This window comes from Micropterus salmoides, unplaced genomic scaffold (assembly GCF_014851395.1).
Source record: "Micropterus salmoides isolate LMB-PRFRI ecotype aquatic unplaced genomic scaffold, ASM1485139v1 Ms_hic_scaffold_4, whole genome shotgun sequence".
NCBI lineage: Eukaryota > Metazoa > Chordata > Actinopteri > Centrarchiformes > Centrarchidae > Micropterus > Micropterus salmoides.
This window is the reverse complement of record NW_024043372.1, coordinates 25,656,047-25,728,135: the sequence shown is the minus strand read 5'-3', so window position 1 is coordinate 25,728,135 and position 72,089 is coordinate 25,656,047. Positions and strand designations below refer to the sequence as shown.

General features: G+C 41.0%; 2 protein-coding genes across 4 annotated transcripts in view; both read right to left on the bottom strand.

Moving 5' to 3' along the window:
- Positions 1–31,460: 31,460 nt before the first annotated feature.
- mdfi (MyoD family inhibitor) lies at positions 31,461–60,115 on the bottom strand. The gene is made up of 5 exons (XM_038696954.1): positions 59,618–60,115; positions 58,039–58,240; positions 45,785–45,922; positions 35,840–36,196; positions 31,461–35,341 (listed from the first exon to the last, which is right to left on the bottom strand). Exons 2-5 carry the CDS (start codon positions 58,193–58,195, stop codon positions 35,088–35,090), a joined length of 906 nt encoding a protein of 301 aa, XP_038552882.1. The 5' UTR covers positions 58,196–58,240; positions 59,618–60,115; the 3' UTR covers positions 31,461–35,087.
- An 8,306-nt stretch (positions 60,116–68,421) lies between these two features.
- foxp4 (forkhead box P4) overlaps positions 68,422–72,089 on the bottom strand; it is a 93,938-nt gene continuing 90,270 nt past the window's right edge. For all 3 annotated transcript variants that reach the window (XM_038695655.1, XM_038695657.1, XM_038695656.1), the window contains one exon: positions 68,422–72,089. This exon is cut by the window's right edge and continues 1,842 nt beyond it. The gene's annotated coding sequence lies outside the window, so the exon portion shown is untranslated.

Here is a 72,089-nt window from a genome sequence, read left to right as displayed (position 1 = left end):
GTGTGTGTGTGCATGTGGAATAATGACTCTGGCTTTCTGCATACTGCAGTGCATCCACCTCTATGCAAAGGTGTTGGTGCAAAGCCATCCCTCCTCAGGACACACACACACACACACACACACACACACACACACACACACACACACTGCACAGTAGGCAACCTGCCCCTACTGCCTGACCCCACTAAACATTCAGGTACAATTAATTATTCCTTCCTGATCTAACGAACGCAGTGCACTGATTGGACACCCTGAGGGTGCAAGGGCACTATTTTAAAAACACTTTCTGGTCATGAATTTTAATCACTTAAAATGTATTGATAAATTATTAATTAAGTGACTTTAAGTGATGCCAGGTGGCCATAATTTCAGGAGTAGTAAAATGCTTTTGGGGGTGAAGTGCTGTGATGTGAAAGCAGTGTGAAGGAGCTTGTTATTTTTCTCTTAAAGCAGCTGTTTTATTTAAAAGAGATTTCTCACAAAGTCTACGGGGCTTATTTGGTCAGGCAGAAAGGATCCGCCATTTTGCAAAAATTAAGGCAATTTTTCATTCTTTGTTTTATTCCAGCTGTAGGGCTCCAGTAGTAGTAGTAGTACTATAGTGTTCCCTGAATCAGATATTTTGGTTAGTGTGGCCTCGATCCTTAAGGGGCCATACAGTACATATTTTTTTGGAACTAAAATACAAACATCAGCATTTTCAGCTCATGGATCTCAAGTTTTGGAAGAACAAATACAGCTTTGGTTTAAAGCCACAAGAGGCACATCCTGGATCCATTCAGCCTGTTTTCTTGTGGGGTGACATCCAGCATAAATTCCTCATAAAACTGCTAATTTTAGGCTAATGTTCAAAAACTGAGACTGAATATGTACATGACTCCAGCTGGCACCCGGCAGGTTCGGAGAAAAATACGATATGTTTAAGTGTGGGTTCCAGTGTGTCTGTTTCGCTGTTCTATAGGTTAACCTGCCGAACAAGACCCGAGCAGGAACAGCGCAAATTACAAATTACCTCCCTTATTAGGCTTGACCCCAAATTTCCTTTCATGAATATTCATTATGGTGGCCGCTTGGCACGCCAAGAAATGAATTTGCCCTCTCCTCGGAGTGGACTGTGAATAAGGAATGATTAATGGAATTCCGCGTGGTATGAATCCATCATTCCTAGGATGGAGGCTGGCCTGGTAATAAGGATCCAATTAGAGCCACAGTGGGTGGGACACAGCAGGAGCCAAGGCAAGACAGACCCCTGTAACACCTACACAGTCTCTCTCAAACACACACATACACACACACACACACTAATACACATCTCTAAAATTCCAAATTTCATTACAAGAAATTGAGTATAAATGTACAAATTTACTTGCAAGCAGCACTAACTTTTCCAGCATCTCCCTTCCTGTGCTCTCCTTTTTTCTCTCTCACCCTGCAGCGACGTTTTGGGTGGCACGGAGCAGCTACCCCTCCACCTCTTTCTCCCAGCACACCTCTCCTCTCAGCAGGGCTGCTTTTGCTCCGCTGGCACCTCAACCTTTCCTGGTTAATTTCATGTTCCGGTGCGTCCTGAGACAGCTCATCCTTCTGCCAAATATTTGTGTTGGGAGACCAGCTAATCTGGAGCTGGGTACCTGCACCTGTCCACATGTGCTCACCTTCTCTCTCTCTCTCACACACACACACACACACACACACACACACAAGCACATGCAGGGTTATCAGTACACGAGTAGGTTTGGGTGTGCTGGTGTGTGTATTTGTGTATGTGAATGATTGTGGAGCTGCTGATACCAGTGTATATCCTCCACCCTCTTGACCGATGTATCGACCATTTGGCCAAGTTACAGAAGATTAACGGCACAGCCGTGTTTACTGCTGGAGTGCAACTGCTGTGTTTGCAGATGAACGCATGAGTGAAGAGATGAAGGAATGAACCTGAACACAGACATTCACTTGCCCTGTCTATCTTTCAAAAAACAGCCCGAGTTAGCTCTCACTTACTTGGGGTTTGTGTAAGAGTACTGTGTGAATGAAATTTATTGTTCTGCTAAGTCCATCTTAATTGAAAATAACCCATGTTTCACCTGTGGCCAATGTAAATTCCTTTTCCTGGAACATCTTTATTGTCCCTTCATCTTTTTTCCTGCGTCCTCTCTCATCTCTCCTGCTTTAATGAAGTGTTCTGTTCTTCTGCCTCATAAACTAAAACCTTTTAGATGAATTACATCTCCTTAAGATTCATCTCCAGCACCGTGGCTCCTTTTCCCCTTTTATGATTGTATTTAATCCACATCACATCTTTATTCAGAACAAATACCCGCGTATGACACCTCGCGGAGCGCAGCCGGGGAAGAGGAATGTTTCGGCGAAGGTAGAGAGACATGGAGATGTGCCAGCACGGCTCAGCCGGCTCTCTGATGATATCCTCGATAAGACTTTTAGCTAATTACTGACTGATGCCTCTGAATGCAGCTTCAGCGAAGAGAAAGGCGATGAACCTGCCTGCTAGCTCAATAGAGAGGCAGCAAGAAAAAAGAAAGGGGACGCGGCTGTTGAAAGAGAGACAGATTAACATTTGTTCTTTTACATGCCTCCCTCTGCCACGCACACAATAACTTTGCTTATACTAATTAACAATTAGCAAAGACTGGTTGGCTAATTGTGTTATTGCTCCTAATCAAGAGGCTAATTACCAGAATGTCAATTTAGATTTAATTACTAAGTGCTTTGTTAATTCCCACTGAGCATAAGTTACCCTTTCTCTCCCTCTTTCTCTCCCCCTCCCCACCTTTCTTTCTCTCCTTTTCCCCTCGTTCCATGTTGAACCTTTGGTGTGTTCTGAGGTTCTGTGTTGGGATTGGGGGGAGTGGGTAAATACAGAGATAAATGAGGCAAGGTGTTTGAGCAGGGGGACCAAGAGGCAGAGGCATTAATGAACAGCTTTTACCGCTGGGCCTCCAATTAGCCAACTCTCCCGCCAACATCACAGAGAGAAGAGAGCCACTAAGATCCACTCAGCAAGCCCCCCCAACTCCCACCTCACATCCCCACCTCCCACCGGCCCATCACAGCTGTCCCTGGCTCTCCACACACATCCACTGCACTGAACCCACAAACAGGTTTAGCAGCTGCACCCAAACAATTCATTTATTAATGTAATTATTTCAGTAAACACGAAACAAGAACAAAAGAAAAGGTTAAAAAGTGACGTTAATAGAAGTGCAAATTATTGATTTTTATTTTATGATTTATTTAGTTACACAATTTTGCCTTATTCCTTCTTTTAATTTATCTCCTTCTCAGTAGATATCTTTACCTTTCATAGGTGTAATAATAAAGATTCAGTTACAATTAAAGTGGTTGTTGTCTTTTAGCTACTTAAATCAGTTTTTAAATAAAAATAATTTTTTCCTCTTTTTAAAATGGGGATAATAATAATAATAATAATAATTCTTGATTTTATTGTAATGTTTGCATTCATACCAATGGCTTTCTTGTCTCTCTTCTGGTCCTCTAACATGGATTTAATGGTCACTGCTTGTCTGTCTGCCTTAGACAAATAGCGCAAACCACAATACATCACACACATTTGCATGCTTAATCACGTTCCCCATGTGTGCCACATTTGTTCTGCAAAAGAAAGCCATCACTGTTTTCTTGGTTTAATGCATTCAGTCCCCTCAGACACACAGTGTTCACTGACTCTGAATGTCACATTGTTTCCTGATACAAAATGTTAAAACACAGAGCACTGATGTTGTGAATGCTGCTTATCTGATGCCTGTCTCTTTATGCAGGCATCTTGTTCAGCCACTGTTTGGTGCTGTTGTCTTTCTATTATTCATCCCCTGGACCACAGCTGAAGATGGTGGTTGAACACATGCATGCGTGTGCGCACACACAAACACACATATGCACATCTCTGTCTCAAAAAGAGCAAGCGCTTTCACTCTTCGCACTAACTGCCTGGCTCCTCATACTCCTGCCAAAATACCATAAGACAGGGTATAATATATATAATTATCCCCACTTACATTAGCCATTATGCCAGTGGAGCATTGCCTGCAGAATGACACACGACCTGTCAAGACTTCATTCACGCCATTAATAAGCGTCATTAGTGTCTGCTTTGAATACCCCTCTTGCACACTGCAGTCATTTCAACATGTCATAGATTTTAATTTGAGGGTAAAAATAGCTGTGAGGATATTATGCACTCTCCCAGCCAGTCTCTGTGGTCTTCTGATGGGGAGGAAGTTCACAGTGTGACCTTGGATTTTCTCTTTATTGGAATTAGAACCATTACTGTTCTTTAGTGCTGTGTGGGCCATACTAGCACCGAGGCTGCTATGCTTAGTGTGCTCCTTCTTTTGTGGTGTCGATCAACAGCATTCAAAATCAAAATTTTAAACCATTAGTTTGTCACAAATGACGTTGAGGCAATGGACCAGCATCTTATGCAGCCTTGTACAAAGTGGGTTAACTGCCCTAAATTATTTCAAAAGCAGAATGCACTTAAGGTACTAATGTAATGGTGGCCTACTGAGAAATGTCAAATGCTTATCAACTGTTCACACCACTATATAATGAGTACCTTATAAAAGAAGTGTGATCTAATAGTCAGTTTCTTCACTGTTAACTACAAACAGGGTAAAAGCAAGCCATTTGTGAAACATAGGCTAACATTAATTATTTGTCCCATGACACTCCCACCTAGATTTGCAAGACATCACTGTCTGTCAGAAATAGAACATGCCATCTTCCAGAAGCACATGCACAAAAACAAGAGAGTTAGTAGTTATATCGTTACATGTTCTTTAGTATGCTTTGAAATAACACGTTAGACAAAAGACAAGATTTTCTTTTTACCTTGATAAAGGGCTCTGACCTCTAGCAGGCCTTCTCCTTGCCAACAGGCTAACATGAACAAATATTTAATCATTTTTGGGAAATATGCTCATTTACTTTATTGCCAAGAGTCAAACAAGAAGATGAACACCACTTTCATGTTTGTATGGCCACCATGCACCAACATGAGACCATACTATGGTGGATAGCCTGCCAGTTCACCACAAAGACTAAAAACAGGGTGGAAACAGCTAGCTCTGCACCTCCAAACCTCACAGTTTAACACAATTATTAAACAACTTGTTTGTTTAATCGAATCCTGAAACGTAAAAATGACACGTTGTCTGGCACACACCCACCTGTGAAACGACAACGCATAGTTTTACATTTAGCTAGCTGTTTTCCCTGTTTCCAGACTTTGTCCAAAACTAAGCTAACAAGCTGCTGACTGTAGCTGACTTCATATTTACTGTACAGACATGAGAGTAGGATCAATCTTTTAATCTAACTTTTGGCAAACGTAAGAGTAATTGTATTTCTAAAAATATCAAACTATTCTTCTAAAGTTTTTGCAAGTTAACCAGTCAACTCAGTCTTTGTGCATCATCCATGTTTAAGAAAATCGTTGTTTTTGTCCTACTAAACTAAAAACGACAACATTTACAAACCACAAAGTTTTAATGTTAGGCTGTGAAATTCATAAGCCCACTAATTCTCCACTCTCAGTTATTTCACTAAAAGTAAAATATTGTAGGTAGCTCAGCAGACCTTAACTGTTAAAAATTATGTAAAATTTGTTTAAAAAAAATTGTGTTGAATAAACTTTTTTCGTCATGTCTCACTTTCACACATGTAGTCTACTCACACCAAGTACAACCTGCCGTGTTGAGGGTCGAGCCTGAATTGATGTAGATGGAGTTCTCTTTTCTCAAATCAAGATCAGATCACGAGTCTGCCTTTTAACCAAATCTGAGTTCAAAATCAATATTCTCCTGAGGAGACACTGTTGGATAACAAATAGGTCTGCCTCCATATTTCTCTTGCCCTCTTGTCAGTGCTGATTAGTGTTTAGAGAAAGTGTGTGTCAGTGACTTGGTGTGTAAGAAAGTGTGTTCTTGTTGAAATGTGTCCCTGTGTGAGTGCATTCGCTTTAACTCTGGAACAAGAGACACAGGGGAATCTCCCTCAGGTGCGATACATGATGAGTGTGTGCGTATCTGTGTGGTGCCTTTGTGTGTGTGCGTGAGACAGAGGGAGAGAGACTGTCCCACAGGTACGACTGTGTGTGTCTCTGTGTGACTGTCCCACAGGTACAGAGAGTGTTTGAGCCTCCTGACAGGCTGTGTCTTTGATCGTTTGGTGAGTCGGTCCTTGTTTGCCTCGCCTGTGTGCAACTGCTGTAGGGGCTAATTAGCCAATGAAAAGACTTAATCACTAGAGCCTGCTGTCAACTGTACACCTTGGCTTGCTTTCAGGAATCTTTAAAAAGGGAGGTTGACGAGGGGGGCAGAGGAGTTAACGGCGCAGGAGGAGGAACGGGGGGTTTGGACAGGAGGGAACTTGAAAGATGTGTTTGTTACATTGTTTTCTGTGTTAAGTCAATGTGTTCAAATGAAATGGTTAAAATGATCAGTTGTGCAATTGACAATTAATTAACACACGGTATCTTTAATATTCTTCCATCGTAAGAATGAGAGGAGACGGAAATGTTATAAAAAGGATGAGAAAAAAAATCAAAAAGACATAGCCATTAATCCTGATCAGTGACCCATCACAGCTCCCTACTGAACAAGAAGGGACAAGGAGAGGAGGGGAGAGGAGAGGAGAGGAGAGGAGAGGAGAGGAGAGGAGAGGAGAGGAGAGGAGAGGATGGGCAAGGACGACTGACACACCATGAACCTCTCCTCCATGTAAAGAGCCAATTAAAGCCAGGAGAAGCCTCTCCTGTTGTCCCAGCCGGCGCCAACATGGTGGCCCCCGCTCCTCTAACCCTCTCCTTCACTCACCTCCCATCAGCAAACTGCCCGTCTGGCCTTTATGATGTCACGGCTGCTTACCTCTGGCCCCCAGTAAACAAGCATTACATAACATACACAAACTGATGTGTGTTTGTGTGTGTGGGAGTGATGATGGTGACCTGCAAGTGGTCACTAAAGTTTACTTTTTAGTCACCAAGAACCTGCAATTAGAGAAACAGCGTCAAGCACAGAGCTGAGTACTTTCACCCTGGATTTAACCATGCTGTTCAGCTCCAAGGGGTGTGTATGTGCGTGCGTGCGTGCATGTGTGTGTGTGTGTGTGTGTGTGTGTGTGTCTTTTAATTGGTTTATGTTGTCAATGAAGCTGCACTGTGATCTTTTCACTGTCTCTTCATGCAGATCTTTCTGCCCTTCGTAGGCCTCACTGACTTATTATACTGAGGGTGTTGATTTCTTCAGGCTGATGTATTTATCTAATTTAAATTGTGTGATTTATGTGTTATGAACTAGTTAGTGATTAAAACTAGCCACTTTATCACTATCTGGTATTCATTTAAAGTGCATTTCCTTTTTTTAATTTAATTAAAAGTGCATTGTCTTAATGTGTTGTTTTTGCCTTCCATGTGTCACGCGCTATTTTAAAATAAATGGGATTTTGAAAGGAATTAATATTGTATTATTTGACAATAATGATTATAAATTCAGATGTATTTTATGGACAAAATGGTTATCTTCCAAAAAAAGTCCCCCAAATTCAGAGAAATATCAAGACATGTGCAAATGTTCTTGAAAATATTCAATTCCGGAGCTCACAGAGAGGTGATCTCCTCTCTCCAGCACTGAATAAGGTGACCAGACTTTTGCCACCAGGCCCCATGTCTTTGGGACGACCTGCCTGAGGAGAGAAGGCTCGCAGAATGAGCCACTTCTTTTAAATCACTTTTTAGAACAAATTTTTAAAATAGACTTGATTTTCTGGGATGATGTCTCTGCTGTGTTTTTTTTCATCTTTTGTCTTCTTGTTTTAACTTTATGTTCAGTTCGTCTTTATTTTGTCTTGCTTTTTATTTGGCCTTGTTGTGTGCTTCTGAGTATGCTGCAATTTGTTTTGTCTGTCAAAGTACTTTGTAAATTCTATGCAACAAAAAAGGATATACCTATTGAACAGAAACTATTCTCTTCTTTTCCACCCACGCTAGCTAGCGGATTGGGCAACAAGGGTTCTCCATCGATCGCGGTCAGCGGCAAGTTCTTCGGCCTCATCCCAGGAGACGTTGAGGGCCTTGAGGTCCGTGGCCAGGTCAGTTGTGGCAGGCCCCTGCCGCGTCGGCCTTCAGGTGGAACCCAGCGAAACTATTGTAATACAAAATAATTTGAATAGTTATTTAGTTAAAAAATGAACCAAAACAGCTCTATTGCCTACAAAAATGCATGCCACAAATGAAGGGAAACATCACTTGTTCCATAAGAGTTTAAAGTTTATTATAGTGTTTGTAAAGTTTATTTAGTGTGAATGTATATTGGGTTATAAGGTGAGTATAATTTAAAATATAATTTTAAAGCTTTTTTGTTATGTAACGATTAGTCAATCAAGAGAAAATTACCAGCTGATAGCTTATCCATGAGTCCTTTTTCAAGCAAAAATGATAAATATTTGCTGGTTCTAGGCCAGCTTCTCAAACATGAGGATATGCTGCTCTCATATGTTTGTGTTTTATGTCTTGTGTTGTAACTTTTGGCTCTTGGGAATTGTGATGTGCTGTATATATGTATTATACTATGCATATTTTTGCATATTCCATTATTTTCTGGCATTTTGTTTTCTGAATTATTAATTGGAGAAAGAAATCACAAGTTAATCATATGTTGCAACCTTAAAATATATTGAATGATTGTGTAGAATCTTGACTGCTTTAGCAATAATGTAACCTCAACATTTATTTATACACATTTGATTTGATATTCTAGAGAGAGACAACTCCATAGAGAACTTTGTGCAAGTAATTCTTATTTTTCCTACAACAGAACATTTCTTTAGGCTTTAAAAATGTCTATCTGGTAAAAGGTATATTGTGGTAGAGCGCTGCTGGTCACTGCTCTGGTAGCACTAGTAGGAGCAAAATTACAACCTCCTCTCCCCAACTTACTACTCTATTGATTTTTGAATACCAAACCTCTCACTTCCAACTTCCCGGTGCCAACAGAAGTGCATCTATTAGTGAACTTTGGAAGTTAAGAAAAGAGGGAATGGGATGATTGGATTTGAGAAGGGAAGTAGGGAACCCATTTAGGAAGGCAGACAGATAAGAACAGATGGTATAGAAGAGGGGACTAAGTGGAGAACTAATAGACGGTGTGGGAAAGTGATGAGAAATGAGTTGCAGGCTAAATACACCCCCTCGCCCCATTTCCCCTCTCTCGTTCTCTCCTTCAGCTCTCCTCTGAATACGTGTGACTGACAGGGATGTTAAGTGCCGTTTGACACCAAAGACGGAGGTGACTATGTGAAGGTAGCTATCTGACTGAGAGGTTTTTCACTGCCTGTGTGTGTGTATGTGTGTGTGTGTGTGTGTGTGCATGCGCGCGTGTGTCAGGATGGGGTTGTGTAATGAATTAGAGACGTGGGTCCGATTAAAATGACTGGTAATTTCTCTGGGGAGATGAGAGCCTGGAGCAGCATGAATCAAACGACTGCCAGGGCCCAGGATGACTCACCAAACACCATCTCCTGTACCCTCAGACAGAGAAGGGCTGGAGAAGAGAGTGGACAGTGGGCTGAAAGGAGAGACGGGTGAGGGTGCGGGGGAGGGGAGGGGGGACTCAGGAAGGAGAGCATGACAACCGAGGGACGAGAGGGATGCAGGATATGTGCTGTCCAAAGAAGAAAGGGAGATTGAAAGAGTGCTATTAGCGCTTATGAAGAAATATAGAGAGATAGAGGTGACAATATGACGGGGAGGTAGGGGGGTGGGTGGGATGGGCAAGGAAAGTGAAAGGAAAGGTCTCAAGCATCACTACTTTCAATCTGTTCTCGCCGTTCCCACCCCTATCTCTGGCCTCGTTGCAGGTGACAGCAGCATGGCTAAATTACCTCCCGCTGGCACTCAAATTAAACAGGGCATACAGTGAGAGAGAGAGAGAGAGACAGTGAGAAAGAAAGGGACAGAAAGAGAGACAGCGTGTGTGTGTGCAGAGGGGGTGCTTATGAAAAGAGTGTCCGTGGTCACATTAATGCAATTTCTCTCTCGATCCCTTCCGTTCCCTCAGCCCAGCCCTGGATAATGAGCAAGCGAACTACCCCCCAACCCCACCCCCCACTGGGCCTACCTGCTATGCACAAAAGGCTCTGAACGCTATTTTTGGAGCCCCTCTTCTCATTTATTTCCTTGAATTGGTGATGATAATGATCATCGTGGCTTGAGGTGCCATATTCAAATTAACTGCCATTCCTCCAGTGCTATCGGCCCAGCATCACCCTGCCTGCAAAAGTGTCCCTGCAACCTCCTCCGTCTGCTCCCTCCGTTTCCTCCCCTCCCTCACCTCTCCTGGAAGCAATACAAAGACTATTGAAGCAGCGCCGCCTGATATGTTTCCTTGTTGAGCTTATTCAAATCAGGTGTTTGAAAACTAACCTTGTTTGCATTGTAATGTTGCGTGGCAGAGCATCTACAATTGACAATTTACTGATACAGGCCTGTAAGAGGGCTGGGTGCGGCATTGCTGTGAATATGAAATGAATTAGATTCCCGCCTGTAGTTATTCAGATCAGAGTGTAACATGATAGCTTACATGAGTGGGTTTGAATGGAGGTCTAACTAAATAAATTTGATTTGGAAAGGGTGTGTTTGGCAGATTGTGCCACTCACCAGGTGCTGCCGCGGATAAAGCAAGCAGTTTATTGTACATAATAGGATGCAAGAATCTTTACATATACATGAATTCTATTAGGCATCGCTGGCACCGGAGGGAGGTACAAAAGGCAGCTGTGCTCACTGAGAGGAGGTGAGGGAGCTGCTCACATCCATCAGTCTGATAAAGAGATTTGTTATGTGTGTGTGTGTGTGAGTGTGTGTTCTGAAAAAAAAGGCCATTGTGCTGTCACTCTCACTTTACACTTTTTTTAGGAACAAAGAAAATAAAGTGTTTCTGTGAAACAAAACACCTGGGGGATACCTGTCACTGCAGAGATTCTTCTCAGTACAAAAACAGATGTGTGTATGTGTGTGTGTGCGTGTGTGTACATGCATGCTGTCAAGTGTGTGTGAGGTTTAATCTAGGGCTGGCTGAAACCTGGGCTGATATGAAAACTTTTTTTGTCAAAATATTTGTGCAGGCTGCTACAGTACCAGTGGAGTCTTACAACAGTTGAAGTTTTCAGTTGAAGTAGAACAGGAGTGATTTCTCGTATCTGTGACACTGGCATATGTGGGCATCTGCGTGTTATATCTACTTCAATTTAGCAGCTGCTGTGGGTATAATCTGGGCTGGCCGGGGCTAATGGCTGACTTGTTTTCTGGTCCAGCTGAGCTCTTAATTACATGATTGAGCTTGTTATGGCCTAATTAAAATGGTAAAACACAGGGCAGGGAGAGGGAAGGAGTGAAAGAGCAGAGAGAGGGAGAGAGAGTTAGACTCTCAGCACTCAATCCCTGTCTCTCCCTCCCCCTCTATTAAACTGTTAACCCACAAGGCCCCTATCTCTCCCTCTCTCTGCCCCCGGCTATTTGGAATGGGCCACGAACTACAGCCATAATCAGCAGGCCTACATTTCAATAACACATTTTATCATTTAACCTCGAGTTATACACATCAAGGTGGCAGAGCATGTTCCATTTGGGGAATTGAAGGGGGGACTTTGTCGATAAGAAAGTTAAACACAAAAACAAAATTACCAGCGAGTTATTGCAAGAGCCCCAGGACTGGGGGTGGGGGGGGGGGGGGGTGACTAAGTTTGTATCAGAATCTGAGACACAAGAGGGAGGGGAGGAGGGGACAGCGGGAGAATAAGGCGATGAACAATGTTTTTGTTGTTCCGTTTTTAAGAGTATACTTTTGGGTCAATTAACAATAAAGATCAATTGATATCTCCTTATCCTTTCTTCTGTGATTTTTCGCCCGAGGTAATGAGATAAATATTTATGAAGGCTGAAAGTCCCCTGCCTCTCCTCCTTGTGTCAAATGCTCAGCGTGATCAAAGGCTCAGCCCAAAAACACACGACACACTAAAAGCATCAAGGCTTTGTTGGCATTGTTTTTCTACTGTCCCACAGCTCAAACACTGAAAACTGAACATCAACACCCCCCACCAACCCCTCCCCATCTCCCCTCCCTATACTCTCCATAAGGGAGAAAAAAAATCACAGATAGGTTTGGGACCAGTGCACTGTTGCTTTAAGATAAAATATTCTATCTTCTACATCATAATTATCTCCTTAAGGTAGAAATATTAGCATATCCACCAATCTTATTATCTGAGAAATTGGCTCATTAAGTTGGCTGGCTCCCCTTGCGCCCACCTTGTTCTCCATTGTCCATACTTCATCAGAGAGGGAGGCAGCTGAGGGGCATTCTGACTGACAGGAGGCACACAGCACTCAGAGCAGGCCTCTGTGGGGACCGGCCAGCATGCTGACGGGACAGCACTCTAATGTTCTGCGAGGGGAGAAGAAGAAGAAGAAGAAGAAGAAGAAGAAGAAGAAGAAGAAGAAGAAGAAGAAGGCATCCTCACCGCCACTGAAGTCAGATCTCAGAACACGCTCTCCCTTGAGATCAGGGGAGACTGAGATGTGCTGTGACCTAGTACTGCTTCAATAATGCTTTGGGATTGCAGAATTTCTGAGCATTCAGTTGGTAATTTAGAGAAAAATTATCAACACTGCTTGCAGCAAGATAAAAGTTGCTGCTCATAGTTTGACCTTCCTGAGTTGGGCTTCATGTGGCTGGCTGTGAGGGAGACTGTATGAGGGAGACTGTATGCGTGTGTGACCCTGCCTGGGGATGAGGGCTAAACCCCGGACAGAGACAGTGTTCAAAGCCCAATTTATGGTCTTAAAGAGCAAAGCATACGTATGCTTAGTAATCAGAAAGACAAGCTTTCTAAATTACATTTCCCGTGCTATTAGATATTAATGAGATGCTGGAGAATAGCCCTGGCCTCTAATCTGCAGGATTTAATCCTTAGATTGAAACCTGACACCCGTGGAGGCTAATGAAATCATCCTTTTAATCCAGGGAAATGTCCCTCATAAGCCCACAGCTTTAGAGAACCGCGGGATGCACGGCTCTGTGCGGCGGACAACACATTACAGGTTCAGGCACAGGCATAGGAGTGAAGGGAGAGACACTGTAAAAGTAGAAGATGTTTGCTTATTAAAAAAAACAAAAAAACATCTGACACAAACGAGATTCACAAAAGACAGAAAAGAATGGTGTATCGGAAAAAGGCTGGAGGTTGCAAAATTATACTGTAGCTATGGTGTGTGATTAAAGATGAACCAATCTTTTTGACATTTCTCCAGAACAGATAGATGCTTCCACACAATATAGGAGCTCCCTCTTCTCCCTCCCTCTCTCTTCTTTCTGTCTGTCTGCCCCCCCCAACTGTGTTGGATTGAGTTGTTAATTAGAATCGTGGCCAGGCCAAATGAATTCAGACCTTCTTCCTTCTGTAATGGTGCTGCAGACCCCAAGCTGTGGGCTTTAATTCTCCTCTCATCAGTCTGATGGAAAAATCACCTCACTGCCATTCAGCTCTGCCACTCATTAACCAAGCCAAGAAAAGGTGATCGGCACAATGGACAATTTTATTATGGGTTTTTTAATTCTAGTCTTTTTTTTCGTTTGATGGCATGCATATGCATATTAATCATTCTGTAACCAAAATGTGTGCATACAGTCTGTGTGACAAGAAAAATATCACATATGTGCAAAATCATATGACATTTTTCTTCCCTTTTTTCACACCAAGAGAACAAATGGCCGGAATTAGCTCAGCCATGTGACTTGAAGTAATGAAAAAAATGGGATCCATAGGCTATCTAAAGTGTCTAAGTGCCTAAATAGTTATGAGGGTGCGGCTGCTCGGCTTTTGTGTATTGACAGGCCATGTGTGAGGCACGAGGGTCGAGCTGCGATATGCTTAACAGCCAATTTACAAAGGTCAGGTGAGCGGAATCAAACGGGTGGGGAGATCACACCTCACACTCCTAAATGAGAAACAATCATCCCTCCAAAGGTCACCCAGACACAACCAAGGATTAGAATAATAGAGCAGGCCTTCTGCTCCTCCTTTGGCTCGCCATTCTTCTCCTCTCCATAGGGGGCACGGAGGAAACGGAACAAGACACCTCTCTTCATTTATTAAAGTTTCCATATCCTCATTTTGCCATATAGCCTTAGTGACCATCTGTGTGTCTGTTTGTATAATCTCAATCTTAATTTTCAATTGTCTTTTTTATTTTTTCAAAATGTGATTTTCAAAAGGTGAATTTCAATCAATTTTTATTATAGTCCATTACACCACAAGAGGTGAATAAAAATGTTGAAAAAGGTTTTTTTTTTTAAATAAATGAGTTCGTGCTTGTGTGTTTTCTAATAAAAATTCAAAATGAAAGGTAAAATGTGTTTTGTTTTGTTGTAATCCTTGCAACAAAATATGTCTTTCTGTGTGACTGAAGTTCTGATAAAAAAGGCTGACATTTCAGACAAACTGTAGGTGTTCTTGGTAGATGAAGAGGAGGAGCAGCAGCAGCATCGTCCTGGCTGCAAGGATATGCGAAGACATTGTGAAGCAACAACAGGGGGCAGTGTTGGGTCATACTAAACACCCAGCTCTCTGTCCACCCCTCTCTCTCTCCTCTCTCTGGCCGGAGTCCAGTCTAACCACCTCTCAGGATTAATTACACTTTTTCAATTAATGTTCTAATGAGAGCTGCTGGTGCAGAAGTCTGATAAGGCAGTTAGGGAGTGAACGAGAGAAACACACACACACACACACACACACACACACACACACACACACACACGTGGTAGAGACAGGCAGAGAGATGTATTATAACTACAATGATTGATGGGACAGAGCAGAAGCTGATGGAGTTGATACAGTGCAGATAGTGGCAGGGATCAGGTTGTCCAAAACTGGACTGAGATGGACAAACACACACACACACACACACACCAAACATACAAGTGGGATAACTTACAAATGGAATTAAAAACAGAAGGAGTAGTTTGCGATGAGGATACCCGCTTTGGTGACAAAACCCACACATCTGCAAACTGGGTTTCCATGGTAATAAGCTCAACTGGTGCAGAAGGGGACCTCACACACACACACACACACACACACACACACACACACACAAACTTTGCCGGCATGCACCAGGGGACCTGTCAAGTATAAATTAGCGCCGTTGATGTGTCACAAGATGCCCCTGAAGGTCATTAATTGGTCAGTGATTGGAGGATGGCATGTCATTTATATGAAGATAATTTGCATAAGGCAGCAGAGTACTTTCCCCTCAAAAGCATTTTAAAGATTCTATATGTTGAAGCCCACACTTACTAGTTCTTCTTCTTCTTCTTCTTCTTCTTCTTCTTCGAGTGAGCGCTTCTGCGTCTGAGTTGCTGCAGCTTTACATATCAGAACGTGATTTCCTTTTTTAACTGCAGTGGAAAATTCAGTCATTTTATCTGAATGTAATGGTTTAAGGCCTTATATCCAGCAGCAATCCAACATAATTAGTTATTGTTAAAAATACTTGTATCCAAATGGAAGCATCTGCAATTTTAGGAGGTCAATTTCATAAATTGTGATATGGACAAAATTACTTTGAATATGCATGGCTATCCTTTCAAATACAATACATTCTTATTATCATTTTAAAATAAGTCGCAGACAGAATAAGTACATTGTGAATGGACGGAAATAAAAATCAATGGAGATCTGATGAATTTTAAAGGGGGCCCATTGTGTAAGAACCAGAACCAGATTGAAGGTCAAGGGGAGAAAAGAAAAAAAACCCCGGAAAATCCCAGACTTTTTCGATGACATCCTTTTGAAAGTGTGGAGGCTGACTGTTCTTAGGACAAAGGAGAAGATAGTGTGCGGTTTGTGTGTGTGCGTGTGTGAAAAAGAGAGAGAGAAGAGAGAAAAAAGAGTGTAGAAATACAGTTTTTAATTTAAAAAAATGCTGAATGTGATTCTTACTCTCACTAATCAGAGCAAACCATTACATTACATTTTACACTTTTAAAGATAATAAGTATTAATAGTATCTTGTCTGTATATGCATTAGTCCATCTATGCATTAGTTAGGAGTTTGTTAAATTAGAATACCATTTTCTCTCATGTACTTACATAGTCTCCACCAAAGGAGTGTATGAAAGTAAGACTGTGAGAGATTGCTTTTCTCTGCACTACTGCTGCTCTCTTTCCCTCCCAACACACACACACACACACACACACACACACACACACACACACACTCATTCATATACTTTCTTTCTCCCTCTGTTTCTGTCTCTTTCTCTCTTTTACTCCCTCTCTCTCTCTCTCCGTCTCATTGCCCCATAACCACAGAGAGATGAGTTCAAGCCACCATTAAAGCGTTAAAAATTTAAATATTAAAAAAAAAACTCTTAACGCTCTTTTTAATTAAAAAGGATCCTAATAATCCACATCATATTATACGTCGCAGATTCATCGGTCAATTTAATAACAGTGAGGCTTTTGGATCTTAATATCTCTGCTACCAGGTTTCCTTCATAACTGAGAGCCCGTGTTAATTACAGCAGAGCCTAATGGTGGGGAATATTCAGGGCCTCTCCATGTTTTGATAAATGGCTTTCCACTAAGATTTATTCCTAATTATCTCATTTGTCTTTCTCCATTACTTTTTATAGCTTAAATTTATGAAGTCATTAAGACGTTAGTGGGCCTGATAATGATTAGGAGAAGGAATTGTATGAAAGTGAATTATATGAAAATGATTATGGCTAAAGGAGTGTTTAAAATGAGGGCTGCGGAAGCCTGGATGTGTATGCGTGTGTGTGTGTGTATGTGTGTATGTATGAGGTACATGGCTTTGTTTGAAGGTGGTGCATGCAACCCCCTCCACCGCCACCACCAACCCCCCTGTCCTGCCCAGCTGATGCTACCACCTTACACCAGTGGAAATAAGCATGATGAAACATCTTTGTCACTCTCCCCATCCTTCTGTGTCTCTCCTCCCTGCTGGCCCCCATCAGCTCATATCTCTACTCCATCTGTCTGTCTGGTCTGACTCTGTTAACGCGGGGCAATGTTCTCTCCGAGTAATGAGAGATGATCTTTCTCTGTCCCTAACACACTCCCACATGTACACACACGCACACACACAACACACACGCAAAGTGTGAAGAAGTTTTTCTTCCACTGCATTTGGCTTTTGTTTAATATCATTTGCCTTGGAAGATAATGAAACATATAAATACAGAAGCCCACGTGTGCGTTTAGGGTTTTGGAGTTATGACCATTTTATAGTACGAGAGCTCCCTGGCACCGTCACTGCAGTCTAATCTGTTTGATGAAGGCTTTTAGCTCTCACACTTTGGGAAATAGCAGTCCTTCCCTCCGCCACCAGACAAACTGATTGGTCTAAACTGGATAAATGCATGTATATCTATGACGCATGCCATTCTGAGTTTAAAATGCACCTTTTTGGCAGACATGTTTCCCTCTCGTCTTTCTGGCCATTGTCTCTCAGCAGTCTGCTTTCCTCCCTCCTGCACCTCTTCACCCCTCTTCCTCCCACCCTGGCAGGCTGTGTGCCAGAGATCATAAGAGGCAGTGCAAGCCCTTGCTTAATGAATTAATTATTTGATTATTTAATCACCCAGACGAAGAGCTTCTTTAACAGTGGTGTTAATTAGCCAACATCTGGGCCAGTCAGCGGGCCAGCCACACAGAAACACAAGGAAGAATAGCAACACACACACGCTCTCTTGCTGCTCTCGTACGTGTCACATTCTGCATCTTTTTTATCGGCTACTCCTCTGTCAGCAGTATATTCACTGAAAAAAGTATGAAAGATGACCTGTTGTCTGTGATTTTAAAATAAATTACCACCTATGAAAATAACACAAACCCCCAAAATTCATGTTGCGTGTTTCCCTTTGATTCCACTCTGTTTGCCTACACGATTGTGTGCCAAAATAAAAAGCCTAAGTTTGTTAACCTTCGACCAAAACCAAGAGACAGATTAATTTTCCTCTCTCCTTTACTCACCTCCCCGTTATGCAATGCTGCCTATTACCATTGGGAGGAGCAATGTCTTTTCCCTCGACCTCGTAAGACATACTCCTTGGTTTCACTCCTTAACAGAGTCGCCACACAGCTGTCCACAATATGATTACTGGCAACGCATGCAAGTGGTGTGTGCTGTTGCTCTTTGAGATAACAACAGCAATGGCTCAATGGCGGGGCACACAAACCGCAAACACAGGCACGTCTCATCACCTATTGTGAATTGGCAGCAATGAAAGACTTGTCTATAGAGATGATGATAAGTCTCATATGGTATTCTATATGGGAATTCACATGCAAAGCAAACCTGAAGGTCATGCATGTGTTCCTGTCTTGCTCTTTCTTCTTTTCAATCTTCTGTGTGTTTAGGATGAGGGAGACAGAGGGACGATCCAGTGAAACACAGTGATGGAGGGATGGAGGAGGAGAAAGATATTTGTCACTCTCTAGTCTGATTAAGACCACTCCAGCCTGGGTGGTGCTACTTCACACCAGCAGCAGTAGCCTTCAGTGGAAGAGGGAGGACTGGAGGTGTGTGTGTGTGTGTGTGTGTGGAGAGAGAGATGGAGGAGGGTGAAAGGAGGGATTCCCTTTAATTGCAATCATTCTGCCAGCACTGCAGGGATCTACATGCCATGCATACAATTAGAGAGGAAAGGAGAGGAGAGGAGAGGAGAGGAGAGGAGAGGAGAGGAGAGGAGAGGAGAGGAGAGGAGACAAACACACACCCTGAGTTGAAGATGTACTTTGAAACAACGTTTGTAACTGTTTCTTAATGCATAGTGTTGCGTTGTTCAAACTCTTTGTCTGCAAGGATTAAGTTCTGGCTAGATCCCATCTGTGTACGTATGTTGTGTATCAGTGCTATCAGTTGGCTGTGTAGCATCTTGATTTGTGTGTGTATGTGTTTGTATATATGCTTTCTGTGTGCTGCTGAGGTTAATTGAGACACACAGCCCATCTCTGCCCTGATGAGGGTCAGAGCACAGAGGCAGATCTGCATCGCATTAATCTAACCCCAATTTATGCTGCCACACACTGTCAGTCGCACCCCTGCCCCCCCCAATCACAGACACACACACACACACACACACACACACACACGCACGCACACACACACACACTCACCCGTATATGCACTCACACATACCCATTAATTTAGCCCCAATTTGTGCTGTCTTCTGCTGCTGTGATGCATGGCACACACTCTTGGATTTATAATCACAAATGAATGGAGCAACAACTCACACGCCAAACACTTGTGCACTTTCTCACACACTCTCACAAAGGCAACAGCAGATCATGCAGAGTTGATGCCATTTGCTTTTGATTTCACTGTGTGATCTCCTAGGCAAAATCAAATCAACTACTATAGAAAGCAAACATCCACCTTTCCTAACAACACATACTCTCACACACACACACACACACACACACACACACACACACACACACACACACACACACACACCACAATATCTCACATCCATGTGGCCTCTATTATTCCTGCATAAGTTCTTTGCAGAACACTGGCCTGACAGAAGCTAAACCCTACAGCACCCAGAGAAGGAAAGGCAAATTAACCAGTTTCACTCTAACACTGAGGGACCATTAAAGCCGAAACGCCTGATCTCCCTGGCCGTTTTTTCCTCTCCATCCTTTCCCTCGTTTCTCTCTCGTTTCCTCACTCTCTAGCCGGAAAGGTTAACCGTGAGAGGCTCTCAGAGACACTCCAGCAGACACACAAGTGATCTTTCCTTTAATTGGCTTTTCCGCTCCCCTTCTCCTCCTCTCTTTTCCCTAGCAGGTCAGCACCGTCCACTGAAAGGCCCGACAGAGGAAACACACACACACACCCACACACACACACACACACACACACACACACACACACACACACACACACACACACACACACACACACACACAAAATGACACAGAAGTAGTCAGGCTGAACTGAGGACTTGATGCGCTCGGCAAGATATGTGTGTGTGTGTCTGTACACCTTTAAAGATCTCCATCCAACCACTCAGTCTGTCGTTAGTAGTACAGGAGTAGCACAGTGCTGTGTAATTGAGCTATCTAGCTCTCGGGCCTCCATGATGTCCTCATCCATGAAGCAGCTGACACCGCAGCTCTGTACTTCACTGTCACACAGACAGGGTACACAGGAAAGTCATAAGGAGAACACTGACAATTAACAATTTTTGGTATTGGAGTTGGAAATCAAGGTATACGATTTTGAAAAGCTACTTTCATATGGACATTAGGCTCTGTCAGAATGATAAAAGAGATGCATGTAATCTGGCGCCAGGAATGCTATTCTTTCAGATCTGGATTTGAGGCCAAGCTGAGCTTCTGCCATTGAAAACAGAGTGGAAAAAAGTTATCCAATCCTGTAACTTCTCATCACATCTGGAAAAAATACTTAATTGTGTTCCTCTAAACTCAATCTGGCAGCTAGCAGATCTAGATAGGAGAAAGAGAATCACAGTGTGAAATGAGCTACACGCTACGCTGACTTACCCATGGTAGCCTAGAATCAGAGCACAATGACTAGAAAAGGCAGATCAGACAATTGCACCCTCGGACGGTGACTATTCTGCTCCATCTCGCTCTATGCGCCCGGCATCGCCACATTATCCACAGGGTGCAATGTGTGAGAGGACATCATTACCAGCTGTCTGCAGAGCTGCCTCCTGCCCCTATCTCTGCTGACACCATCCTATCTAACGGCCTGGTCTGAGCAGAACCAGAGCAAGGCCGGCGACTGAGAACAGCCTCATTCCCACCTGCCACAAAAACCGATAGGACACTGAGATAGCTGCAGCCTGCTGGTGGCTTTCTAGCCTCTGTTAAGCTGATAATGGAGTGAGGCTCATGACTCATGAAGTCAGAAGTTCAGATGTTCAGTCCCCATCTCAGTCGCAAGACTTACTGAAATACATTAAATCACAGCAGGTTTGAAACAGCACCACTGTGGTATATGTCGGGCAGATCAGACCAGTCTGAGGTCATTGAATGTTAAAGTGCATTTATGAAGAGCGATTTCACCCAAACTGCACCCCCTTATTTCCTAAAAAACATACTGTCATGCAGATGCTTTCGACTTTATTTGCCCAGACTCTGAGATCTCCATCTCTGAGATTTCTCCTGACCTTAGGAGGATTACCAAATGCAATGGTGATAGATATAATTTTGTTTGTGATTATCACAGCATTAAAAGAATAGCACTGCTAGCGTCTATGTGAACAGGGGTGCTTCAAGCTCAGTGTTAATGTCAGCACACTAACATGCTCACAATGATAAGAGTAATATGCTGATAATAAGCAGGTAATGTGTACAATGTTTACCACAATAGTCACGTGTGAGCATGCTAACATTTAATTAGCACTGAAAGTCAGTAGTTTTGCAGATATGTGGTCATAAACGACACACTTAAATTCTGACCTGGTAACGGTGCTAAAAAAATACAATTCATCCTGAGGGGACCATGAATGTCTGCAACAAATTTCATGGACATTTTGAGACATTTTACTCAAAACCACAAATATGAACCTCATTGTGGCGCTAGAGGATCAAGTCAGTGGATCACCAAAATAATTGGGACAGATTGTTTGGGTACCATTGCTGTTTATACAAAACATGTGTATATATTGTAGAACCTCAGAAACTTTGACCTGCTGATGTGCTAAAGGAAAAGTCAGGCTATCAACAAAGTAATCAGGATTCATCCTTGGGGTACCAACAATATCTGCACCAAATTTTATGTCAATTCATTAAATAGCTGTTGGGATATTTCAGTTTGGATCAAAGTGGTGGACCTATGAGCGACTATTCTCAAAGTCATAACTAGCTAGCTAGCTAAGTGAGAAGATACATTTTTGTGTGATCTGGGTGAACTGACCCTTTAAGGGCAGTGAACTATAAGTTATAGAGACCATTATATAAACTAAAGTTAGGAAACTGCAGCAGTACAATACAGTAAGGTTTGATTTCAAGTTTCTTTTTCACATATCAGTGAAAATGCATACGAGAGGTTCGTGATCTTGCCTTGGAAAACAGTGATTGCGATTGTGGTGTTTTGGATGGAGAGCTGTGATGTCGTGCAGTTTGACTGTGTTTGAAAGACGTCTTTTCTCCGAGGTGGACATGTGACAGCAGGTGGGCAACTACACAAGAGCAACAGGCGCTAAAAGGAAATGGGCTTTGAGGTTGTCATGGTAATGGGAGCGTTATGACCCAAACAGTCTCTGGGCTATTACCCCAACCCACGCTGCGGCCCGTCTCCTGAACCCCCCCCCTGCCTCCCTTCACACTCGCTGAGGTGTGGGTCTTGCATTGAGGTCAACTGGACCAGATCGTTTTTGAATTTCTGCCATCACACCCACCCACCACGCTGTTACTGTCTTTTTTTCTTTTAGTCACACACACAGACAATGGTCCAAGCTCTGTCTGACACAGGACAGGAAGTAAGTGTTTATGTGGACGAAGGCGCCCCTTCCTGCGCGTTCCCGGAGGGCCACCACCTCCCTAATCCAGGCTCTGTATGATGTTTCTGGATTTCACCTTCCCTCAAAAACAGTAACTCTGGATATAATTATTTCTGAAAGCTCTCTTTCTCCTCACTTCATGCTTTCTCACCATTCTCTCCCTCTCTCTCTCTCTCTCTCTCTCTCTCTCTCTCTCTCTCTCTCTCTTTTTAATCCTCGCTGTGTCAGTCCCTACCTCCTTCTCTGGTTGTGGAAAACAATGGGCTTTTGTTAGTGGATTTTACCTTTATGGGCACTTTCACGTTCATTTTTTCTCTCCAGATGACCCAATAAATGTGTTCACATTGAGTTTTTCAGCTGGCAACACAGAGCTGCAGTTCTGCAGTAGGTCATTGGTGAAGCAGACAGAACTGTGTGTATCAAAGCCAAGCAGAGTCGTAGCAGAAACCGGAGAGGCTGTATAGACCTGTGAGATGCTGACTTGTTACTGTTACATTCTGTGTGTGTGTTTGTTGTGTGTGTGTGTGTGTGTGAAAGAGAGCGCGTGTAAGGACAAGGCTCTGGTCTGTGCTCCCTGTTTGCTTAAGGTGGCATGAGTCAGCTTGACTCAAAAACAGGAGCCTGTGTTTGTGTGGCCTGCCAACTGCCTGTCTGACATTTAGCTTGCTTTCTCTCTCACATATCCACACACACAAACACACACTCAGAGTCTAAAACACACACACACACGCACACACACGCACACACTTACACACTTAGCCGCACGCAAGTCAACATCTGCAAATTGCCCCTTGGCTCTCCATCGTTGTTCATTTTTCAGCTCTGTCATTTTCTGAGCTCATGTTTCCACCAAAACTAATAACAAGTAAACATATTTTGTTTAGATTCACGTTGGATGGTGAAACTTGTTTGATTGGTTAAGGCACATTTGGTGGCTCAGGCAGGATGGGAGAGAGCTGAGAGTTTGGGCTGATGTGGGGGTCTGGGATCAGGGATGGATGGATGGGATGAGGATGTGTTACAGGGTGAGTCTCCCTCTCTCCTCCTCCCCCTGTGCCTCTCGAGGCCACGTTGCTGCGGTTATGAGGAGCCAGAGGGGTTTGGCGGAGGCCCAGAAGTTGCATAATCATGACCTTAACCTAGTGGGGTGCCATGCCTCTCCTCCTCTCTTGGTCTCTCTCTTCTCTTTAGTTTTCATCACCTCAGCTTTTAATCTCTTCCTGTTTGTACTTTTCTACCAACCATTCATTTTTATTTTCTCACTTTATCCTTGATAATCATACATACCCTATTCATCCATCTTGTCAGGTGTGGCATCCATGTGCATATTTAAATATAAATTTATCTCATGATGATTCATGTCTTTAACAACAAAAATAGAACATGACAGTTAGAGGACAATGAATCATAAATTTTAGAGTTCAGAGTTTAGAGTTCTCTTGAAGTTCACACTATCCTGCACAAAAGTTGCACAAAACAAAAATGTTGCCATAAGGCTTTTCTCTATTTTTCTCATGTCAACAAATCTCATCAATAGACCAAAACCAACTATTAACTGATCATACTAACAAGTGTTATTATTAAAAACACATCATTCAGCCACATTGTTACACTGGGTGACATGTTCTTTCATTACAAACAACATGGGCACTGTAGTTTTTTATTTTTTATTTGTCAATTCAACAAATGACCTACATAATCCTGTTTGGGCAACATTTGCTGAAAACTACAGTGCCCAGCTATGTCAGGCAATTACTGAGACTTTTCAAAAATGAAATATTTTTCACAACTGCATAAAGGAATGGGCCTGGGGCAGTTATTATAAGTCAGAGTATTGACAGACAGGCTAACATTGTGGTGTTGGTCTCTTTGTGGGATTTGTCCACAATAAGAAAAATATGGCATGACAGCAACCTTAAGCCCTGGACATACTTGCTTTTAACTACGCGTTCGTACGTATCCTGCTTTCCTTTGGAGCTTAGGTTGTGCACATCTCCAGAAATTAAAGCTATGTGTCTGCGATATGCACGTGGGGACAGTATGTCTACTGTTCCACACACCAGCCCAGGTGGTGGCGGTATGCAGTTGGTTTGCCAATCGCCATTAAATGCAAAAGAATAAAACTCCTGGAGCTAGTCCGCAATTAAAGAGATCGTTATGAGGTCTCATTAAAATCAGAACCTCCTCAAGTGTCGCTATGTTTGTGTTGTTTACGATGTGCAAATTCAGAGGTTGTCAAGAAGATAATCCGGTGTTGGCGAGGGATGATCCAGCCCTGATCTGCCCACTAGTGGATTCACGTTTAATCCTCCAGGTGCACGCAAAGTACGCAGGCAAGTACGTGAACAATGCCGTTTGCGTCGCCAACGCCTGTCTACGCCTAAGCATTGTTAAAAAGCAAGTACGTCAGGGGCTTAAGACTTGAAGTTTAATTAAGTACTGGTATTTTGTATTACAAATAAACAAATAGCACAAAATGATTTGACTCATTTGAAGAAGGACCATAAGACAGATTTTCACTTTCAAATCACAAGTTTTGCCCCATGTATCTCGAACGTGGCTGACATTGTACCAAAAAGGAGCTGTCGGACATTAAAACTCAAACAAACACAAACACAAACACTGCCCCTGCTGACCCGGCTCAGAGTAATGAGTTGGATGTTCATGATCACAACATGTTCATAAACACTCCCTGGTGGACGAGCATATTCACTGTTGTAAAATAAGCGACACCCCAGTTTGTTTTTTACTTTGAACCAGTTTTCTACGTTTTTTTCTCAGGTTTGAATAGCATCAGCTTCACCACATTTTACCCCCTACAGGACAGTATGCTTATTATAATCCTCAAATGACTTCCTCTTGCTGTAGTATGCCAGTTTGCCATTTGGCTGTGGGCTATCACCAATCTACTTGGTTGAATGTGAAAACAAGCTGAGCAAATTAGCACTGATTAATGATCCATTATTAAAATAAATTATAACATCAGTTGCATGGGTTTTACTGTTTTTACAAGGCCTTGGGTGAGTCATCAGGCCAAAAATACAAGACTAAAAGCAGCAGCCAAACAGGAAGAATACTCTGAGCTAACAGGGAGCCAGCATTTAGGCAGTGCTTTATTGTCGCGGTGCCAGCAATGGGTATCTGGCATGTCCCACCCACACAGATGAAAGCCAACTCTTAAGTGGCAGTGTCTGCTCTGTATGCACCTCCCCTGTCTGACACAAGAGCTCTGCTCTAAGAGAGAGAGAGGGGGCTGATGTGTGTGTGTGTGTGTGTGTGTGTGCTAACATGGCATTCATTATGTATTCAGTTATGAGTTATATCTCCCCATTTTTCAATTTCTCCATTTTTATTGTTTGCCTTTCTCTCCCTTTATGCAGAATTCACAAGCAGCTGGGATGGATAAAGCATTTTAATGATCCCTAACTGATTTCTGCATTTGCTTTAAACTCGCCTTCAAGTTGAGGCATGGCTAAAGTGTGGTTGAAATTTGTACGAGTGGTTGTGGCCGTTTTGAGTGGGAATGGGTTATAACCCCATTCAGTTATGTACATTGTCCCTGCCCTGCACTCTGGGGTCTCTTTCATTCAATATGTCATGTCCTGGTTTTCCAAAACTCGGCAGTGATAATATTTGTAAAACCAATGGACAAAGAAAATTGTTACTCGCCACGGTCAACTATCTCTTCATTGTTGGATTTTCAAATTGTTTGAAAAGCTGATACAGACGCAGATCAACCTCAGGTAGTCTTAGCCTCAACTTCTGCAGGGAAATGGCCAAACTGACCCCAGATGAGCACCTCAGATTGAACAGATAACGCCTGCTGCACTAAAGGTATGCATATCCATTAAACCAAATGACTTTATTCTGTCTGAGATCTTTCACGTGATTCATCAGTGATTCATTATCTAAGGGATGCTCTCACAGCATAGGGATCAAGCTCAGTAGATTAATCTATCTGTCATCATTGTATAGGAAGATATATGGTCATTGTTGAAGAGAGCAGGGAAGAAGTAAGGTAGTGAGTTTGTATCAGCACTGGACATATTAATGTAATGAGAACATCACTCCAAGATCATATTGGGAGCCAGGGGCTTTTGTGTTTCTGTCCTACAAGGAGACATTTAACAGAAATCCTCGCTTTTTAAAGCAGTTCTGCTAAAGCAAAGCTGTAGAAAGCTTTTCCTTGTCTCGTCTCGCTCACACTAACTGACGTCAAAATACATATCAGATGGTCGGAGATACTTTTTAAGGCTCAACACGTGCAAGTGGTCATCTAGCCCAGACTTTGTTCCACCCAGTCTCACTGCTCTGCTGCTTCCGTGAGACCGAAGCAGAAACAAATGTCTCAATCCTGCCAACTCTGTGTGTATGTGTTTGTAAGAGCACGCATGTGTGTGAGTGTGTATTCCATGGAAGCCCACTGGGCTGTGGCTCCCTCAGTAGTCCTGCAGCGGCAGTAACTCGATACAGTACACACACATTTTTGTTGCTGATCCAAGCTTGTCTGCGTGCCCAGATTTTGGTTCAGTTCAACTTGTTGTAAAACACTGCTGTGCACTGTTAAAGAGGAGAGCATGTAATCAGCATCTAATGAACACAGTGTGCTGTGTTATGAAGGATGGTTATATGCACTTTAATGAAGTTGATTTGTTGCTGTGGGCTTTGATTTTGTATTTTAATGGCTCTAAATCGGGTTTTAATGCAGTGCTTTTTCTCTGTATCTGCTGCTGTATCTGCACACCAGCTTATCTCTACAACTCCATTCCAAAACTTATAGTATGTAGTAATACAGTGATGCAAAGTAACTCTTGTAATAACGCATTTCTCTTTAATACTCTTTATTTCGGTGTCTCTGTCCCCTCAACCCTCTTTATCACCTTTGACTCTCACGTAGGAAGAAAAGATGTTTCTTTGTAAGGGCTCACTGGCACTACTTCCACTGTCTCACACAATAGAGCGCTTCTCTATTTACAGCCAGTAGTGGTATTAGATTTCTAGTTTTTTTTTTCCAGAGTTATTTACTGGCACTTTCCGTCCATCTGTCTGTGTTTCTGCAATTTGCGCAGAGACGTTTGCACCGTATTAATTCTGACATTCAGAGAAACATGGTTGACAGGACGTGATAAGATGTGATTTATGCAATTACTAAGTGATAACCTTGTTCAACAAATAGTGCTTAGAAAAAAGAATAGCATCAGAACCCTATCCCTAAAGAGTTAAGTTGATTTTACGCAATGTGAATTGAAGTGAAAAAAAATCTTCTCTTAGAGTGGACATTCAATACCTAGTAGGAGTTCTAGACCGCAGCTATGACTAGTTTTGTATTTTTTAATGGCCATTCAAGTTAAAGTTAAAGCCCAATTTCTAACCAAAGTTTTATTAAAATAACTGTGGTAAAGTCTCTGCACATACGCATGTGAGCCTAAATGTTGCGGGTGCTGAGGTAAGAGCTGGGACGTGTTGTGTCTCTATATGTGAATCCTGTGTAAGTGACTCTTTATGTGAATCCAGGTTGAGTTCGGTGCTTCAGTCTTCAGTGTATTAAGATGATCTGTTGGTGTATGGTGCAAACCTAAACTGCATAAATACTGTCCCAAAAAACTTTAATGTTGAACTTTAAATTTTAATCAAAAAGTAACGAACTTATAGTGTATGTGCAGGCACATGAGCCACAGAAACAGGTAGAGGTCTTCCTGAGAGAAAAGATTTTGCTCTGTCATTTAAATGAGATTGAGAACAAAGTCCATTTTATGCTTCATTGCTCCTTATAAAGATTTAAGAACTGTACACTTCAGAAAAATGTCCGCCCTCTCTGCAGATTTCTTCTGGTTGGATGATTACAAAAGACTTCAACGGTATTTTAGAAAGAGAACTTCCTTTGTGACAGAACGCATTTGTAGATTTTGAAGTAACAATGAGTGTTGCGTACGAATGAATCCAAAGTGTTGCTTAATCGTCACAGTTTGGTGTGTTATGAACCACTGGGCGCTTTTATGTGCATGCCATATAAAACATGAAATAAAATAATCAATCAATTAATCAATGTGTGGTCTGATGTATGATGATGTAGCATGAGTGAGAGCTAGTGACTGAACACATGAATACATGAATGAAGGTGTTTTTTTTCACGTGTATTTGAGCACAAATGAGTTTATCTGAAGGCTATTGTATAGTAGAGTCAGTTTGTAATAGAATGCAGTGTTCTTATCTCTGCATCTGGCAATGTCAAACTCTCACGCACCATCAACTACTGTGCATTTGTACCCCAATTGTCATGCAGAATCATCACAAAATATATTGAGAAAGCGCTGATGAAAGGCACAGATTTGAATGGCTTACAAAGGATGCAAAATAGTTGACATTGTAATAGAGGGCCCTCAAGAACGCTTTAACAATAACCCGCATAAATGTAGACACATATGAAGGTTACACCGTTGTCGTCTCACACAATAGTCACATCAGAAAAGTATCAGGCATATTGTATGAGTTTTGTGTCTGCTGTCGCATTCCTTTGACCCAAAATTAATAATAAATCGAGCATTTCCTTCTCTAGGTGTCTTTCTGACTTCAGTGGAGGAGGGGAGAGCTGTGTTTGGTGGGAGCCAAGGGCGAGTGGCTTGTCATGTCAGGGGTATTAATTTATGATTTCCATCCCAGCTTCTGACCTCATCACCTCCATTAGAATGCACCCTTTGTAATTTCATGGTTAATATTCAATAGCCACTTGTCCCCTGCGCCTGCTTTGTGCATGTGAAATTTCTGGAGGGGGTGTGTATGATTTTTTGATTTGTTGAGTTTGTGTATGTGTGTTTATGCATGTGTGTGTACACAGAAAAGGAAATAAGGGAGGACCACAGCATGGCTTCCTGCTAAACAGTTGCAGATGTTCAGAGATGTCCTTTTGTCTCTACTCCCACAGAGGAGCTTGAATCGCCTCTCTGTCTGACCTGAGTCATTTGAATCAATGCCTTCACACTTTTCTCTCTCTCTCACGCACACACACACACACTGCACAAATGCAGGCACACACACACACACACACACACACACACACACTAACATTCAGTAGCTGGCCTGACCCTTTGACAGGCACCCTCCTATCAGTGAACTCTACACACAGTCTACAAGAAACAGAGGTTGGCCGATATAAATGCAGGCGCACACACACACACACACACACACACACACACACACACACACAATCATAAGCACATGTACAAATACTGAAGACAGAAATTGTGTTCATGACACATAACTGCTAGCCACTTTCAAAATGAAAAGGGAGGAAAGATTTAGGCAGAATAGAAAATCTCAAACAGCGAAAGTCCCCTACATTTCTCCACACATTGATGTATTGGCCTGAACACACATTCCTACTGAACGACTTTGGCAAGCCTTTAAAAAAACACATTAAAGGGCTCTGTTCTGCATGAGCCCAGTTGTTGCTCTGTTTTCTCCCTTTCCCCCCCTGTTTTCCCCTGCTCCTCTCAGCTTGGAGACAACTAATCTGATGGGGTTATGGGAAAATCTGCAGATGCTAACAGATGACAATTTATTAATGGGGAAATAATCAAACACAGCAGGGGAAAAATCAGCAACACCACAGTGTTGCAAATGGGAGAAAATTACCACATGGTCACTTTATTAGACACATCAGATGTTGGACTTACACACTGATGGATGTTTCTGCAAAATTTCATCCTATTTCAATGGTTGAATTCTTGTTGTTTAGTTTAGCTAACTGGTACTTTTAGCTAACTGTTTAAACTATTATGAATTACTTTTAGCTACCATTTCAATATCCATTGGCCTACATATAACTAAATAATCAACTGTTTATCCATTACTTTTAACTCTATTTAAACTCCACTGCTTGCTTACATACTTATTCATTTAGCTGACGCTTTTATCCAAAGCGAATTACAATTGCTATTTATTAGAGGTTGCATGCCTCTGGAGCAACTAGACATTAAGTGTCTTGCTCAGGGACACATTGGTGGATGGGTCACAGTGGGGAATTGAAGCCAGGTCTCTCACACCAAAGGCATGCATATTATCCATTGCCCCATCACCACCCCACTTGCAGTTATCAGCACCCTAAATCGCAACATGTAGTGTAAATTGTGTTATAACTAATTCTGTGGAGGTATGCACTGTGCAGTAAGCCCATCACACATGGTACATGTTTAAACTACAGATCAGCATCACACTAATTTGTAATTCATTTGACAGACTGTTAGACCATGTTGCTGAAATTTCAAGAAAGACTAGTGCTGGACAGTTTTCTAGAATTAATATCTGTAGGCATCAGAGACGAGTGAGACGCTTCTGTAGTTAAATTTTTTTTATCCAAACTTAAATCAACTGCAAAGCAGCTGTCATGTAAGGGGGTAAAGGAAGGACAAGTAAGAGCAGCCATGAAAACTGATCTGTCCAGCTCACCACTGGTAAGTACTTTTAAATATGTACACAGAAAACATAGAATGTAGATTGATTTGAGAAGAAAGCGATGCTGAGTGGTGATTATTTTCAGATGCAGTGCATTCCTTCATTGTTTGTAGTGCATACATTTAGCCTTACAGAATGTCTTAATAGTTTTATAAGTGTGCGAAGCAGCATAGATTGGAAGGTCAAAGGTTTGAATATAGTTTGTTAGTCAGCATTTTGAATTTTGTTAACTGTCCAGGTATGAAGAGGCAAATCTTTGTTATTAGATTCATTTCATAGCATTGCCACATAGACATTTTTTTTTTAAATTGGCTAGACTACAGTTCAACAGGAATATTTCTGTAACTATAATGTAATAAGGCTATAATGTAATAAGCCTATGAAGAAAATGAAGAAAGGATGAGCTTGGAGTTCACATTGTTTATTCAGTATTAAAAAAGGACATTTTAATGTGACTTCCAGGACAGCAATTCAAATTGACTTTACATGGGGGTAGTGTAAACAAAATGACATTATAGTGGGCTACAGTCTAGTAACAATTCAGCTGGGCTAGGATAACTGTCGGAGTACTAGCCAAAGATGGCCAGCCATTTAAATTCATGTTCAAATTACATCTTATAATAACATAATAAATCCATGATAGTCAATGATTAGAAATTTCTGTGGTCACGGTATTTCTACCAAAAATACTGTTACATGAAAAACATTAAAAGCAACATTTGTGTTTTCTTACACTGTAACTGTTATAGGATGAGTCAAACAGGGGAAATATTTGGAAATGAGATGATGAGCTGTCTGGTGCAGACACAACATCAAATCATCTCTTATATACAGAAAATTGTCTAAAAGACCCATGTTCATCTGGGGACTTTCTATGTCCAGACAGGGTTCTCCATCTCCAGACCAACCAACCAATTAGTGTTTTCTGTCCCTTCGGACTACCTCCTTTCTCCACAAATTGTGAAGCGCTTCTCAGTACAGACATAAAGTTACATTTAATGACTAAGTTCTAAAAAATTATTCCAACATCATCAAATTAAACTTAAACGATGTGTTCACTGTTTTCTAGCTCTTATTAAAATGTTGTTCACATGATTTATGTTGCTTAGCAAACCCCAGCTGTAGTATTGACAGACTTACCACTCAGCTGCACCTTTTCACTGCACTATACAGACCAACAGGAGAAATTTTTACCTCTTCAAAAACCCAGGTGAGGCTACTTTTGGAAACCAGGAACTTCACATGAGGGTCAGACCTGTTTATATGATCTACGGCTAAAAGGAGAGCTGCAAAGCCATGCTGTCCGTCACCAGGTAGGTTTTTGTTTATTTTATTTCTCCAGTTACATCTGTGCTGGAAACAGGAATTTGAGCAAACTTGACTCAATTCAACATAACAGAAAGCAAGGTTTGAGACCACATACAAGCCTGTCTCTGACCTTCCCATTTTTGAAAACTGGATTTGTCCTGGTCAAAGACTGCCCCTTTGGACTGCGTTTGAGCCCAGTGAGAAGCTGCAGCAGAATGGTAAGAATCTTGAAATTTGAGCTGGAGTGAGTGAGGTTGTGGTTATGCACAGTCATAAATAATAGGAAACAACATGTCATTTGGGTTGGGTTAAAAAACAGGGAACCTATTGTTTTAGCAGTAAAATTGGCCAGTAGGAAACATAGCTATGATTATATGTATTCATATTCCTACTTGTCTTAACAAAGCAGTTTACATAAAATCAAGGTGAACTGTTTATTTTAACACCTCCAGGTTAAGGCAGAGGAGTCATGCCATTATCAACAGTGGAGATCAGTTATGCTAAAATTAACTTGTTGATTCTGAAGCTAGTTAACATTATAGGCTCAATGTGTACACTTTGTATTCCAGTTTTTATTATTTATAATGATTGACCTCCTGTTATTCAGGAGGGAATTTTTATTTTGGTTTCATATGGGTTAGCCTGGCCCATGCACAAACACTGGATATTTTCCACAAAGCACTCCTGTTCTTTTTTATGACAAGGTTTGTCTGGTGACAGAGAACATGTCCCTAGATGAAGCCCCATTGTAAGAATCTGCACTACTTGGAATTTCTTGTAAAACAAATGACATTGTTGTCACTTTCACATAACCTTACATAATCCAGTTCTCCATTCATACATCTCTCTGTACTATAAAGAATTGCATTGTTTTCCAGGGCTCTCCAGGATTTTGTCTCAGTTGAGTTTGTGCGTGTCCCAAAATTTGCAACATGTCCAATCTGATATAATATCTTCTCAAGTTGCATTAGTTGATTTCCAAAGAACTTGCATTTTCTGCTTTGATGTTATCAGGTACAGCCTTAGTGTATATTCTTAATCAACAGTGTTATATATTTCAGCCCTTAAAATAGGGTTTAATCAACCACAGCCACATCAGCATAGCAAAAACCCTTCAATGTACAAGTAATTATAGGTCTAGAAACTAAGGTCCAGTAAGAGGAAAACTCTTTGGTATTTCCAAGAAAAAAAGGATTGCACAAACAGTATTTGATCAGAGAGAGGAGCGATTTGTATCAAGTCATTTTAAAATGCACAACAGATCTAAGTGACATCTCAAGAGGTAATGGGTTGGAGAAGGTATGAATCTGAGCATACCAGCATGTGGGCCTGTTATCAAAAGCATACCATTCATCCTACGAGCATATGGATCAAACTTAGCATAATGTTGTGAGATTTTCACTCAAGGAATTCAATTAGATGTTGAGCAATGTCTGCTTTACAGAGCGCCCGGCAAAACCTGATAACAGAAATGTGATTTTCACATTAGAGGAGAAATGCAAATATCTTAACTAAAATCTACAAAACAAGGATTAATAGAGATTTGGTAAAGGCGAGGAATCTACTTGAAAATTCAGGCCGTAAGCTAAGCCAAGGCCATTTGTTCACATAGCAAGAATGACAAAGAAAAATTAAATGTATTCTAAAAGAGATGATGCCTTCCAATCCTCTACCAGTCTTTTACCAGTTCTGACCATTCAGACGAGGAAGAATTCACTGAACACAGCCGAAGCACCTCAAAATAAAAAAAGTAAACAGGATGTGAAACATTAAACGAGGAGAGACTTTTGATTAACAACTCTCTCCCTTCACATGTTAGAATAGAGAATGTGTCCATGACAGATGCTATCAACCATTTGCTCTCTGATGTCCATCTCTTACAGTACTCTTTTAATGGGACCCATCTTCAGGCTAATTTATGACGCTCTCATGGTTCTTCTCTGAATAAGTCCGTTAAAGTGAGATGCATATTAACAAAAGAAATTTGTCTGTATTATTGCCACAAGCCACCATTAATTTTTTCTCTATTTTGTACATTGCAACAAGACAGCGGCGGATTCATCATCCTCGCAGTGTCGCAAAGGCCACTGCACGCAATCAAAGTGGGCGACTTTAACATTGCCAAGGACAGGAGGACAGACCACATTTCTACTAAGATCTGAGTCTCCATTTTCCCATTATGCTGCTGCTCTTATCTACAGAAGCACTAAAATCCGGTTAAATGGAGCCATTTTCTCATTTGCCTTTGGAGGTCGTTTTTCATGCTTGGAGAACTCCAGTCATTCAGATGGCACAAGGGGCTCCGTTGTAATAATAGCTTGCTCTATGAGGGTTCAGAGGCCTAGTCTGCATTGCCTGACAGACACTCGTGGACTGCAGCTGGAACCCACTCTGCACCGTACACGCAGCTGTGAAGAAATGGACCAACAGCAAAGACAAGCGAGGAGAGGCTACTGTCCTACCACTGGATCAGTGAAGGACGAAAGAATTCACCAGTGACTGTTCTCAGCATTAGGTCAAATCTTTTTCTTGGCAAACCCTGTATGAAACATTGGACATATTGTGAAGCCAAATAGGCCAGCCAATATAGTGTAAACCACAGAGCTCAGGCAACAAAGGCTGGATGTAGCACTTCTCAGCTCTGATAAGACACTGGTCAAAGTTTCCTAGTGGGAGTGTGTAGCAGATATCTAATTCCCCCCTCCCCGGTGGTAGCTAGGGGTCTCAGGAGGAGAAGCAAAGGCTGCAGCACTCCATGCAGATCTCCAGGCAGTCTGCAGACTCACAGCAGGCATCGATGATGCCACAGTCCATGTCACAGGGCAGGTCACAGTCGCCACACTCCTCCGACGCACAGCAGCAGCAGAAACACGAGTCGTCCCCTGCACAGGAGCCGCAGGTGGCGCAGTCCAGCATGATGTTACACAGAGTTAGGAACTCACAAAAGAGGCAGGCCAGAATACAGTGAACACAGCAGTCTGGAGAGGAAGAGAGACAGTGAGTTTACTTAACATTCACCATTCATAATTATTTTCTTTTTGCACCAGTTTGTATTCTAATGGCCTTTGCTTCTCTATCCAATATTTTCTTTCCCTATATGCTTTAGCAACATAAATATTTTACATGTCATGTCAATAAAACAAACTGAAATATAAAACACCATAAGAAAAAGTTTCTCCTTTGGTTTTTGATTAACCCATTTGCAGTTGGTAAATATTTATCAGTGCAATATATATTACAAATTTTGAGTGGGTACAAATTACACTCTTAACTGAAGTCAGGGACTTTATAAAATGTATTTTTCTTCCTTAAAAACTTAAATTACTGTTTTTTGGGTTAAAGAAAATGCACCACAATTAAGAAGAATTCTGATCCTCTACTCTGACCAGACATGGAAAAAACAGTGATGTTGACCTTAGCTAGCTATCGCTCCCTTTCCTGCAGCCCAAGCCCCTCCGTCAGTTTCTGTATCTCACCGTCCTGCGCCTCTGTGGGAATCTGGGAACTGTTGCTTTTGGAGCTGCTCTTGCTCCTCTTGCTGCTCTGGGAGGTGATGGAAGGGTTGGACTGCAATTTCTTGGTGTGTTTGGGACCTGCTGAAGAGGACGAGGAGGTGGATGAGCCACCTCTTGGGAGGGAGCCAAGCTTAGGATGCCCCCCATTACGGACCCCGTTGGATTGGAGGGCATGTGTGTGAGGCGTGTGATGCGGACAGTGCGTGTGAGGGGAGTGTGTGTGTGTGTGGTGCTTGGCTCCGTTGCGCATTTGGCTGCTGGGCTGTGTCCGACACAGCTGGGTATGGTGGATGGGCGTGGATCTGGCTGCTGGCTGAGCTGAGGAGGGACAAAATAACACTGATTTACAATGGGTTGCACACAATAAGAATTTTACTTTTTTAAATTAATACAATTCAGTTTAGATCAGTGGTGTAAGTGTTATTGTGTTCACATAATATAAATAACACGAAATAACCTCCACCATTAATGGAGTATTTATTGTGTTGAATTGTACTAGTAGGAAATGTCTGACATTTTTTAATGATGAATTATCTAAATGTTTAATCATTAATAAAAATTGTTGATGATGAATTGAGTAACCAAATTCAGTACTGGTTGTTTTATACCATACTGCTCCGCTGAACACTGTTCCTGTTGTGTTTCTCGTAAAGATGGATCACATGTATAAGATGAGTCACTTGTTGTTATTATTATTATTATGATATGATTCAAGCTCACATTTTTTTCAAGTCTTGAAACAATACTCACATATGTTCATTGAAAGCACTGTTGGTTGCTTTTAATGACCCTCCTGTCCACACTGGCCACACAGAGATCCATTTCAGTTGAAGCTAAAAATTACGCTTCGGCAGTCTGACTCAGTCAAATCAAAATGGGTATCTTCCAATATTTTCTTATTACCAAACTCCCTCTGGTTTACGCACTGCTGCACTGCAATGTGAGGGCAGTAACAAAAAGTGTGATGTTTTTTAGCTAAAAAGACATTGGAAGATATCTAACTGATTTGTCAGACGCAGATGGCTGAAGTCTCATCATTAGCTTTGGCTTTAAGAAGACATCTCTTTGCAGCCAGTATGGACAGGTGGAACAATTAGAGTGACCAACAGTGCTTGTACATAGGGTCATGTGAGTACTGCTGTACGGCAGACTTATATATAAACCTTTATTTAAATAGGAAATGTCCCATTGAGACACAGTCTCTTTCACAAGGTAATCCTGTATAGCACAAATAAAACACAATTTTTCAACCATAAGTTGAAAAACAATACATTACATAAATTAAAATACAATACAGATTTACACAAAGTTTACAAAATATTCACATAGAAAAAATACAATGAGTTTAAAATATATAAACAAACAAAATAAGGACTAGATGTAGAGATCTACCTACCGTTAATTAAAAACAAGTACATACTGTACATCCGTCAGAATGTCAGATATTCTTGAAAAATGTATTTATAGTATTTATATAAAAGTATATATATAGTAAGTATTTATATAAAATATATTAATGGGACTGAAATATGTGTATAGTGTGTGAGCAGGCTTGCCAACATGTGTGGACAATGTAGCCGATCGCTGTACGGCTCTGATGTAGAGCCAAGAGCCCCTCTCAGTGTGTTCGCAGACTTGTGCTGATGCAGCGTCATGGAGAGGGAGGTTCTGGGAAACTGAGTCCAATTACAAAGCCCACCCCAAAGACTCAGAAGAGCTATGTATTCACTGAACTGACCCCTGATCCTACGTGTCTAGACTCTTACACAACTATAAAGAGACTGCAGGAAGAAAAAAACAGACAGGATAAGTGAAAACATTGTGAGAGAGGGGTCTTTGCCTCTGGAAAAACCCATCCTTTCAGTACCAGTGTTCTTAGATGAATGCAGTTTTGAAACATTATATAGAGTATCTACAAACACAAACACTTGATCGCAGGCACATTTGTTAATCTTGGCTCAGCATACCACTTGGTATATTTTACCTCCAAGTGCTACTGAATACTAACTACTCAGCTAGAGAAAGGCAGGCAGAAAAGCACGACCTCGTCGCCAAACCAAACACACACCCTGAAAAGAAGAATAAAATGGAAGGGTGGTTTTTATATATTATGGTAGTATTTAATACCATCCTATCAGAGGCCCTAAATATTTTCTTGACCTGAAAGCATATGGTGTCGAAAGGTGCAGTGAGACAGGGCAGGGTAGAGTACAACAGACTCAGAGAAAATCAAAGCAGAAACTCTGTACCTCCGGGACACACACACACACACACACACACACGCACACACACACACACACACACAGACAGTTGCACTGAGGGGCAAACAGAGTGTGGTCCTGAGCTCTAACTATGAAACACGGCCAGCAATAAAAGCGTCCGTTCGATAACCGCCTTGAGACAGATAACCCATCCAGGTCTGTTTTGATTGGCTGATGGCCATGGTCACACAACCAATCCAGTGTTATTAAAGATTCTTTCATTCAGCATTTTCTAACTTTGCTCCAGATGTTTGGCAGGCTGCAGGGCCAGTGTGTGTGCATGAGTGTGTAGGCGTGCATGCATGTGCAGGGCTGGTGAGAAAGAGCCATACTTTCTCGTCTAAAGTATGTCAAAAGTCAATACCTGCTGCGCTCCTGTGTTATGTCTCTCTCTCTTTCTCTTTTCCTCACTTCATCTTCTCCCTTTCTGTGTTCTCCCTTTTAGCCTTTTGCACAATACTGTATTTTAACACTCTGAGCTGGCCAGGATATAGGTCGGTAAGAGAAGAAGGGGATTAGTGAGAGGGGAGGGAAGCTGCGCACAATTTTTTAGGAATTTTTCTAGGTCTGTTTTGCCCAGGGGATTGTGAGTTGTTGAGAAATTCATACTTCTTGTGAGTTTGTGGTGTGTGTGTGTGTGTGTGTGCGTGTGTGCACAGTCTATAGGTGGATCTGGCAGACAGACAGACAGACAGACAGACAGACAGACAGACAGAGAGAGACGGGGAGTCAAGACCGTCTCCAAACAGAGCTTGAGGTTGGGCCTACTCACGCACACACCAATATATGCATGCAAGAACACGTGCAGACACACATACTCACACACACACACACACACACACATACACACGCACACAAAAACACAAGGTCCCTTTGTCTGAAATCAAGAAAGTACGGGGAGGAAGATGGAGTGAGAAAGAAAGAGAACACAGTGAAGAAATGGGTTGCTGCTTGTGCATATTTGGACCAGGAGGATGTATGGGTGTGACTCATAAAGCACAATGATTCAGCAGTGGGAGCTAGTTAAAAATAACAGCAAATAAAGAGCCAAATGACATGATGAGACTAGGAAACCGCAGAGCGCACATGTGCTGCCTAACACACGCTAACAGTGTTGGCCACCGGGGGGGTCCCATGACCTCTGGTATTATGTGTGTTTGTACATGTATGTCTGTGCAACTGTGCTGGGCCCACTGAGCGAGCATGAGTGAGTCATCATCAGTTGAATGCAGCAGCACCCATTCACACACCCTCCACCTCTTCCCCCCTCTCCTGGCGTCTCTCAGCTACCCTGTACTTACACACCTCCCTCTCAGCCCAGAAAACTGCTGTTCATCTCTCTCTTTCTACTTATCCTCTGCTGGAATGAGTCACCAGAACGACGGTGAAATCTGTCTGTCTCCTTTCCAGCTGCTTTATCCTGCTGTCTCTTCTGGTGCTGTTTGTCTGTCTATAAAACATCTATTCACCCCTGTCACCCAGAAACATATTACCCACTGACTCCCTTCAGGGTTTTTGTTGCATATTTACGTTGTTTTTAACTGTGGGCCAAAGCTTAAGTGTCAACTACTAAAACTGTGAGAATGGGAAAATGATACGATGCTGCGGTATAATGTTATTTAAAACTGTTTTCAGTGAGATTTCCCCACATTTGTGGCTGCTAACACTACAGCGTTAATGAGGCCTATTTAGCTGCACCCAAACTAAAATGAAAAAGTCACGTGAAAGCAGAGTTCAGTTAGATGCGCATAACTGCTGCTTCAAAATTAGGTGTGAGCAAGTAAAATTTTGACTCAGCTTTGGCTAAAATTAAAGATTAATTTTTGTTACTTTTTAATAAAAAAAACAAACAATATTTGTTCAGAGAACTTAGCACACACAAAAAGTGAAAAGTACATTATCCCGTCATTCAAATGAAGGCTAGAGTTTAACAGAGTGCCTTTGTTAAAATTCTTGCAACAGTTAACAAATTGATTAAGGTCAATTTTTTAACTGTTGCAAACAAATTGACCTTAATATTAGACCTTTATATAGCAAATAGACCTTTATAACCTTCAGTTATAAAGGTCTATTTGATCTGTTTTTTAACTGTAGCACTGCTCATGCACTTATGTATTTGTCTGTCAGTTTCTTCATGGCATAATTAAAAAGCGAAGAAGAGACTTCCGTTGCCTAAGCTCAGATATGTTAATCACTAGTTTTTCCGACAGTCTTAAGATATTTGCACCCACAGATATTTGTATAGTGTATCTGTGTATTTAAAATTAGCAATAATGACACAATCACACAGGTACTTATTTTTATTTTCGATATGATTGTATTAGTTTTTTGTTTGTTTTTTTGGATTACGAACATCAGTGGTGCTGCTACGTTTACTGTGTGTGTTTCTGTTATTTGTGATGCCAGGTTAAAGATACCACGGCCTGCAAAAAATCCCACACCGTATCGGTAAGGGTAATGTGAAAAGATTTTTCCAGTGGGCAGTTCCTCCTAACAGAACTTATGTGCGTACCGTCCCAATAACCAACCTTTACACACAGCACATTTAAGACAGAGGCACAATAGGCAGGTCTGATTTAATTGTGTGTGTTATTGTGTTAAAAGGACATCTTTAAAACACTTTTTAGGTTAAATAGTTGGTGGGTATGGGTGTACTAGACAACTGCACTTCTAGCCTTCTTTTTAACCCATTCAATCCTCATGATTGCAAACTGTCACCCGAAACTGAAAATAAGCTGAGTTAACCTTTGCATAGCAGGCGTTGTAAATCAAATTTACATTAAATTTTAGTTTGTTCTTACTCTTAAAAGAAATAGTTGTAAGTACTGGTGGCCAGACCTGTTTGTTGTAGACACTGGTGGAAAGTTTTCATTTGTAGTTTACTTGGTAGGCCCCGCTCTGAATTACAGAATTACTCTGTAATTTGTATGCAGTGCTTAACATTAAAAAGTGAACAGTTAAATATATATCCAAAGATAGACAGACCTGTCAGGGTGGGTTTGATGTGGGCAATGGGGATTGGGCCCAAATGCAGACCAAACAGCCAGACTGGTATAGTTTAATACTTTGTTTGACCAAAATGAGCTTACAGAAAGGTGTTTCAGGCAAGTATACGTAGGCACACAGACAGACAGGCAAACAAGTAATAGGCAGGCAGTCTGATACAGGTCCAGGTAATGGAAATGCAAAACCCAGCAAGCAACTAGGACTATGGCAAACAGGATGAATGATAATAAACAAAGGAAGTGAACTGGTATATGTGGTGAATGGCTGATGACTGGAGTCAGAGCAGGTGTGACAGTCAGGTTATAGGGAAATGAGGGAAAGTCCAGGTTCATCTGCTGGAGAGCAAGAGGATGGCAGGTCTGGTGAGTGAAACATTGTGGTTGAAGAGAGGAACTGAGGAGCAAACTGTGACACCCACCACACATTGACAGTCTACTTACTTAAAATGACAAAACTCATAATTTATTTTACAATTATGTTGTGCTTCGTTTGTTTTTGCCTCACTCTCAAAGTTTCAAATACATTCAGAATACAGAAATGTGCGATAAACCAGAAATGAACTTGCTAACATAAATGTACTTCTAATCAACAAATCAAATAAATATATTATATGCAAATTATAGAGATATTCTCACTCACCTGTGAAGCATTCACATACAATAGCCTAAATATGATCAAACAATCTCAGCACTGAAAATTTGTTTGCCTGCCTGATTGCAAGTTTGCTGACAGAAAAGGACAGAAAAAAAAACAGCTGTGCATGACCATTAGTCTTTTGTTTTGTTTATTTTGTTTTGTACTTTGCTTTTGTGTTCTCATGAAAACATGAAATATTTCAACAACAATAACAACTTGCCCAGTACCCAAAAGTTCTGGAAAAACCCTTCCACTTTTCTTGTGGTCTTTTGACATTCAATAACTATTTATTCCCTTTGACCCAGCTGTTGGAAAAAACCCTAAATTAATTTTTTTTTGTTGCAACTTCTGACTCATTTGTGTGAATTTCACCTGACAAATTAAAGAAAACAGCGTGCCAATATTTCAAGAGGATGGCAGGGCCCATATTTTGAAGAAAAGAGGAAAAGACAGTGGACTTGCCAGGACAACATGACTCAGAGAAACACTAATCCCTGACCTGAGACATCAACCAACCACCTCAATCAATCACGCATAACCCCTGATGTGACATCACTACCCACACAGCTGGACTTTCCAACACAACAAGTGTGTATGTGTTTAAATGTGACCAACAAAGCAATTGTAAATTCAAAGAAACAAGAAAGTTTATTAATGCAGAGGAACAGAGGAGGAAAACAGCTCCAGCACAGTGACCGGTCTCTTATTAAAGGCACTGTCACAGTCCTGTCAGATTTCCAACCAACAACACACTGCGCTCTCCCTTTGGTGACATGGTAATAACAAACAGCTCCACTCAGCATTTCCCTTACACACACTTACATGCCCTCATTCACACATGCATAAAAAGTCTTCTGTCTCATTTATGTTCATCTCTTTTAGAGAAAATATTTAAAACTGAATAAACAAAGTGGACGCATCATAAATGCTGCTGTGATGCTGTCAGTGATTAATTACATGTGCCATTGTTTCCTCGTGAGTCAAAAAGAGTGCAAGAAGTTAAACATCTGTGAACATGTGTATCCTGCTGTGGCGGTGACGTCAAAGACAGCAGTGTGTTCATGACATCACTGACAGAGTGTGTGTCTGTGTGTGTGTGTGTGTGTGTGTGTGTGTGTGTGTGCGGCTCAGGTCCTAACACACACTCACATATGTTAACAGCTCTCTGCATATTGTTCTCAGACAGCTTGTGACAGGCCCTGAGCCAGACGCATACTGCGGCTCTGATGTCATCACTGCGACAGAAGAACTGTCTGTATTTGCTTGTGCTTCCTCACCGTCTCACTCACACACACACACACACACACACACACACACACACATCCACAGATGTCACACAGCCATGATCTTACCCCAGGCCTGCGACGCGGCTATTTTGTAATGTCTTCGCATTCCAGTTATGAAGCCAGAGAAACATTTGATGATGGATTGATTGCAGATGACACACACCATTTAAACTGCATTCAGGCTGATAGAGGCTTATAGGACTCGCAGAAGATACACAAACTACCTCAAAACGCAGAGACAAACATATCATTATGCAGACAAGCGGGCATGAGCTGTCTGTGTTCACCTGAGAAAGGGATAAAGTTCTGTAAAGTGCTGTTTAGTTTGTGGTTTAAGTCCCGTGAACACGTGTGGTTGTGTAAGTTGTGGAGGGAGGCACTTCAAGGCAAATGGAAAGCCAGTGAGGACTAGTGTGCATGGCGGCACATTTTGTCCAAGCGTACTGTAGTTGCATAACCCTCCCTGCACAGCATATGGAGCTGGTGGGTTTCATAGGATTTATTGGGATGTAAAATAAAGCAGTGTGAGAGTGGCACAAAGAAATTCAAACCCAAATCTCTCACGTCTTCCAGCCTGGGCCTGAAATAGACACAGGCGGGACAGATAGAGGCCCAAACTCAAAACTCAAAAGACATTGCATTCACCTACTACCTCCATTTCCTGACTGAACCGCTAGTTATTCAGCTATTACGTCGGGACAGGTTTGTGTGTTTGTGCGTGTCACCAATGTCTGGCCCTGGATTCCAGGAAAAATGCTCATAGCGTTCTAACACATGCTCGGATGTCAGCTTACTCAACCGTCTTGTGACTCCTCGGTCGGTTCCTCCTTTCATCCATCCCTCATTCACTTACATCATCCCCCCTTTTCTTTGAATGACAGGAAGGACAGATTTAGACCACTCAATCATTTCAGTCATTTTCAGTCATTTAAAAGTTTTACAATGCTTTTAGGTTAGTGGCCGAGCATCAAGACAGCTTAGCAAGTGTTTTGTGGGTGCTGCTATTGTGAAGCTCGGCCTTGTAAATGAATAAATGAGAATAGAATAGAATAGTATGAGAATTAGGTTGAGATGCTACTTATTTCAAACTGGAGTGAAAGCAAGAGAAATATACGTGGTTGGGTAATGACATAGCATACTTGCATAACCTTTGGCTTTTATCCAGAGGGTTAGAGCGACTGCACATCAAGGAGAATGAAAGAGAGTCTCTCTCTGGCTGACACATAACCGTTGGACGTGTAATATGAGGGAGGGAAATGGGTGGTGGCGGTTGGTGATATGACTCTGGAACGAGATCTTCCAGGTGTTGTGACACTCCTCACCAGCAAATTGAGGTGGGAAGGTGCTGATACAGCCGGTGGGGAGTGTAATAATCGGACTGCTGGAGATTTTGGGAAGTTGTTTAGACTTGGAGAGCAGAGTGTAAATAAAGCACACACATTCATCTCTCCTCCGGCAATTTTCTTACTCCAGTAACTGCTAACTACAGTAGCTATTTTATGCGCTGAGAAATGTTACTGGGGAGGAATGGTCGCAAGAATCGAGAGCCTGAGCACAAAGGGAACTTCTGGGTTCTGAAAATCACATTGACATTTGTAGTAACACAAATTACTAAAAGTTCCAGCTCAACTGTGTGCTGTGTGGTTTAGTCTATATGTCTACACACACGGATGGCTGTTTTTATTAAAATTATATAATTTTGTTTATTTAATATTTCTGTTTTACGCAACCTTTAACAGACACCATTTCCCACACGCCTAAGACTATTAAGGGTTACATGACAAGCTTGACAGACTGAAGCCATGGGTGAGCTACGCGGATAGATGTTGTAATAACTTTGTCGCCATCTGAAACCCCCAGGCCAACAGGACGCCAGCATGGACATTTTTTAAACAGCATGAGATTGCAGCTAAAATGTTGGAAAGATGAAATTGGTGACAGGTATGTGGGTCGATATCATGGATAAAGAAGGGCTGTGCTGAAAAAAAATGATGGGCTGTTGTCTGTTATGAAAGCTAACAAATTAATTTTGTTAAAAACACAAAGGAAGGGAATTCTAATAGTAAGTGCTTTAGTAGTGTATTGATCTACTGTCTCTTAGAATATAGACATAGACAATATAAACACATTTGACTTTTCAGCAAGACAGATATACTCAATGAAAGAGTGCATTGAGTTTTAGAAGGTAGTGGAATCAGCTCTCCTGGATCTGCCAGGACTTCGTCTCTCTTTTGATCAAATCTGAGACTTTCTGTGGGTATTTATTTTGATTAGACCGATACTGAGATGTCCAGTGAACCCTAAATAATTAAAGGAGACTGAGAAATGGAAGTTCCACAGTCACCTAGCATTGTTATGGCGATTCCCCAACAATTCCAGCCTCAACAACAGACACAGAATAAAATGCTGAGAAGCAGAAGAAAGAAGAAAAGAGGAGGAAAGGTGTTTCATTTCAAGTGTGACGATTTGGGTGCACACTCGCTTGTCTTCAGAAATCAGAAACGTAACCTACTTAGCTGACAATGTAGGTGTTTCTGTCTGTCTGAATGATTACATGACCTATTTCTTCAGGGTGTGCAAATGTATTGGTTAAAGGTCAGGACAATGTGACTCATCCAACCAGTGATCAGTAATGGAAATAAAACTCTTAACCAATCTCTCTGAGTGTGTGGGTCTATGTGTAAATTTGTGTGACTGTGAGGGTGCTGTTTACTCACATGTAATACTCTTGCTGGGTGTTGTGAGCTCCGTGTGTGAAAGGCTGCTGATCCACTTGTCTCCATCATCGCCTGGCAAACTTTCTGGGGTGCCATTTGACCTCAGTATTAGGGGCTCAGTATAGATGTGGGCCACATCTAGAAGATAACACACAAATACTAACACAATTAAAAAACGTTTTCTGGGTGACCACAAAGCTTTATGTTTACGTGAAGTTTATTTTGAAGCTTCAGAGGTTCAGGTCCCCAGCTTTCTTTCCTGAATGAGCAGCTGCTATCCAAGTGGATATTATAAGCTATCAGCAACAAGCTGTTTTCCCACTTGCAGTAAACTTTTCTACTCCCATGTCATTTCCCATCCACTAGCACTTAATTAATTTAAACTGAGTAGTTGTGCTGACTTCAACAAAGCAGAAGATTTTGTCTGTATGTGTTAGTGTGTGCTCTGTCCTGAACTTGCATCTGGAAGCAGTTAAATCCAACCCCTTAGGACTGTTTAGGGGTCTATGTGCATGCTTGTGAAACCTGAAATCCGTGTGGGTCTATGTGTGTGCTGGGATGGCTGTTTGTGTTTGTTTAAAATGAACACATAAGAGGACGCACACGTAATATACATACAGTAAATACATGTCTGGGTGTTTTATATGTTCACTGGTGCCATGCAGTGCTCTAATGAAGCAGTTATTATGCACACACACTCATACATACATACATACACACTACACAGAGGCCTTCAAAGCAGGGCAGGCCTGGGCCTCTGAGAGGTGCAGACTCATTCCTGGGCAAATGGGAGCCAGCTGGGTTTGATAAACACACACGCGCGCACACAAACCAAACCACGTCCTGTGCGTGGACTCAACACTTCCCGGCTATGTTTATTTACTCTATCCACTCTAGCTCACTCCTCTATCTGTCCTCTCTTTCCTGTCCTCTGCCTCTCATACGCTTCGTCTCCAGTTCACATTCACATCCACATACTTTATTTAAATACATTTATTTAAATAAATTTAAATTATATAACGTCAATGCAAAAGTATCTCAGCAGTAGAGAGTTGAATGAAAAGGTAAGAGGAGTGCTTTGAGCGAAGTGAAATAGAAGACGGAACATAATAAAGGCAGTTTAATTAAAAATTAATTAGTTTAATTTTCTTGGGATAGTTTGAATAGTTGGTGGAATCCAGTTATCTGGTTCTGATATTGTGTTTGTCTAAATACGACTACAGTATTAACGCTTTTGATTGTCATCTTAGTAGTTGGAGAAACGCTTTTTTCATTAAAGCATGCGGATAAGAAATCATAGTACTTGAATAAAAATACATACAGCTCATATGACAGAGCTGTCTTTTTTATACTTTATTATAAAGCTGACATGTGCTTCCTCCCACCGTCCAAAAACATGCAGTTGCAGAATCAACCCTAAATTAGGTGCGAATGTGAGCGTGAGTGGTTGTTCCTCTATGTGTGGCCCTGCGATGTACCCCGCCTTGCGCCCGATGTCAGCTGGGATTGGCTCCAGCCCCCCTGTACGCAGTATAAAGCTGACATGCCATTATATGCATTTTACTTACTACTACACTTTAAAGTGAACTTAGTTTAACTACTGAAGAGAGGACCAGTTTAGTTTCCATTTACTAAGATTATTGGTATACTTTAAAGGCTGCGCTGAATTTCAATATTATTAGTTATTGTCTCGTCAAAATGACAAGATTCTCATCCTGAGATATCATGAATCTGTGAAACCATTTTTTTCTTAATTATTCTAGAGCTGCAGATATTTGTCAGTTAGTCAAGTGATTGATTGATAGAATAATGCAACTACTTTCATAGTCAATTAATTGTTTAAGTATTTTAAGAAAGAAACACCCAAAATTCTCTGATTTCTTTGTCAGGATATGTACTTAATCAAGGAAATAATCAGCAAATTAATCAGTAGAATAATATTTAATATTATAATTTGACTCCATGAGATGAGCACGAGTTTTACTTGACATAGTAACAGATGAAATTATGTGCTAATCGTTGCACGTGAAAAATCATAATGTTAAATATATATGTGAATATGTTTGTGAGTGTTTTTACTAATGTTTGTAATGTTATATTGTTGGAACAGTGAACCCAGAACCATTATTTTGTGAAGCTCAGACAGGAACACAACCTGCAACCTGTAGAGTTCCTGTCTGAAGGAACACTATCTTTATTTTCTTAGAAAACAACTGGTCTGAATCGCTTGGCTATGTAAGGTGGTTGAACCTTGATGAATTTGTGTGATTTGTATTTTTTTGTGTAGTGGGATTTCTGTGTATGTGTGAAGTTGGAGGAGACGTAAACAGGACCTGAAAGGATGGGAAGTGCTTCTTGCTCTTCCGTTGTATTAGACAGCGGTACACACACACACACACACACACACACACACACACAGACACACACACACACAGACACACGTGTTTGTCTCCTGCATGTGGAAGCCATTTTTAAGGTCCATGTTGCATCCATTAGTCTCAATCAGCCGGCTTCAGATATGAAAGTCACTAGTGAGAACTGTTGCCCTCGACACTGCCAAATGTCTAGTTAAGAGATATGTGTGTATATCTCATGTATATTATGGACTACGTATGTCACTGGCAAGCAAGCAGCATATATGTATATTAGTGCTGGGCAACGATTAAAATTTTTAATCGCGATTAATCTCATAGTTATGCGCAACATTGAATAATGAATCATAAAGTAGTGTATTGTGCACTTTTAATTTAAATGTATTGCTATATACACAAAAGTGCAATAATGTGGTTTTCCAACGAAGGTTAAAGTCAAGGCAACTGGACTTGGTTGAAGATACTGGAAGACGTTTCATCCCTCATCCAAAGGACTTCTTCAGTTCTGATGAGGGACGAAACGTCTTCCAGTATCTTCAACCAAGTCCAGTTGCCCTTGACTTTAACCTTCGTTGGATAACTATGACCTGGATGACTGAGAATCTTCATAGACAACATGTGGTTTGCAAACACTTTAAACAAATAAGGTGCTTTTTACCTGCAGTATTCCCTTTACACAGTAGCGATAAAATATTTCTTGTAAATCTCAACTTGTACATTAATGTAATCAAATCAAATATTAAACCAAAGCTATTTGCCACTGCCAGGGCATTACCTTTTATCTAGCTTTTTAAAACAAGTTAGAGTCCAGAGCTACGATCATAACATCATAACAAGCAACAGGTTAACACATATGAATCTGTTGTCTTGTTTTTTTCTGAACAGGTATCAGCAGAAACATTTTCTTTTATCAGGGAGCAGCATAAACAGTCTATGTTCAGTAGCAAGTGTCCGTGATGGTGAGGTGATTGACTCATGCACACGCCCACCCACCGCCAAAATTGAATTGTCTTTAACGTTTTGTACGCGACGCGGAGCACAATTCATTGGAAGAGAGACTGATCCTCGCTGTTTCTGAGTTTCCAGAACCTATTACTGTTTACTAAATAGTTATCAGGACATCAACAGGAGGGAATTCGCATGGCAGAGCATCCCTGCAAAACTAGATGAAGGCCTATTACATAAAGTTATGTAGCCTATAATTTTAACTGAAGTTAAATAGGCTGCAGCTGTGTTGCGCACAGAAGCCGTTGCCATGGTTACTCCCCATAGAGCGTCTGCCGTTTACTCGCAGAGCACTGTCTGTTCACCAGAGCAAAGAGCAACCCTGCAGGGCCAAACGACTATGTTGTGATTTTAAGAACGTTCCTAAGACCAACATCTTCCCCAATACTAATCAGCATGCAGTGTGTAGCTATCCACTTTGCTATGGCATTTGATCGCTTGTCTTGCTTTTGTTTGTCTATTTCTCCCACACACTGCATCCAGCCTGACGAAGCCTCCCGCTGCTTGTTTGGGTGGCTGATTTGCAGTTTGATCAACATCCCAACCCCCTTTGACTCATGGTTTGACTCTACGTGTATCCAGAGCCAGTGAGCAACGGACTTTCAAAATAATAACAATAATAAAACTGCGTTAACGTGCTATAAAATAATTGTTGGCATTACTTAATGAATGCGTTGCGTGCGACGCTAACGTGCCCATCCCTAATGAATATAAATCATTACATCCATTCACTCATCCCTTTGCATTTTGCTTGTATTGTAATGACTTTGGATAGCACTCAAACTAAAAAGGTTTCAAAGAAGAAAACATATGTAACTCCATTCATGCATCTGTCCATAGGCCCAACCTGCCAGCCAGCCATGTAGTCATGTATTTTTAATTATCTGAATAAACATAATGTTTAATATTCGTGTAATTAGGTAATCCGTTATCAATTGGTCCATCAAAATCTATCAGTTAACTATAATGTTCCATTGTTCTATTACAGCTGGGATCCATTTATCAAAATATTGAGGATGGATCATAAAAACTTAATATTTCACCATGTGCTGGCGGGCAACAGTTGATTTTAATGACTGTAGACAGTTGGCAGGTTTTTGAAAATATTGAGATCAGTAATATAATTCAAACAAAAATCGTTTTAAGTGGCATTTATCGGTTATACTCATCCTCTCTCTCATGTTGTTTTGTCCTCATTCTCTGGAAGCTGCTTTGGGGGGCCATTATGTCATTATCAAAGCCACACGAAAGCCCAGCATAAGCAAACTTCGGGAAAGAATAAAAAACAGTCTTCTTCAGCGGAATCCATTTTACTACATCTGAGAAATAAGGATTTTGCTAAACTAGCAAGACATGAGTTGTGAAAACTCCTTGGAAGTGTGACAAAAATAAATAATAGGAGTTGTAAGGACACGAGAGTATCGCTGCCCTTGTTGGAAAAATTAATGTTAAAGATATGAATAAATCCATACACCAAGTATCTGATTATGGATATAACACCTGCTCCTTCCTGCTAAGTACGCGTTCAATCACCTGGTCAGCCGAACCCCTCCAAAAGTCAGTACAGTAGTCTGTTGTCTTCTCATTTAGAAATCTGCTACCCAGAGTACTATGGGTTAAAAGTGTGTACGCCTTGTGACTCTTTCCCTCTGTAAACGTTCAAAACCACTATTGTTGGAGCTAAACACATCCCCACCAAACCCCTAGTACCATCCAAGCAGGCCTTCAACCAATTGTGTGTTGGCATTAGCATCAAACCACCAAACCGCGCGACCTCAGAGCCATTTCTGAGATCTGAGAAAGATGAGCCTCTAATTCAAATCAGACCAGAGCAATCAAGAGCCGCTGAGGAGATCTGGCTGCGTGTTTACACATGTGGGAGAGTATGAGTGTTTGTTTGCACACGCTTGACTTTGTATGTGTGCGGGTGTTCATGTATGTGCGTGTTTATCATGTGTGTTTGTAATTTGGTGTATGTACACGTGTCAGTGGGCCTAAAGGGGCGATCCAGAGGAATTTCAGTTTTCTAGTAAACAAACAGTTAACCAGTAAAACAAAAACATATGGATGGCATAGGGGAAGCATAAACACAACACATGCGCGCGCACACACACACACACACACACACACACACACACACACACACACACAAATCCAGGTTATGTGAGCTGGCAAATGATGTGACATATCCTGGATCACCTGAAGGGGAGCACAACTTGCTCCTCCTCTGGGTATTATCTCTGAGTGTTGGTTCACAGATTGAGCAGAGTGCTGAGCTGAGTTTACCTCAACCCTGTTTCCACAGCTTCACTGATACTTCTTCAGAGGCACAGACTTCTAATGTGTATGCGAAAGGAGGTCTCTTAGGTGTGTACATCCCTTTGGCAAAGACATACATATCCCACACAGACAGGAGCAAACAGGCATCCTAAATGCACCAGATGAGTCAATAAAGTGAAACTTTTATCACACTTCAGACTTATTCATACCCAAGGAAAAATTTACATGTTTTTTTGAAAGCAGCACAGAGACAGGTGGAGGTAAGAAAAAGATAAAGAACTATTTCAATGAAATAAAATTAAAAAAAGTGTGTGTGTGTGTGTGTTTGTGTTTGTGTGTGTGTGAGTGTGAGAAGTGTGCAAATTTTTGTCTATTTAATATAGTGTAACTCTGGCAGTCGTGATGTCTAAACCATTTATATAGTATGTAATAAGTACAATTTACAGAATAATCAAGTATATGATGTATTAATATAAGTGCAGTATGTATAATATAGAGACACTATACCATAATAATAATAAACCTAACCTAATAAACACACCTTCACAACCTGCTGACTCATCTCTAAAAACATAAAGATAGAGATGAGAGTTGAGAGAATAGGAAAGAAGACACAATGAGATGATGTGAAGAGCATCCGAGCAGAATAATGTTCAGCAGAGCGGAGTTAGAGGAGACGACGCAGTAGCAGCTCTCTGGCCAGCAGTAATGACTGGAACTGATTGAAACCACACACAGCCGCTGGGGTTCTGACCAGGATGAGGGATAATACAAAGAAGAGTGCACATAACTACAGCCAATGTGTGGTTTTTATCTGTGTCCCAACAAATATACACACCCATATATGCACACACACAAAGAAAAGGAAAGAAGGGGCAATTGTTAGGCAGCAATCCAGCCAAAAGTTGAAACACACACACACACACACACACACACACACACACACACTCATTGTACAGAGGGGCTGTGAGAGTGCAGCACTGGAATATGTCCAAAATCAGAGATTATAGCTGCTGAGAGAATGAAGCAGTGTAAGCTCATTAAAGACAAAAACTGTCTGCTGTTGAACAGGCTTAAGGGGAATTTAATTGTGTTACTTTGTCTCTGAGATTCTTCTGGTTCCTGGGAAAATACAGCTTTGCTAACTGAATACTATACTGCTGCTTTTAACCTGAAATGGAGACAACCCCACCTGACACACATACACATACTGTACAACATATGGAAACTAAGGTCTAACCGTCAAACGGTCGTAGAGGATAAATATTAATATAAATATTTTACTGGCATAAAATTATTTAAATGTAAATTACATTTACAATGAAAATGTACTGTTTGTTCCACTGTAAAATATCTTCACTCAGACATTTCTCTGTCACAAATTTGTTATCTTAATGTTATGTAAAACATGAATATTAATATATTGTGGTCTGATTTGTGTAATTCTAAAGCATCAGTAGCCACCTTAAAAAAAAACAATGGTGAGGCTCGACATAGGACTACATAGCACCTCTGCCACGACTGTAGACTTGAAACTGGAACAAACAACAACCAAACACCTGAATGGGTAATCATCAAATCTGGCCCTGCTGCAGTAACTGTACAAAAACAGGCTCCGGCTCAAGTATCTCAATAAGACAGTTTGCTCGTTAGTTTGTACTATCACATCATGCTGACACTTTCTATCAACAGTATATGTCATGGGTAAGGAGGATTAAGAGACTCTACTCAATTCAGGAGTTTGTGAGAAAGAGAGAGAGAGAGAGAGAGTGCCAACATAGCAGCAGCGCAGCAACAGTTTCTCAAATGTTTGCGAGGTGGTGAAGGGAAGAAAAACTTTGCTCATTTTCGTAGTTCAAATATGCTGTAAAAATGCCTCAAATTGCTCCTAGTTTATTTCAGTCTCTGTGAGAAACCAAATTAGACACAAGCCTCAACAAACCTCAGGGACTAAAAAGGGACAAGTAGGCAAATAGCAGCATCTACACACTGGAGAGAGAGAGAGAGAGAGAGAGAGAGAGAGAGAGAGAGAGAGAGAGAGAGAGAGAGGAGGATGTAGTTTAGACCGTGATAGACAGAGGAATAATTCAACGGTGGCAAAAATATATGGACATTAGTCAGACAGATTTGTAAATGTCAAATAGCATTTTTGTGGTCCACATTTTATTCAACACAATAAACTTATACCAAACATTATCACAAGCTTATGATCTTGTTTTCACATTAAAGGAATGAAAAGATAATGCTTGCTGTTGAGGTAAATAAATATAACGCAGATAAAAACTAATGTCAAATAATGACCAACTTCATGTATGTCATATCTGACAAGGTAGTTAATTGATATCTGACTGACAGGACAAGGTGATTCACAGCCCCAAATCCTCAAAGTCCCGACTCAGAGCTCTTTAGATGAAAAGTTTAAAACAATAAGATGTGCTTAGAAGTTGAACTGAGAGAATTTAACAACTTTCTGCCAGCTGTTGGTCAATAATACTTGATTACTAACGAGCACTCTGTTTTTGATCAGCAAAAGGACACATCACATAATACACAGAGGTATATTTTTGAGTAAACCATCTGTAGGTGAGTGTAAAAAGTGCAGACCAATTTTCCAGAGATCATAGCGGCCAAACAACAGCTAAAAAAGATGCATTTTGTTTGGGCAGCTTATGAAATTACTATATATCGCTGTTGACAACAATGAGCTCCAGTGAAAACCTCCTCCAGCTTGTTAAGACACGGATAATAATGCAAATCATGGTTAGAATCATAGGGGTGATTTAAAAATTGCTGTATTTAAAAATTGTTATTTCAATATAGAAACGTCAATTCAGAAACAAAAGCAGAGGGATGGGCAAGGAAAGAGAAAAAAAGAGAGTGAGAGAGACGCCACTGGTGAAAGAGAATGAGGGAATCTGGCATGTGGTGTTAAGAGGCTCCTGTCTAAACAGACGGCCTCATTGCATCTTCGTGCCTGAGTGACAGCAAGACTCACAACAGCAAGAGGCACACATCTGTCAGCACACACACCACTGTTCAATGGCCTTGTAGCGACTGAGCAAAGCTTTACTCCCTTACAGCTGAAAAGACTGCAATCCAAGTATGGGGTGCCAAGAAGGCTAAAACTCTCACCGAACTCTTCTAGTGCATTGTGATAAGCTGGCTCCCATGCTGATGCTACCAAGTCATTGTCATAATTAAACTATGGCCTCAAAAACAAACCAGAGAAATGAATTATTGTGTCACAGTCTAAGATGCAAAGAACATTGTCGTCTATTGTAAACTCTGCGACCAGCGAAAAGCTTTCAACCACGAACATTTCTACATCTGATTTATTGAAGCATCTGCTGAAGCAGCACAGCGACGTGAAACTTGTAGAAAGAAACTCTGGCAGCTGCTGTCACTGATGCTTGGACTAGTCGGGAGAGAGTGGCTTTAACGTAACGTTTTGTAACTATTGAATCCTGCTCTTATAAACAGGCTACATGTGCAGAAAAACAGCTGTTTAAAAATCGGGATTTACTTGCTTTATTTTTTTATTTCAGCTGCTGGCGTTACGTTAGGCCTATATGCTTTTTTAACAACCACACTCCTTGCTGCTGTTATGGATATGATGTTTGTTAAAAAGTCGGGAGAGACTGCTTTGTTTGTAGGTGAAAGGGGGTGGTAGTGAAAGCAATGTTTCCCATAATTAGCCTATAAATTGGATAATTATCAACGCAGCCGCCACATATTGATTTTCCCAATTTTTAGATTTGGAAAGGTTAAGGAGCTGTACTGAGGAGCATATATTCGTGCAGCACCTCCTGGCTCGCTCCCTCTCTCTCTCCCTCTCTCTCGTGAACATCGCTAAACAACATGTCCAATGTCAGAATAGTAAAGTAATAATATTACTTTTTTAAGGAGTAATAAGTAACTAGTAATATATTACAATTTCTGAGTAACTTGCCCAACACTGGTGACAAGACATCCGCCTGCTGCCTCTCCTCTCCCATCTTAACACTAGCTACCCTCCAGGCAGTCAACGGACATAAAGATGTTACTGTGATGTAGAGACAGAGCTCAGTTAAAACTTTATGGATGAAAGATACTTTTGTTACAGATTAATAACTCACCACTCTGAAACTCTTGCAGCTGAACAGAAGCCGTGTTTACCGGCTTCTCACGACCCGCCTTTCTCGGCTTCTGATCGGCTAGTAGTCCTTAACTAGGAACTGCGCATGTGCAACTGCCAACAAAGATCTTGTAGAGGTGGAATGCAACACTCCATAGCTAAACAAAGCGTTCAACACACGGGGTGAAAAGAGCAGCTGCAGCAATGTGCAGTATGACAAAAAATATGGTATTTTTTGAAAATGAAACCATGTAAACCTGTTCTGGTACAACCCCTAAATAAGATTTTGAACCTGAAAATGAGCACAATATGACCACATTAAATCTTACAGGTTTTGTATCTGTAAAACCTTCTCAACGCCAAGAATAGCCACTTTTTGAGCATTGCGTTGTTTCATCGTCGTCTTTCGACCAATCAGAAGTTAGTAGGCGGGATTAAGAATGAGTATGCCATTTTTCTATACAGTTAGCTAGCTCCCTGACTACATTCATGAAAAAAAGCAACTGAAAAATGGTGACATGTGTGGATGACATTTACACATAAGTAGACTTACATAAATAACAACTCTTGACTCTTAAATCAGTGTTCTGCTCCTAGCAGCTGCTACAACAGCTTCAATGTCAGTGGCATACTGATTGCTAAGGGCAAAACAAAACACCCAACAAGAAACTGACTAAATTAATGTCAATTTGAATTAATTAAATGAAAGGAAAAGGCAATTCAGTCTGATTATCAGGCTAGCCAGGAACAGGAAAAGAGACATTACAGAGATAGTACATGGGGGTAAGAAACTTATTGGTAGCCGTTCAGTGCAAAAGTTTGATTGAAGTCTCAGTTGGATCTATATATGTGCCTGTTGTGATATCCCAAAACCCTGCACTGCTCAGGCAGAGGGATGGGTGGGGGGTGAAGCAGAGAGCTGAAAGCAGGGCCTTGTTGCCCTCAGTGGTAGCCTGACCAATCTTATCCTCCCCATTCTGGGTCACCTACCTACCCTCAGCCTACACACACACACACACACACACACACACACACACAAACATGCTAGACTAGTCAGCCAGACAAGCAGTCTAACTTTAGTGGGAGAAGCCACAGTTATACTTTGTGTTGGCTTCCTGGGCAGCATGTACAGGTAAAGTCAGCACAGCCACAAGAACATGTTCAGGCACAACCCTAATGTTTAATACCTCTAAAACATTTCTCAGAGGTACCATCATTAAATCTGATGCTGTACTTACACTCCTCATGGTAAACCGCAATGTAGAAGAGAACAGAGATGTGCGTGTGTATATTCAGTATTTTTGAACATTCAATACAGTAATCATAATAGATTGGGTTGAGACTTGCCTTTAAAAAACAAAACAAAAAATATAAAAAGAATTCCATCAACTATTGAAAATGTTTGCGGCAGCTGCCCATGGCAACAAGCCACTTAAACCTCTGCACACTTCCCTAAATGTTTACCACACCTACCCCAATTACCCCATAGGGCCTGCACTCTGAGCTGCAGTCAGTGAAGCTTGAGGGAACTTGAATCATTTCGGCTAATCCTGGATGAGTCATTCAGGCACAATATTTCCCTGAGCTGGTCCATGTTCCCTTGTTCCCACCCCAGCGTCAGTCAACCCTTACCATGACCAATCACACAAAGGGGAAAGGTCATAGGTTAATTCCCAAAACCCCAGGAGTCCCATTGCAGCCTTTAAGCGTTCCACAGCCCTGAATTGGTCGTGACCCCTTAAATGATCCAAGGCGGCACGTCCCCCACATGGACCGGTCTCCGATCACACAACTGTTTTGTCTGTCGGTGGGAAGGCCTCTGACCTAATGTCTCAGTATGGCATCCGTCATAAACACCACAGTAATTTGGGGGGGGGGATTTAGTGGGAGTTACTAGAACACAGCTTCATTAGTGGTGACTAATAAGCATTCTTAAAGTTTTAAACACAGCAGTCACTCAAAAATACGTACTTTTACGAAGTTGAATAAATGGGTCTATTCTTGTGTTTGGATAACAAGATCTCCTATAGCTTGCAAAGACAGGATGCTGTGTTGCTATGTATTCACACACATAGGAGCATGAAAGAGCATGGAGAGGTCTTCTCTCTCCGCACTAATCCACTAGCGCTTCTTTTCCACAATAAATGTCTTAATCTCTTAATAACTATTTATTACACTTATTTGACGAGCCACAGCTGTCTATAAGCACATGCACACACAACAACAACACACACACCAAAAAGTAACAAAGGAGGTTTAATAGAACTTATTGATAGTAGTTGTAAACGTTAGCCTAATACAGGCACGTTCAGTACCACATAAGTGTTTGTCGAGTTTCTTGTTCTTCCTCCAGCACATACACACACACACACACACACACACACACACACACACACACACACACACAGAAACAGCTACATGCCAACGTTAGGAAAGCTGTTTGTTTAGGTTTGCGTGTTTTTCCACTGCAATCTCATCCTTACCTGCACTAGGACAGGGTTTTGGGTTTGGGCAGCTGTTCGCTCTCTCTGCGGTCGAGGTTGTGTGTGAACTGGTTTGTGGAGCTGTTAGATTTGGGTCCCCATCATCAGGTGTCTCTGGGGAGATGGCAGGGGCACTCTTCTCCTCATCCATGGACATAGGCCTGGCTCTTATGGGAGGAGGTGGAGGGGCCAAGGAGTGAGCCTGAAGCAGAGAGAGGAAATATTATACACATCTACATGTGTTAGATATATTATTACAGAGATGATTGCATGGGTCACATGCGAGATTTCTCGATGGCCTTTTAAACTGAGCAACAGGCCGACAGGCTGTGTTTTATAGAGAGAGATGTCGTCAGGCACAACTTGAACCAGCATGAATCCCTTTCAGCTATTCTGAAATCACTACAGGAAGGGCAGACTGCTTTCATGAAACAGTGGTAACACAACGGATGTGCCTAATCATAGCCTACATTTAATTAATAGATTGTAAACTCTTTAAAGAAACGTTGTGCAACTAATAAAAAGGGCTTTTCTTTCTTTCTTTATTTACAGTATTTCAGGTGCTTTATTGGAGAAAATCAAGATCAGTAATTTCGGCACTAAAGCATGAGATAAAAAGACACATTAACAAGAGAAGCATGGAGAAAAAAAGTCGAGCCAAGAGTAATTCATCATCAGAAAAAGCATCCCAAGGATATGTCATGCTTAGTCACAAGAAAATGTGCATGAGGTGCATAAAAACTGTCATTGCTCTATATCACTCAGTTTAAGAGCGACTTATCTCTGCCTCAAGCTGATGTGAGGTGAGCGTTCTGGCGCTAAATGGCTTATTTCAATGATAAAGCGCTATATAAATGTAATGCATTATTATTATTATTATTATCAAAACTCCTGCAACAAGCACAAAGAAAACATCCATAGCCTATGATGTGATATGTGTGTATAAATCATGTAGCCTATAAATATTAAACGGGACAAGTTCGGTGCATGTGTCACGTGCCAACGTGTGTTTGACGCGCGCATACCCTGCCAGAGCAGCTCAGCTGGACAGCTGTTTGCGCGCTCCCGTGATTTTGCTCCGCACTCGCTGCCCCCCCAAAAGATTTGACAACCTATAGCCAACTTTTTGTGAAAGCCTTGATGAAGCGACGTTTATCGAGTTCGTATTGTGTTAATGCAATTACCTTCAATGCTAAATAACCACAAGGGCTTAGTTTTGTACTTCTGAAACAGTTAAAGGGTTTAAAAAGTTTCGGTGGAAAGAGAAAACGACATCTCACATTTAAAAACAGTGCACGTCTAGCTTATGTGTGACCGTTCACCCATGTTTTAAAAATGTTAAAGTCTACCTTTTAAAATAAAATCTAAGCTGAACTTTAGTATAATAACACTAAATGTTAATAACAGGCGTACTCTGTATACCTTTACTGCTTGCGCCCTGCTTCCCCGAAACGAGTCCCTGCATGCTCAGACCGAGCTCAGCTCCAATGAGGGGATCCTTTTCACAGTCTGCCTTTATATCTGCAGCACAACAACTCGCTTTGAACCACAACAACAGCACGGGGAAACAGCCTCTTACCTTCTCTCTGGATGGGGGCGCGCTGCAGCCAAACCTTTGACTAATTCATTCTCTGACCGCTCCAGGTGGACTTCTCGCCCTCCGAGACCTTTCCCGTCCTCTTTCCCTCCACTCTTGTCAATTTACACGACCACCGAATCTCCTTTCGACTCATGCAGGTGGCCCCAAGCTCCCAATTCAATGCATTTTTCTCCAGCGAAGATAGTTTTCTCTCCGCCTCCAAAGTTTCTCTCTCCGGCTCGCCCCGTCCTCCAGCACACCAGATGTTGGGAAGTTTGCGCGTCTCTGCAAGCCAGCTCGCCGAATACTTTTAGTCTACACTGCAGGTTTTCTCGCCATCTGTTGCGTCTCTGAGAACAAAGTTCAAGTACAGCACTGTCCCAAACTTGTGTAAACTCCTAAAATGAGCAGTGCCGTGTACTTTGTGTATCTCTCACTCTCTCTCTTTTACTCCCACTATACTTGCCCGAGACTTCTGTGCTGCGGCTATTGGACAGGAAACTACTGTCAGCCGTGATTGTGCTTCCTCCAGGCTACAAACTTGTTGGGCTGAACTATACTGTCATATAATTACCCCTTAACCCGAACCAGACACAGCACTAACACAGGGTAGCTTTCATCAGGATTTATGAGCTCAGGAACCATATGTTTTGTCATTAATAATAGAGTAAAATATAACTTTTTATGTACAAGAGCAGCAATGCAGGTAACGATCCTATAATAATCCTACAATACTTTATGCAGGGAAAGATGGTTCATTTGCTGCTTTTTGTCAGCCAATAATGCTTTTTTTGTTTCAACATTGAAGAAACTCTAAAAACATAAATGTTAATTGTGAGGAACCAGCTGTAATGATGAGGTTCATTGTTATTTTGTAAAACTCTTTCTTCTTCAAACCAGTGGCAATTGATTTTGGCAAGATGCCAAGTATATGTTTTGTACTCTGCCATGACTCAACTAAACCTTTGTTCTTCAGGTGCAAGGTCACTGTTTTTGAGTTTGTAGTGATTCACTGTGGGAATTTTCTTACATTCTTCTTGGTGTGCATGAGGCCTTTTAAGATGTCCCAGTGTAAGACCAAACTAGGTCATTTAGTCAGTGGTGACTCATGATTCATCCTCATGTTAGTAACAGTAATCCCTGCAGAGCACATATACCTATATTATAATGACATCAAGATTTTAACTGAATTGATGTATGTCACAATTTTGCACTCTGTAATCTGAATGAAAATACATTAAGTGAGACGAGAAAGTACAAATGAATCGTCTGACATCCGTAGTGGACATTCCACCTAACAAAAAAACTAATTAGGTTTAGCTAAATACAAATTTACCAGGGAGTCAGGATAATAACATATACTATAAATGTATATTTACATTTACGCTCACACAAATATGGATATACAAGAGATTTGACAGTTATAATAGTTGTCAAACCTGTGTTTATAGCACTACATATTGGACATGGTAAATACACTGACTTTTCTTGAAAAATAATGCCAGCAGGTGTGGATGCAGGACCTGATATTCATATTTTAAGACTTTTGATGCCACTGGTTACCCAGCAGCAACAAATGTTTTGAAATAGATAAGAAGACTTCATACCAAATATCAAATATAAAAAGACTTGTTAAACACGTTATATGTATATTTTACTTTGCAATACAATAATTAAGTAAAAGTTTAAGGCAAAAATCCAATAACAATAATCCTTGAGGGTAATCTGTCTGCCAATTTCAGCAAAATGTTTGTTTGTTTCGCAACAACTTTATTACATTTAGCTGATGCTTTTATCCAAAGTGACTTACAATTGCTATATATGTCAGAGGTCACAGGCCTCTGGAGTAACTAGGGGTTAAGTTTCTTGCCCAGGGACACATTAATGGATGTGTCACAATGAGGAGTCTCTCACACTAAAGGCATGCGTCTTATCCATTGCGCCATCACCACCCCCTTATGATGACAAAACTTATCTCCAACTTTGTTGAGGGTATTTTTGAATTATGAAAAGTATTTTCTTATTAATACTGCAAGGAGGAGGTGGCTGGAATAAAACAAATGGCCAAAACATAAGAAGTAGCTTTGTTTCTTGGGCCACACACGATACAGAAAAAAAAAACAGCCGATGACAGACAGGCCTCTTTCTGCTCATGCTATGTTGACACCTGGAGGTTGTGGCCAATGAGAGTGTCACTGATTTGTGTCAGTGATTGATGTTTGAAGGTGTGGCAGGGGTAGAGCTCATTCTCAGCAGCAAATTTTCTACTTGAGAAAGGCCTCATTTTACAAACAACTTGATAACCTCCTATTCAATTTGTGTGTACAATCAGTCCTCTGAAACAGCCAGGCTTTGACACTGAAGTATTTGTGGGATTTGTGCTCTGTGGGGGCTCAGCGTCTGTCTGGGCACGAGGGTCAGAGCTTGTGTGGGCAATGGTAGCGTTAGCGATATCTAGTTCCAGCAGGATTTGTTTTTTGGTTTATTAAAGAAATCCAGACATGCTATATTTTATTCAGGACAGCCGAATACTTACAGCTCACCAGACCAGACTCACTTTATGATCCAAATCTTTTTGTTACACATAATTCATATAGATGTACAATTAGGACAGATCATTTAGAGAGGCTGTCCCAGTATAAATGTCCCCCATGGAGGATTTGAACAAAACCAGCTAGTGAAAGGAAGTGCGATAACAACCAATAGCAGCACATCAAAGTCTCTTTGAGCTAATTCATATCAACATATTTCAAACAGTTGCCCTCCCTGCTGCTTTACATGCATAACTTACCAATTTGTCGGCTACTGCGGGGGATTTTTAACAGGGTGGGACAAGAGTACCCCAAATTGCATCAAATTAAAATTCACTCATTTTCAACCAGTTCACAGGATCACAATGTGTTAATGAGGAAATTCTCGTCGTATATCTGATATCATCACACCAACTCAAAATGATACAGTACAATTATAGTGTAATAAAAACACAAGATCCACATAAATAAACCAAATACAAGCTTCAAAAGACCCTGATGATCGTTGACATTATATTGGGTCTTGTGTGTTTGGACAAAATTCAGTCCCCCTCCACCTATTCCAACAATGAGAGTGGAGAAATGTTCTTCCTGAAAAGTGGATGCTTTATATCCTCTTACTTCTGTTCATAACTCCCACCCTACTTTACCTCTCACCGCACCCACAAGGCTCTCTACATTAAGGTTTGAAAGCTTGAATTGTTATTACTTATTTGGTATTTACATTATTTAAACACTTAATTCACAGGTACTCAAAGGTAAATTAATCAAACCTGATTTATCCATTATTTACTGATTTTTAACCACAGCGGGTGCTACATGCTTGTAGATTTGCTGGTTGCCTTTGTTCTTGTATTAAGTGGCAGCTTCTTGTGGAGGTGAACAGGGGCTCTTTGGACTGTCCAGGGTCTAGTGCGCCAAGAACACGAATATGGCAGCGTCCTTCCACATTCCTCACTTCCTACAGTGCTATCAAATCTGCTTCATAGCATCACATACAGGCATATATTTATTGTGTGTTTATTTTGGAAAATGTATTTTCTTACATGCCTGTGTAACAGCTAGTTTGGCTCTGACAAAAGGTAACAAAATCCATCCACCAGCAGCTCTAAAGCTCATTAATTAACACGTTTTATCTCATTTGTATAATGCGTACAAACACTGAAGTGCAAAAACTACAATTCATTGTTTTAAGGGTACCAGACTATTTCTTGGAGGAGACTCAAGGAAGTTGCTGTTCCTGGTGCTGTTAGGTGGATTTTGTTATCTTTTGACATAGCCAGGCTAGCTTTTTCGCTCTCGTCTTTATGCTAAGCTAAACTAACCGGCTGTTGGCTCCAGAGCTACATAATTACGAGACATGACAGTGGTATCGATCTTCTTATCTAATTCTTAGCAAGAAAGCTGGAATTATATTAAAAAATAATGCAATTTAATGTCTCTCACTGTGACCGTGAGTTCTTGCAGCAATACACTACTACTGTTATGGTAAAAAATCTAAACCCACGCCTCTGTTTCTTTTTTGGTGTGATACTTAGCCAATATAAAGTAGTTGCGAATATTGTGTAAGTGCCACCACCTTGTATTACAATAAAGCACTCCCTTTTATGTAACTGCTTAGCAACTGAGTCACAACTCTGTCAGAATTTAAGTACCAATGCATAAACACAAGTTATAAGCTCTGCTACATACTATACCAAGGTCAAGTCATCCCCACAATCATACCATGGTTCACTATGTTGAAAGCAATTCTCGATTCGCACGTAGACCTGTTCTTTGTTTTGCTTAGGCCTCTGAGGCTTTAGAGGCTTTCCAGTCCACTGAGATCCAGCAGAGAAAGAGCAGGTTGCCAGCGCTGGAGGACTGAGGTGAGAGCTGCTCTACTGCTCTAGGACCAGACTGCATGAGATGCCACATCCAGACCCTGCCCAGCATCAGATCAGCAGACAGGCAGGGTGGGAGGGGCAGACAGAGAGGAAATGTAGAGATTGAGAGAGAGTCCAGACAGAGGCAGAGAGAGAGAGAGAGAGAGAGAGGGAGGGAGACAGAGAGATTGTATGTGAGTACGGTGTGTGTATGTGTATGTGTGTGTGTAGGTGTGTGTTTACATGCATACAGAGAGTATCTGCTGAAACCCTCTCTGAGTATTATCATAAACTTTTGACATTGATTGTTTCAGTGGTTTTGAACAATGTGGTGTGACTGGGAGGAGATTGACTTGACTCTCTCTTGAGAGAGAGAGAGAGAGAGAGGGTGAAAATGTGGTCCCAATCACTCACAAAGATGCTTTTGTTCTGTAGCTGGGCCTCTCTCTCTCTCTCTCTCTCTCTCTCACTCTCTCTCTGCCACACATGGAGTCCTGCAGTTTCATCCACTTTTTCATCAGGCTCATGACTTCTCTGGCTAATTATTTAAAAACCAGGACAATGACCCAGCATTTGTGCAAGGTGTGCAGTTTGTGCACACTGTAATATACCATTAACTCAGTATTGTGATGTGTACCTTTTCCCTTGCTCTCCCTGGCTGTCTGTTTGTGAAATGCATGTTGGATGTTGACCCCCCAGAAACTACTTGGCTGTATTTTGGGAAGGAAAAGTGTTTTTTTATGGAGTATATTAGATTGATTCAAAGTATATTGACAATTGATGACTGATTCAGTCATTATTTATTTTCACACATCAAAGCCAATGAATTAGCCCTATTTAGACACAATGCATTGATACAATTAGTGTTGTAAACAATTAGGCGATTAATCGATTAATCAAACTGCAACACGTTTGATAATCGATTAGTCATTTAAAACATTTTGTTGAGCAAAAATGTCAAACACTGGCTGTTTCTAGCTTCTCAAATGTGATAATTTGCTGCTTTTCTGTATTTTATATTATTAGAGATTTGAATATGTTTAGATGCTGCACTATATTCACAAACATGAAGGGCTCTGAGGCTCTGAGAAATTATGATGGACATTTTTTCATTTCATTTTTTTCTGACATATATATATATATATATATATTATATATATATAAAGCTAAACAACTAACCCTTATGCTCTTTTTGGGGTCCAAGAGACCCCGGGCCCTATTTAAAAAACTCAATAAATATACAGTTTTATTACATTGGTTTTTCCTGACTTTTCCTTATTTTAGAAGTTATAAACAGGATTTTGAACCGTACAGAACATGACACATTACTTGAGGCAATCAGACCCTAGAGAGGTCTAAAAGGGATCTAATTAAGCCACTTTTCATGTTGTCAGTCTATAGAATAAATAAAAAATGAAATGTTTTCACAAGAGAAAGAGAAAGTCTCAGTTCATTAGACTTAATATGCAGAGCCATGTGAACGCATACTGTGTGTATGTTGTGTTGTTTTTAGTGAGTCAATATGCTGTTTGGAGGACAGCTCACTCCTTCAGCCACAGACATGGAGAGGATGAAGAGCGAGGGAGGATGATGGAGAGAGATGTTAGCATGGCTCTCAGTAAATTTATTTTGTGACTCACAGGGTCTGCCTGGACCTCAGTGCTCTCCATTCTGCTGGGACTAGAAGGCCTCCACACCCACCCACATACCCAATCACACACATGCATATTGATTTAGCATTGCGAGTTCATACACAGGGACAAGCAAACAGATGCATCGGCGTGTGTGAAAGTCCTTCTCCGACACACAAACAGGTTTGCAAATACACTCGTGTCCACACAGCTACTGCTTACTCTGTCCAGATGAGCATTAAGAAATATATTCAGTGCTTCAGACTCAGGTTTGCCAAACACTAATATGTCACGCCAAGAATAACCTCTTTGTGTGCTGCACTGCACCCTGGCTCACCTTGTACAAGTATATAGCACTAGGTTTCTGCTTAGTATTCATAATGTGTTCATGCCAGTTAGTGTGTTTGTGCATGTGTGTGTATGTGTGCATGTGTATCTGTAATAGGCTTAGGACGGGGTCTCTCCCAAAACCAGATGTCACAGGGATTTAAGCGTCAAGTGTGAGTTTCCTCCCAGCTGACTAACGGAGAAGTTCACTAAAAGCACAAGATGAAACAAAGTTTCAACTTTCCAAAAAAACACCCAGCCAGTTTCCATTTTTTCTCCCCGTGGCAACACATCCATGATGGAGCGCTGGAGTTTAAAGATAAGCTGTAGGGCATGTGCCAAGCCTGCGAGGGAGAGAGAGAGACACAGGTAAGGAAGAAGAAGGGAAAATGGAGAAGGCGAGTGAACAAAAAGTACACATTGGTCACAAAAAGTAGTTTCTACCACATACGTCACACACAACACACACACTACAGGTAGTTCATTCAGTGCTCTTGTCTGTTCTGCACTCTCTGGCCCACCCTATTGGTCGGACCATGTCAGTGGACCACAGAGATGTTTGTTGCTGGGTTAAGGTTTATGAGATGCTGCTTGTGTTGTCCGGTTTGTTTACTCCTCCTGGTGGCCACTCTTTGTATCACAACACAAGCTGACCTCTCTGAAGGCCTGCAGGTCTGACAAGGGCTGAACTTATAGCTCAAGGAAAAGTTTGAGCAGCAGGTTGTCATCTAATGAGGTTGACACGTGACTAACTACTACACTGCAGTGGTATCATAGGAATAATTTGATGCATTCTGTAAAGGCTTTAGGATTTTCTATATGAAGACCATTAACAACAAGCATACAAGCGTATTTTCTGTATAAAAAGTAAAATTACAAATGATCAGGTATCAACTTTCCTCAAGACAATTGCATTATGAGCCCTCCACCACCAAACAATTTGGGGCAGTGGTTGTAATTTTTTAAACTGCAGATATAACACTTTAAAGAGGTTTAACAAGAAAATGAGCCTTTTCAGGACATGATAAATGACCAGTTTATTGATTCTGAGGTGTCAAAATATTAGTTTTAGGCTAGTATTAAATATGTTTCTGGTAAACCTAATGTTAACATGGACCTTTGGTACAGCACCAGTAATTTTCATTAGAGTCATTTTACCTATACAGTACGACGCGTTTATATGAAAAGTAGCCTGGCAAAGGTCACAGTGAAAATTGTAGATTTGATTAAATTACCTTTGGGTACCTGTGATTGTAGAGTAGTTGCATCTGACACAGTTTATTTTCTACAAGTATAGCGCTGCCGCTTCAGTGTGTTTGTGTGTGACAGTCTCATCTGGTTTAGTTGCAGGGAAGTGGGTACAGTAATGTAAAATATAATGAAATTCAAACATACAAGTCTGACCACAAGTTCAAAAATCACAACAGGGTTGAATCAACACCTCTGACACAGTTTTAACAAAACTGAAGCTTTAATGTAGTAGTGTTGCACTACTTTAGTGAATTTCATTATGCTTTACAGGTGTTATTATATCCAACCCATGTATATATTTTACAACGAGCTTCACTTACAGGTTTGGACTTTTTTTTACACACAATAACATAAAAGACAGTATTTAACAGTAGTAACTGCTTTCAAGGGATTTTTTTTAATCATAATCCTTTTTGTCTTATGACCCCTTAAAATGAAGCAATGTTTGCAGCTCCTCATCATACCTTATGACAGCATTATCATTATGAGTAGTATCGTAAAACTTCAATTAAAAGCCTAGTCCCAATTAGACGCCTGTCCCTTTTACTGGCCTATATTTTTTGACAAATAAACATAGACACCTGATCTGGTTTTAATAGAAGTTCTTTGGATGTATAAAACCTTTTAAAGCCCACCAAGTCACCTGTTATAGTTCTAAGCTGCTTAGGTTGCACATACAAATATAAATGTTTAAACTATTGTCAATATGGAAATGCTACACATAGTAAATCACAATTCACAATTCAATTGTTAATTTTACGGAAACAATTCAGACTTATTTGCATTGTAAACAAGAGAGATGAAAAAAGCCACATTTATGTACAAGTAATATTCATACTGGGTTAAATAAACAATTCGATGGTAGCATATTGCCCATCTTTGCTGAGCAAGAGTTTTGTGGGAAAGAAATTAAAAGCCTGTCTCATATAGACGCCCGTCTGAAATATAGGAAGGGTGAGTTCAGTGATTGAAGAAAATAAAAGTCCGGGCTTTTAGTTGAAGTTTTATGGTCGTTGTGAGTAAAGTTTTCTTTGCAGACAATATTTCAAAACATGTGGTCTAAGGAGTTATAATTAACCAGTAATCCACAAGAGAAAAGTGACCTCAGAGATTTATCTTGGGAACCCTGTTGGAGGTCTCAGACACTGGGAACCACTGCTATATATCTCTGGAGAAGAAACAACAAGGATGCAGTGTAGGACAGTGTAATAAGTATTTTATTGCATTTTATAATGCCATTGTCAATAATTAGTACAGATTACATGCAACTAGACCTACTGTACAGTTTTTTTTATTGTCTGCATGGACAGACACAAGAAGATTCAGGTTACAAATACACAGATATATGTGTGTTTTTATACAGCATGAAGGAAAGGGCAGTGACTGGCATTACATGGCTACCCGGGGTGGAGGGTCAGAGGGCTGGGCTCCACTGTCTGTCTAAAGCCTCCACCCAGTCCCTGTCCCCGCCTCTTCCTCGGGTCACACTTTCAAATAACAAGAAACGGAACAAAAACCAAAGGATAAAGAGAGGTAAACAGGTAAACTGAAACTAAGAAACAATTCAGAGAGTCACTGCTGAAAATGTACACACATTCCTAAGGTTTAACCCGAGGAGAGCTGAAGTGGTAGTTCCATCGGATTCTGGCTGTCTACTTGATAATACCGTCAGGCAAAGCTCCACTTTGAGAGTCCCTTCCCCCTCACATGACACCTCAGAACTGTCCAATCACACATCAGGATTTGGGCTCCCTGTGTCCTCTGAGTCAGTCACCAGCCAATAGGCTGCAGGCTGGTCCTACAACACCATTACGTGGATGTACGAGAGATAACAGCTATCAGTAAAGGTGATCAGTGAAGTCGATGGAGAGTTTTGGAAGTAGCTTGGTTTTTGTTTGGTTAAGGTTGTGGCATTGGTTTGGTTACAGTTTGGTTAGAGTTCAGGAGTTTGGACTAAGCAAATGGTTGCTTACAATGCCTTTGGTAGTCAAAGGATGAGCTGCATCTCTGAGAGTCACTCCACATTTTGGTATTGAGACTACGCAAGAGAAGGAGTATCAAAAATGCAACAGTGTCAGTCTTTGATCTGCCTCTGTGGGACTGAGAGATGAGGTTTGTGACTGGTCACCCCCAGTCAGGTATGTGACTCAGTCACACCCCCATGGCGCCTGCAGATGATTGACAGCTCTGCGTGTCGGGGTTCAGCACAGGAATGTGGGGTCAGGGGTCAGGGGGAGGGGTCACAGGGAGCTGGGACACATATTGGCACCTGAGAGGACCAACAGCAATACCTTTCTAGAGCTCCGCATTTTTTAAAGCAAGAGAGGGGCTACATATTCTTACATTTTTTTCTCTTTTTCTTTTCCAAGGTTTTGGTCCTGTCTTTGAGAAAAAGTCCTTCTGAGGTATCAATACATAATGAAGTAACTTTTTAGTTTGTTTTCCATTTGTGTTTTTTCTTTCCTTAAAAATGCATAAATGCAGTACAGAGACAAAAAAGTATCAAAATAGACCTAGCTAAGATAAATATACAAACAGGTGTTACCTAAACCACTGATCTAACTTTTATTCTTTTCATTTTTTTTAGAGATAATACACTTAAAAAATCAGCGTCCCAGACGTTTTATGAAGAACTGAAAAAGTGGAATCAAACAGAAACAAAAACAAATCTAATAAACCAAGATACCTGCAGCACTTAATATGATAAATACATATACTTCAGCATTAGCAGTACAGTATAGAATCAGAGCTGAAAGCTTTACAATAGCTAAACAGGTGCAGAAAAAAAAAGAAAACAAAAAGAAGAGAAAATCAAAGGACAAAATGTGAAAGAATGCCCTGGAGAGATAAGTCAAGCATTAATATACAAGAATACATCATGTTATGCCAAGCTGGAGAAAGAACAGAAGTGTTACATGGCGACCTGTGAACAATCTACATCTTTATAAAACAGCTTTGTTTACAGGTGTACCTTAAAGCACAAGTCAGAGATCATCTATGTACTGTATGCAGCAGTTCCTCTTGGATATTACTAGTAGATGAGTTTCATTAAGTGTGTGTTAGTCCTCTCAGCGTCTCTGTGAGTGTTTTGGTGAAGCAGGTGCTGCTGTGTTGTGGGTCTTTGGATATCTGGATGGTCAGAGCCTCTGTTGCACTAACCCATAGCCCTGCTTCTATGCTTATGTTACACTATACCCCTTTGTGTGTGTGTGTGTGTGGTAGCACTGATATATTCTGCCCATCATTACACCTGACAACCAGCTCCTTGCAACATCGCATAGCCATTAACGACCAGTTTCTCATTGGCTAAAATCATGAATATGCACACATACACTCAAAACACACTGTTGAGAGGCTGTTCACATAGCTCAGTGCTAATCTGGTGTAAGGTCAGTTTGAAACAGCTGAACTTTTCATATATAGTGAGCACTTCACAACACACTTTGAGACGTAGAGAGTGCTTTAGATGTGGTTTACGGAGAGGTAGTAATTTTTAATTTCCATGGAAAGTGAAACGTCTCAATGTTTTTGGGCTCAAGCAGAGAGAGTCCGGATCGCCAAATACCTTCTTTTTTTTTATGCGTGTCATAAGTCATACAGTAGGTGTAACAACAATTTTGGCATTCATTATTATTATTATTATCATCCAGGAAGAATGGAAAAAAAATATTTAAGAGAGTTCAGTCTCCCATTGGCTATGTGTTGAACCGTTTTGAAAAGGAGGTAGTGTTATTTTTGGTTTTTTTCTTGTTTCAAGATGCCTGTCTGTCACTTTGTACTTTGTTAGAAATCAGGAAACAGTCCTTTTTGAATGCAAAGTCATCAGAAAGGTTCTTTCATTAAATAAGAAAAATTGTCTGAAGTGCAAGAGATAGTTTGAGAGAAAGTATGAAAATATGAACCCAACTTTTGATTACATGGTGTCCCTTGGTTATTTTCCTCTTACATTGGTATATTTTTAAAATTACTTTTAGTTGTTCCCAAGATGTGACTTTTGTAACCACATTACAGTACCTATCTCCTATTCCTGCCAATACTACATACAGATGAAGAGGGTATGTTTGTTTACTAGAAAAAACTCCAAATGTTCGTTACGGCAGCACCAGATAAAGTATCCTGTAAAGCCAGGTTGACTTGACAGAGCCAAATATTTTCATTCTGTATTTAACCTCTCTTTCTGTTGGCATCTCAGGTGGTAAAGGTACATACAATATGTGCTGTGTTCAGATGCCTCACGAGTGCAGTACAGTAGTAGGGCCAGTCCTAGGATTGTGTTTGGAACAGTTTAGCCTGAGCGTAGGAGAGACAGGTTTCACCTCTAAGTGCTTGTTTTCTTTTTGTTTTTCAGAGGAACTGTGCGAGGTTTGTTAATACTAGTTTTTGGCCTTATACCTAATGTGAGTCATTCGTAACCGCTTATCATGTAAAAGCTTTGATGTCTCCGAATTCTAGTTTGCTTTACACACTTTGGTTTTTGGACTGGTCAGCACTGTAAGTCATGTATAATTTCAACAAAATAGTTATATGAATACAATAATAAGAATTCAAACTCCTGGTTTGTTGTCTTTTGGCCAATTCTTTAAGAAGGAAAAAAAATAGAAACTCAAAAAGGGCAAAATAAACTACAGGGTTTTTGGTTTTCTACATATTTCTTTGGTTACCTGTAACAAAAATAAAATGGGAATAAGCAGATATTAGATTAAAATAAAAGTTAAATTTGGTATGGCACTGAAGAGAAAAGTAATGCTTTTATGCTCATGGAAAACAAACAAAAAAATAAATCTCACATGCTATTCCTTTTACACAAACTCACACAGTGAATTGCAGATAGCTTCTACACAGTAACTATTACAACCATAGAGCTTTG

Coding starts and splice junctions, on each gene's coding strand:
- mdfi (XM_038696954.1), bottom strand. CDS start 58,195: ATGTCCATGGATGAGGAGAAGAGTGCCCCTGCCATCTCCCCAGAGACA. Junction 36,197..45,784: donor ACCCAGCAAGAGTATTACAT/GTGAGTAAACAG, acceptor GTCCCTCCTCAG/CTCAGCCAGCAGCCAGATCC. Junction 35,342..35,839: donor TCCCACAGAGGCGCAGGACG/GTGAGATACAGA, acceptor CTTCCTCTCCAG/ACTGCTGTGTTCACTGTATT.